Here is a 69999-nt window from a genome sequence, read left to right on the forward strand (position 1 = left end):
CAAGAAATGCGTCGTTAAGTTTTAGGATGCTAGTGAACTTCACCAGTTTGCTAGCAACCTTAACCAGTCCCATAAGTGCAAAATATCGCTACTGACGTCTGACCAGCTTAATCCCTAGCTCCGCCACCTCCCGGGCTGGAACGCTTCATCAGGGACAAGGACAGCGACACAGCGCAGCTGCTGCCGTCGCCGCGGACAAACCTCCGGCAATGGGTTCACGGTTTAACCGGACCGAGCGATTTTGTCCGCAGCGCGTCAGGCTCGTCCCCGACGGGTCAGGTTCGTCCCCAGCGCGCCAGAATTCCGCGCGGCAATCAGACCATTGTCCATCACGGAGACTCATTAATTAGGGCGAGCGACAGAGGGGGTCTCGGAGAAACGCGAGAAACAGGGGAAGGTACGTACGCGGCTACAGAGACACGGGCAACGGAGAGGGAGAGCGAGAGAGCGAGAGAGAGAGAGAGAGAGAGAGAGAGAGAGAGAGAGAGAGAGAGAGAGAGAGAGAGAGAGAGAGAGAGAAATAGAGATTTAGGAAGATCGAAAAATAGTGAGATCTAGAGAGAGGAATGAAGTTCATGACCTTTCGATGGAAGCATCGCCCTTTTCTGAAGATGCAAAGCTCTATAAGATAGCTATAGGTACTAAACCACGGCACTGTTATTGATGTCTTTTTATATGGTTTGCTGATTTTCTTTCTCATTTGGAAGCGAACTTTTAATCAAAATTTAGAGCAAATACCCTAGCATGTACCTAGAAAGCAGAAAGGACCTGTAATCTACCACCACGGGAGAAAGTGCTAAGTTCCATCCTGATTTGGGAAGTAAACATGTTTGTGCTCGTACAACACGAAATGGAAATGTGAAACTGCTCATTTGGAGCCGCCTCCGTGCTAACGTAGCACCTCACATTTCAGGCTGCGGGATTGTTGGAGTGTTCGGTCTCTTTCAGCGCTATATTGCTGAAAACATGTTCATAAAGTAAAGTGTGCTGATTGGCCCAAGCATCCTTGTCCCCGAGTTCCTTTTGGTGACCCTGACAAAGAGCCAGCATGTAAGAAGCGCATCAGTTCCACTCAGGCCATGACTTTCGTCGGCGCCCGACTCCCAGCTCGAAGGTCGGCATGACAGGCCGTCACCTGACAATACGGGCCGTCATTTGGTCATCAATCAGGTGATACGAGCCGTATCCCAGTAAAGCTGTCCACCTGAGCGGGCCGGCCGCCACGGTTCGTTACCGAACGCTCCTTTTTATCGGCCGTCGCCGGGTGACCTAACGGCCGAGTGTCTTTTTATATTGTTTGAAATGTGGGAGCGCCCAGTGATCGGGGCGTTATGGGTTTACGAGGACCGCCCTGTCGGCCTCACGATGGTCATTGTGTAGCTCAGTACCCAGCGGAGAGTAGCGTGGTGTCAGATGAGAACGGATAACCGGAGAACCTCGTGCGTAGGCGCAAGCGATGGGTGTGAGAGCTGCATTGATCAAACCAGTGTTAGTAAATGAAAATGTCCTGGATACCGCCCGTTCCCGTAGTCTCGCAGATGAGTGTAAGATGTCTGAGAAATCATCCCACCGTGCTCCTGATGGTGAGATGAGTGATTGAGAGCGCTGGCAAACGCTTCACGCCCGACCGTGTGAAGATGTCGGTGCAAATCGCCGTGTGAAGCTCTGCGGTCATCCGAGATGAGGGTGTAATCCAACACTGACGTATTGAGAGCGGCGGAAAGACGGCGGACGATGGTGTCACATGAGACAGCAGACGGTGACATCACGGGAATAATCGATGTCTCGCCGGGAGAGCGAGACGACTTGTTCTACGGTTCAGAACAATCTCCGGGGACATGCTCTGCTGAGCTAAGGCTCACAGGAACTTGGCAGGGTCGGAGAAAAGAAAAGGTGATAGTAGCTTGGCGTTTGCTGTCTTCTGAGGTCTACTCTGCTGAACGGAATTGGGTGGGCAAAAATGCAAAATGCTGAATGTTTTTTGTAAGCATTCAATGCTAATTCTAATGCAATTTAGTTGCCATATAACCCAATAATTTCATATGTTTTCAACCGCAAAATTGTGACATTGTGACAACCTATAAGAACACCGTTAGGTTGCCATTTTGTAGCTAACCACAGACCACTAACAGTGAAAGGAGAAAGAAAGAAATGTAAATGCAAAATAATGTTTGATAAACAAACAATTTAATCAACAGTTCATCACAAGTAGCTGCTTATTTGCGTACATATCGAGTAATCGACTTGTCCTTCAGAAAGACTGGAAGGGCAGGGATATTTCAAACTGTCTTTCAAAGCTCCGGAAGCCAATGGCCGAGGGCTGGCACGGGCGCCAGTTGAAGAAACGCTTCTAATGATTGGGTGCGCTCGCATGCCGAACAATTTCCTCCGCGGGCACCGCAGTAACTCTGAGATGCAGGGAGTCGCCGCTTCTCTCATTGATCTCAGAGGTGTAATTGGCCTATTGCTGGCGCCGGCGCGGCGGCTTATAAATGATGCTGTTCCCGCTCAATGCCGCCATAAAAGTACCGGGAAAAGGTTCAAGCCTTTTGCTTCCGGGAGGTACGCCACGTGGTGGTACCACAAAGGAACAGTCGGGTCACTTTGTGATCTAATTTTCTGATGCTTTGTTTTTGAAGGACTTCAAAAATACGATGACTGAGTCAGTGACTCTACCCGATCAAAGCCTTTTCTTGATAATTCGGAAACTGCGCCTGATGGAGACAAAGAAATATCTTTCATGCAAACAGGAAAAGAAGAGAAGAAATGATCGTAAACATGCTGGGGATTATTTTCAAGGCCTTTGCAGAGCATAAGTGTCCTCCATTCACGCCATTCCGACTAGCCCCAGAAATATTTATAATCAGATATCCACAAGAGAAAATATCAATGATCAATTTTTATATATTTACTTATAAATTTCTAAAGGTGTTTTTTTTAATATGGGTGCACGTGCTTCGAGCACCTTAACAAATCCCAATAACCCTTCCATGAATGGATGACAACCCACATAAAGATATTGTGAATCCACGACACATGTAGTCCGGCATGTTGGGTCTTCAAATGCACTTGACAAATGTTCTTTACGAGTATATTTTTGTATTTGACCAGGTTTCCACACTGCATGCAAGAAGCGGTGTTATATTTACGACACAATCCAATCAATAGCAGTTCATCGTTGCATTACCCAGTAACCAGGTGTGATTTACATTTATTGCGTGGGCCCACTTAGCGTCTAGTAGCGGGCTGCTTCCTTGTTAGCTCGGGGAGGTTCCAATCTAGATATGATAATCCGACGTGAATAAAGGAGCATCTTTGGGCACGAATCGGAGTAAAAACTATGCCAGACGGCCTGTTTGTTACAAAAGGCGGCGGGATTAATTAGTCTCGGCGTCGCCTCTCTCCACATCCCATCCTCCGTGTCGCTTCTGCGCTCATTACAATCAGAATATCATTACCACAGTGTAATGATTTGAGAATTCTTCCCGGAGGCCGCAGGTCGACCGACAAATTGGTGGCCGATATTTTCATTTTAATATAACGATCGTTCATTTGTGCGTTCTACCATTAGTTATCAAGTTCTAATGAGTCCAGTGTGCCGGTGGCTACCGTCCGACCAGGGTCTGAATTGCAGATCAGTCGTATTAGCCATCCAAAGGCTCGGCCGCGGGCTGGAGAGACGCCACCGACGCCGAAGGTGTATCGAGTTCATTTATCATCGGTTGACGAACATGGCCATTGCGTAAACATGGCTCATCATAAGTCGGTCTCAGTGGCGACTGCGGTGGCCGGATTATCAGACTCACAGGTATGCGCTCTGGGTTGGAACTTAGAACAAAATGCCAAGTACATAGACACAAACAGGACAGTCGCTTTGCTTTAAGAAGCACTCTTTAGGAAATCCTTTTCAAAGCTGGTTCTTAGGTAGGTATACTTGCGTGCTGTTTTCAACTTGTTGAATGCACATTGCTTCTTCAAATCTGCGCTGTTCATCGCTGGCAGCTTAGCGAGATCTACTTACACAATAAATAAAGGAAAATTGACAGAAAAGCACCCATGAGAGCGTTGAACTATGACTATCCTCTCTCGTATTCCCGAGCGCCAGCTTTCTATCACTGGCGGAGTGTTGCTCTCAGCGGGCGCCGTTCGTGAATTCCGCCTCGTTGTACGGCCGTATGCCGTCTTATAGGCCGGCACCGATCGATTTGAATCCGTAACAAGCCCGGCGCCTGGCGAGCTTCACGGCCGGAATTTAAATTGACAGAGAGCGACGGCAGCGGCGGCGGAGAGGCGCGCTACTGATGTGGCCTCGTGACCTGACCTTTGACACGGGTGCCAGCCGCCCGCTCCAGCGCGGCCCAGGTTCAGGGGAAGTCGTAACGACGTGATGGATGCAGTCGTATTACAGTATGCAACGTCTAGAGCGGCACGTGCCGTGCTTTGCTGTGGAAAAGTGTGATCTTGCTTCAGAAACCTCAATTACATATTGAATAAAATTTGAGCATTTTGTGGAAGAAGATTGTGTGTTTTACTATAAGTAAAAATATCAGCGAAGGGTGAAAGATAAACTGTTTGTCTTTTAAGGTAAAATATTTGTGGCATTCAAACTTTGCGTCTATCGTAGACTGTATTTCTTCACCCTTCAGACATCTCAACGCGGACACCGACCCGTCCTCTCTCTCTCCCGCCCTGCTCTCCACTGCCCGCCCGTCTCTCATTGTCCAGCCGGGCCGCCCGAGATACGGGCCGGCGTGTCCCTGCTGCCGCGCACATGTGTGGCACATGGACCTCCATTTATGACCACTTATGACCCGACGCCGACCCTACGCGACAAGGCTAGAATACAAACTATGTGAACAAACAGAGAGACACATTCCCCCCTGTTCCTAAAGAACACATCTAACTACAATTTATCTAATGGGGGATGGGAGCGCCGAAGAGTTGCGGCGCACGCCTGCAGCGCAAACCCCTTCTTAGCACGTCACTATAACTATCGATATTATCTACACTTTCCGCTGGCGCTCTACCTTCGTTCACACGGTCGTTTGACAATCCCTCAGTTTCTGTTTTTACAACTTTCACTGTATGGATCCGCTCCTCTGTTCCGGCACCGCCATCCGCCTCAGCTGCTGCTCGAGGGACCGGCTCGGTCTGCTCGGCCGGCGCGACAGCTGGGGTCAGCTCTGACGGCTCCACCGCCGCCGGCGCCTCAATGGCCAGCTGTCCAGGCACATGGGCGGTCGGAACCGGACAGGCGATCTCCTCTTCCTGCTCATCATCCGTCGAAGCAGCCATTGCGTCGTCACCGTTGTTGGCAAGACGATGACGAATGTTCCGCACGTGCCATGGGACTTCATCCACTTCAATCGTCTGAGCGGATACGACTTTGGTGACAGTGCCCTCCTTTGACACGGCGGTGCACCGATCGCCCCGTTTTCGGACCCACACCGCATCACCGGGCTGATACACACCAGGCTGGCCGGCCGTCTGAGGAGCAGCTGTGTTTCCCTGTGACTGCACGCACAAGTCTCTGCCAGCCTGACGGTAGGCACCATGTATCGGGGCCGTACGCCCGTCCTTGGGCGTGACATTATATCGGTGCACGGCTTCTGGTACGGTGCATCCCTGACGGGCGGCCATCACTTTGATGGTGCGGTGGTGGCGCTCGATGATGCCATTCCCACCAGGTTCATAGGCCGCGCGATACCTCAGCTCGACGTCCCACCGCACCGCGAACGCCTTCAGCTCGCGACCCTTGAATTCGGTCGCATTATCCATTAGAAGCTCGGCCGGTGCTCCTCGCTCCAAAAACAGAGCCTCGAGTTGTCTGACGATCTCGCTCCCGTCAGAGCGGCGGATCTCACGCCACATGGCGTATCGCGACGGCCCACAGTCAATCACGGTGAGATAGTGTTTTCCGCGGAAATGGGTTACGTCCATTGCCAGTCGCTCCCAGTTGCGCTCGACCGCCAAGGCACCATGCTTCCAGCGCGACGGGGCTGGGTCGATCGACGCACACACCTGGCACGATCTAACAATCTGACGAACGGCCGACTTCGTCACGCTCTTTCCCAGCTCTCGGCGCGCATACCACCACGTCTGCCGCACTCCCTGGTGTCCCACACTTTCATGCACCGCCATTATGTCCTCAGGTCGAGCTGTCCTGACGGCCGCCACCACACCTGTCGCCTGCTCGCTTCCGGTTCTGATCCACTCTTTTGGTACTCTCGTGAGTTCTTGACCTTGAAATGTCACGTGATGGCCCACTCGCCGCCGCCGCCGCCGCCCCCGCCGCCGCCGCTGCCGCCGCCGGTGGCGCTGCCGTGACTGCTGTCCTGGACAGTACGGCTCTCGCTCGGTCCAGGACGTACTCGAGAGTGAACTCGTCTCCGAGCCCGTCCCGAACCGCAGCTTGCGCAGCCTCCGGCAGCCCATTGACGAAGGTGATGGCGATAGCTCTCTCCGGCAGACCTCCCATCAACTCAGCGAGCTGCTGCAGCGCCGCTAAGTACACATCCGCCGTCTCTCCGGGATGAAGGCGACGCCGTGCCATTTCCGCCTGCGCGGTGAACGGGTCCATGGCGAAGGCCCTCAGCAGCTTAGCCTTCACGCTGGGCAGCTGATGACGAGTCGCTACGGGCATTCGGGACCACACCGCGAAAGCACCGCCGCGCAGGCGAGTCGGCAACACAGCCATCAAGGACACTGATCGCAGCTCGCACAGGAGAGCAGCCTGCTCCAGCCACTCCACTACGTTTCCAGTTCCGTCGAACTCCGGAATAGTCCTGGCGTCGAACGCCGGAGTCACCTCCATCACCGCTCTTCCCGCGGCGTCACTGGTCTCCTCCTCGACACTCGGCATCTTCTCACCACTTGTCAGAAAAATGCCGAAATAGCTTGTGGCATTCAAACTTTGCGTCTATCGTAGACTGTATTTCTTCACCCTTCAGACATCTCAACGCGGACACCGACCCGTCCTCTCTCTCTCCCGCCCTGCTCTCCACTGCCCGCCCGTCTCTCATTGTCCAGCCGGGCCGCCCGAGATACGGGCCGGCGTGTCCCTGCTGCCGCGCACATGTGTGGCACATGGACCTCCATTTATGACCACTTATGACCCGACGCCGACCCTACGCGACAAGGCTAGAATACAAACTATGTGAACAAACAGAGAGACACAATATTTTAAATACACTTGTTTTTTTTTTGATCAAGTAAAAAAAAACAGCAGATCTGCATCCTGTAGAATTACTTGTGTGTTTAAAAATATGAAAACTTGCAATTTCACTGAAATATGAAATTGTGTCTCCTTTCTTGCATCCTCGGTAAGAAACATGCTGAATAATCCGCCAGTCTCTCACTCTCAATGGGCGTCCCTTCTAGTGCTGCAGTGGCGAAGTGGATGTGCAAATGTGATGTCTGACATGATAGCCGGCTGTCATTGGGGCTCCATTAGGGGCATTGTGACCACCTCTGTCCGGTCGACGGTGCAGATAACCCAATCACTGGCGCTGGCCCGAGCGGGCACATGGAAATAATGCCATAGAGACAACCAATTTGGGCTAGGAAGGGCGAGGCTATAGAATGTAGGGAGGCTGGAAAAGATGGGTGAAGTGGCAATGGTAAGATAGTAGTTAGTTGTAGAGGGCTAATACCTAGTTACCCACTTCATGTGTGTAAAACACATGACATAAAAAAACTTAGTTAAATCTACAGGCTACAAGACTTCATATCTCGTCTCGTGATCAAGCCTCAAGTGGTCACATCAGCTCGATGCATAGACTTCTCTAGATATATAGAGAAGTCTGTGCTCAATTGAAGAAAAACCGGATGCTCAGGCAGCTGAACCGCTCTGGGTTCGACTGACCCGATGCGGTCGGCTGCATGCCTGCCGTGCATTATCAGAGGATGGTCTGGCGTCCGCCCCCGCCCCGCCGCCCCCGCCCCCGCCCCCGCCAGTAATGACAAGCCTCGCTCCTGCAGCTGACTTCTCCCATCATCTGGCAACGCCACAGCGGAAGATTGATGCTTATTCAATGAACACAATTAATTGTGCTCCGCCGTCAGCTCTCCGGTAATCGGCGGTGATGGATCGTGAGCAGAAAATCGGGTGCGTGCGCTGCCCACCCGAGCACAATCCACATGGAAAAGTGGACCAAGAGAGGGAGAACAAATCGACAAATGGAGGCAGTTGTCGATTTTTTCTCCACATTACCACGCCATTTCATCATCCCGTCTCATGGAACACTCGGAATGTTCCATCATAGCCGAGCATACTGCTCATCACCGGCTAATCTCTCGCACAGCAGTGATCCTTCATACAGGGTGACTGCGCGGTTGGAGCAGGGTGTTACACCGGCAGTGCCACCCACGCCTTCTTCGGCTCTCCCTGCGACCCGAGCACCCAATGCAAACAGCCCCCCCCCCCCACCGTCTTCCGCCCCGCGCCCTGTGACGAATCACGAATGGCGGCCAAACAGGAGATCGAGTGTCGCCGGCGCGACCTGTTTGTCGTGATCGCCTCGCCAAATCATGGCGCATATGCGCCGCCGGTGCCGCAGGTCGGCTAGAGTAGCGCACGGTGGTGGCGAGGGTTGGTTGTCGGAACCACCGGTAGGTGGTGCTGCTGTCGCTCACATTATAACAACACTATCATAATGGACAATAGTTATGCAAGGTAAATAGTGTGATTTTTAAGTCACTGATAAAAAGTCAGCTATATTTTGTTAAGATTCGATATTAGCAAGGCCGGAACTCTAAAAACAAATAGTGTGGGTTCAGCTTGCAGGGCCTCGCATATCAGGGGGATCACAATCCCTGTAACTTTGAAATACCTCAGACCAATTTTTATGTGAGGGCTTTTTTCCTTGAGATCACCCGCTAGTCCCCGAGGGTTCACACCGGATTCAGAGAGACCAATATGACAGTCTGGGCGGATCTCGTACCGTGCCGGTTTCCGCAAGTTTTGGTATTCAGTGGATCCGAATTGGGCCGGAACCCTAAAGACCCCTAGAATCACTACCTCTGACCAGAATGACTCCTGCAAATGTGATTCCTTTCCTATTTGATCGCCCCATGTGATTTAAACGCCCGACTATAGGCATACTGTGCCGCAATACACAGCGAAACGCCTGCATCTAGACTGACCCGCAGCACACGCGCCTCGCCGCCTGAGCGCGTCGGCGCCTTCGCGCCCACATGTTTTCTATAATATTGGTTTATCTCGGAGCGGAACTAACGGATAATGAGATCATCTGGCTACTCGGGGAGGTGAGAGGGTCGGAGCGAGGGGAGAGAGGGGTCGCGTCGTCACGCGACTGCCCGTTCAGAGGGGCGCCGGCCGGCCGAGTAATGACCTCCTGATGAGCAGCTGACGATTCAATGATACGGTGCCGGCGGGCAGAGACGAATGGCCGGCCGGCGCTGATAGTGGATGACACGGTGTTCACCAGGGTATACAGGGGCCGGCGGTCCAGCACGGAATAAACACGGGAAGGGAATGTAGCAAGTCGCGGGGACGACCACGACGATAGCGATATGAGCGGGCTTACATGTTAATTTTATATAGGTACTGCATATCTCGGAAATTGTATGAATGAACAAAAAAAAAACTTATTGGCCGTTTTCACGACGGAATAGCAGGCATCTATTTAATCCCCATTTGATCCTTAAGTTCCTCAGGAATTTTAGTAGTTCTTTTTAGTAGGTTCCCCAGCTTTCGAATGAATGGTGCGTTAGTTTGCTATTTTTCTATTAAATATCACATCGATATACTTTATCTAAGGATTTATCACTAATATCAACATAAAGCGTAAGCACAATTATAAAATTATGAAATTATTAAATACTAGTACAATAGTTAAAAAAAGATACTGAGTTGCCAGGCTACAAAAAATATATTCATTTATGGCGCACGACAGACATTTAGAAAGCAGCGCCCTGTTTTATTGCACGCTGCTAGCCGCTTCCATTGGGTTTTGCAGGCCGTCGTCATTGGTCGTTACACGTATGATGTCACGCGACTTGTGGCCTGTCACGGCTCTTTAATGATCTCCACTAAATGAATGCAACAATGGCCTTTTAAGTTGATCTCTGTGGCCATCTGTCTATGGAGCGACCAATATGAAAGTTGGGTGAATTTACCGGGGTTACATGACTATGAGCAAGCAAATGTGTATCAGGAATGGATTTAGGTGGAGAATTGCGCTGGACCATGAGTGCTCGAACGCTCCCAATTCCACGCCGGTTTGGCTTTGGAGCCGAGACAGACGATGCGGGTCAAGGTCACCGCTGGGGTAACGGTGGATTGGGTGCGCCCGAGCACCCGTAACGCGGCACAATTCTCCATCTATGGATTTTCCTATTCGCTCAGCATTGTGATAGGCGTTCGTAATAGCATTTACTCTGCTCATATACCTATCCCCGGTTATTTAAAAGAAGTTTTTGTGGGGGAATATCACGGCTTTAGGTACTCGGTGGCCCTATTCACGACTTTCAAAGAATGCTCCGATAACTAAACACCGCACAGACCTACTGCATTAGTGAATCTGACAGAATGTCTGTGGAATTACATCCCCCCTCACCACACCCCTAAAAACTCATCCAGTGTCCAAAACCACTTTTATCGACTCGCCAAAAAAAAAAAAAAAAAACACACACACACACACATACACACACAAAGCATGGGGCATGTCAGCTCTCAGTTCATTTATTATTGTCTTTACCATGGTTCAATTGCATTGCGCGATTTAAAGCACGTGAGTGCCTATATAGTATATATGTAGAAAATAATATCTACAACAAAACATCCAAAATTACAAAGGCTACAATGCTTAAAAAGTAGGTTCATCAAGGAAGCCCATTTTTACTTGCGTTGTGTTCCCAACCATGCGATTCCAACGCGGGCTATTCGCAACGTCTGTTAAGGCACGTTAACAACTGACAAGCCGCCACCGCTGCCACTTATTCATAGATGGTTGATATCGCAGCTTGGGCGTCAGCAGCGCGGCCCACAACGCGTCGGCGCCAGCGCACGCAGCTGTTGGCACTCGGCAGCCGGTGTTGCGATTAACGGCCGGCCGGCCCCATGAAGGAGAAGCTCTTGGTGAAGCTTTGTGATCGCCTCATAGCCGCCTTGGATGTCATCTTTCTTGGCAGATCCATCCGTTCAGATGGTACGGTGCAGTCTGGATAAAGGACGAAGTCCAACGCCGCTAACCCCGCGACCGCCACCCCACAACGTGGCCGCAGACCGAACGGGCGTGAGGGCCGTAAGGGCCACCCCGCCATCCGGTAGGTGGCTGAGCAGCCGGGCGCAGCGGCGCCTGGGCGGCGGCCGCGCTGAGATGAAGTCCCAAACCGCCATGTCGCCATCACCGCCATCACCATTGCTGCAGCTGTTCCCAACCGCCTCAATCGCCGCCGTTTTGCCAGCAGTCGCGCCGCGGAATGGCAGAAGCTCCAGAGTAGCCTCCAGCGCCCCTCTCCGCACGTGTGCAGGTGCACTGTGGCCGCCGGGTCCGACGTCCAGGCAGAACATGATATTTCCATGCTGCTCCGACGGTGGGCTGGTCTTGTTTGGGCGTTCCTCCACTGTGACGTCGGTCACGCCTGCCCCGGCCAGGGCGCAGAGGCCGACGTGTCACCATCCGGTTGCAGTCCTCAGTCGGGTCGCAACGTGTACCTCTTCCGCAGTGTGGAGCGCGCTCCCGCTGGGCAGCGATACAGCCAAAAGTAGCATAGCATGCGGGCGGCCAGCGCTGCGCCGGACAGCGGACCCATGCCGGGGGTATGCCGGTCTCGGCCATTAGCGGGGTCGTCGGGGCCGAGGCTGTACATACAGCTGGTGACCGCGTGAGCCGCCAATCGAAGCTCACGGCTTATAAGCTCGACGCGGGCATCACACGCCGTCCCGATGGGAGCTCCACGACGCCGCCGCGAACTCCAGCGCGGCTCGCAGCGCGAAGACCAGTACGGACGGCCGGGGCAAACGGCGTGCGGGAGTCGCAGGCGACGTTCTGCGGACAGAAAGGGTTGGGCATAAGCTGGTCGGCAGGACACTCTTGAGCCGAGCCTTTGATGTAATTACAGATGATCCAGAAGCATGCACAAAAATTAATGACACACTATTCTCATTTATGTATTTGCTACATATGATATGATATACCAGCTCATGATCAGTGACGCATTCTGGGCAATATGTTCTAAAGTGAAGTAACTGAAGTTACAGCTTAAAAGCTTAAAAAAAACAGCTTAAAAATACACACACACACATTCGATAGCTTATGAGAATAACATGCCTTGTGTGCTTAATGCAGGAAAATATTTTTTCACTTTTTTAGAAACAGCAAAAGAGTTGTCAACAAGCCATGTCAACTATCTAAACAATTTTTATGGAAACTGCTCTAGCTAGCTTAAAGTTCCACAACGTTTCCGGAGCACCGTACCCAAACTCAGTTCATGTTAGAAGAAAAAACAGTAATAATGCCTCCTAATTTTGAATGAAATTATAGGTATGAGTAATTTGATTTGGGAAGCAACAAATTTCCGCACATCATTTTAGCAAAATTACTATTTTCTTCAGCCATCAGGTTACACAAAACTATAGTAAACTTTATGATCTAGTTTTAAAAAAAACAAAGCCCCGATTTTAACAAATGTAGATAAAATTTAAACAATTTCAAAAAATGTATCGTGGAGAAAATGAAAAGTGTAGATTTGTAAAGCCGGGATATTTCAATTTCACGGATTAGGCACTTAAAGAAATATCTTCACCTTTCTTTGAGCCACCAGCCTTCACCCAAGTTTTACACGAATGTAGTGAAGCAGACAATGTGGCAACTCAAAATTGTGATGGTTTGAGATAATTATGACGGTAAAAGAAAAAACAACACAAGGTTCCTTACCGTCGTTTTTTCACATGGGTTCAGATGAGGCTTCAATTGTTGCCGACCTGAGGAGCTATAGGGACTTGAGCTTTCCAAAACTCAATTTCTAAGGGCACTGAGCAGTGTTTGGCTTTCACACGAATGCGATAGTAAGTTATATGAAGTTGACAAAGCAAGCAAAGCAAAGCATGATGCCCCGCGCGTCCGCCCGCGACCACGCCCCGCGTCCGACTCCCGACCGCCGCGTGACCCGAGGCGCCCGACGGTCACGTGACCTACCGGCCGGGACTGCAAACGGCCTTCACCACCATTCTTGTATGACGTCATATCCTACTGAGGTGCTGATTGGTCGGAATTAGATACCTGAAGGTAATTATCTGCCGTAGTTATTTTTGTTTCATTGTTTTGCGTGTTTTCTTATATGAAATGTAATTAAAAAATTTGTCATATTTTAATCACCATTAAAACATAACTGAATAGGTATAAAAGAGAACTCGATATATACTTTCCTTGTTTTTAAGAATTCCGGAATTAGATACCTGAGGGAGCAAAGAGGGAGCAAGTTGCCACGCTGATTTAATACCTCATAGTCGAAAGGTGGGCTACTAGAACCAAAAATTGCTGTGTTTGTAAATAAATAAGTGATTTGAGGGCAAAAAATGCCCAGATTTAAACTTCTAAAATTATTTTGAACATAAAAGATTTCAGTTTGAGGGATGTTAAGGCCTCTAAGGGTAGGTACTTTTTAGGTATCAAATAAGTTCCTCTGCGAAAGTTCCGTCGTGAAAACGGCCATTTAGGACTATTCATGTCTACCTCTAAAAGAGAATGATGCTGATGAATTTATAAAAGCGCGCTTAGTCATTTTAGTCATTTTAGTCATTTCATTATTTTAGTCATTTCATTTCGATGTTAAGTTATTTTTTAGCCATTCTTACAGATATACGGGCTTTCCGCATCCTCAGTTTTTGTGCCTGTCAATGATTAATTTTGGCATCGTCTTCCGGATATACGAGATCATACTCCACCACTGGAGTTCAGCGTCGTTTCCGTTCCCATTTCCCAGTTCGGGTGAGATGGAAACCTCTGCTGGAATTCAGACACCACGGACCCCCTCTGAACCCGATATCCAGCGCTCATCGCTCCATTGCTGTCCCGGTATTCCAATCGGACGGAGCGCATATATCACAACGTGGGAGGGGACGGCGCCTCCGCGGACATGTGGTCAGTGCCGCGGTCCGCCGTCGGTCCGCCGTGGTCCGCCGTCGGTCCGCCCCGTCCCCTTCCGCCGGACCGTCACACCCCGCTGCTGGCGGGACTTTGAAGACTTTGTGCACATTCCGATGGGGCTGACCACAGCTGCTCCTGTGGGGTCTCGTAATGAGCTCGGCAGAATCGAAAACATGCAACGTGATACCGAACAAACATCTGGGGAGCTGATTGAAAAGTGACTCGGTCAGATTATAGCCTGTGATTGATAGAGCTAGCCGTGGGATGTCGTATTTACGCAATTGGTGTGTCGCGTTTCGTGTAACTAAAAATGTATGTAAAACAAGCAAAGTGTTTTAAATATTGGCTTGCTATATGAAGGTTCAACTCCCTAATGTTTCTCATGAGCGTGCTCTGATAAAATAAAACCCAGTTCCTTTGAACACAAGAGGACAAACCTTGTTGAGTGCTATAGCGAGGAAGGAGCTTTGTGTCATCTCCACCAACCTACCTTTATCTACCGTTTAGCACTGCTAGCTTTGAGTCCCTTCATTTTGTCTACGGCAACAGAAGCTATGGTGACGGAGTTTACACCCATCCGAGTTATATGCCTGGAAAGGAACCAATTACAGGCAATTAGGGGCGCAGTTAACTGGTGACATCGGGTGTGCGTGGTCACCAACCCGTATCGCCATGTGTAACCAGACGGCAAATCACCTCAATGTGAACGGCACTTTAACGTGACAAGGTGAGTTCACACCTCATATTTTGTCAACCACAGAGGGAGTTTCACGCAATAAGACAGGTGTCTACTTGTGCAAATATGGCTGAACTCTGTCAACGCTGATGCTGCTACCCATCTTAAACGACTTCAGTTTTAACTAAGTGCTTCAGAAATCAGAGTACAGCATGTCCATCAAAATTTATCAAGCTGCCTAGCACTTGTGCGGGGATAATATTTAAAACAGATTACTTTTAATACCTTAACTCGTAGACTAAAAAGACGTTTAAGTAAAACGCTTGTTTATTGATAATTTCGAGTACAGTTCATCAGAATACAAAGCCATTCCATAATACAACTACGGGGATAAGGTCATTAAACTATAGGTATAGAATGCCTCACAATTTATATTCAACAGATTAGTATCAAAGGCTAGGAAGGGAGAAACTTATTGGATAGCACCACCTGAGCCATCAATGTAAAAATAGAAACCGTACTGGAAGGCGAGCCTCAACAGCAACTTTCACAGATGACTTTGCTGCCTGTCTGAATCGAACAACAATCTACAAAGTTGAAGTCTGAACAACAGCAACAGCGGCATCATTGCGTCTGTCACAAGGTGTTCTTACCAAGTGTTCTTACTGCAGCTCGTCTGTCATACTGCACCTCAAAAAGTTTTCCAAAAGATCATGTTTGTAATTAAATAAGATGCATCTGCATTAGTAAGATACCCATATTCCTCGCATACCCTCACTGCTCACTGTGTCACCCACCATCCACCCTCCGTAGCTCTCTGTCCGTTTAGTTCCTTTGTCTCTCCTCCACCGCCGTCGGTATGACGAACGGCGGCTCCCCGGTCGGCCCGGGGCGCCCGCCGGCGATCGGCCCTTATATCACGGCGTGGAGCGTGCATCTGATCGAGTTCAGACAGCGATGCTCCGATCCCGGCAAACAAACATCGGTCGCCCATTGTGGAACGACTTTCCCGCACAGAGAATCGGCCAGTTGATCTCAGAGCAACGGAACGAGGGAACGAGGAGACCGCGGCGGGGTCACCGGTGAAGAGAGAAGGGAGTGAGGAAACCTGAGACGCTGCTGCTGCTGCTGTAGGTATTGTCAAAGGTATGCTGGATACTTCACAACGCTTTTGTAAAGAATCAACCCAAGCCTGTCACAATTAGATTCTGTTGCCTTCAGTTGCTAGTAACAAGCTGACAACGATTTTTTTTTGCATTTGCATTCGTTTTATATGGGCTATGAGTTCATGGTTGTTTTGATGGGTTCTACCAAGCCAAACAATATTTTTTTTCTCAAGTCATTCGATTTCCTTTACCTGTGAATACTTGGAAAACAACGTCTGAAAATATTTAACTGAGCCTCAGAAACAATGCAGCTCCTTCCAAACCCCACCGGCACCTGTGCCACCGTCTGTCATTTCCGCCAGTCTATAAACAGCAAGAGGACAAATGGAGGAGCACATATTGTCACGCCCGAATAATATCAACGCTGTCCATAGGGCACCACAGCAGGGAAATCCCCTATTGTTGGGCAGGCAGGTAACCCTCTTCCCTCCACCCAGCTTTCGGTACACAAATATATTGACAGGTTCGGAAACTAATAAGCCGGCGATTGTGTTGATAGAGGAAAAATTGTCGTAGAATTGTATGGAAATCATATGTTTGAAAATTCCGTAAAACTGTATGCAATGTGCCATTTGATTACGAAGCAATAATTAGATACACGTGTACTGTGCAAAAGAGCACGCAATATATTTATCGTGTTTCTATCCTTATCCTTTTGTTACGGAGCGAGCGGAGTCTCATACTGAATTAAGGGAAAATCCTGAGTATGAGCGGCCGGCCGGCCGGCCGGCCGGCCGGCCGTGGGGACGCTCTTCAAAAGCTAATATCTTAGGAACGGGACATCCGATTGACAAGCGGTCTTCTTTACTGAATGTCACTTGGACGTAAAAGTTATGTGGTGTGATGGCCACCATGCGTTCTTGCCAAACACCGCACGTGGCGCGTGGTAAAGTTGGACATTTTTTAAGAGCCCCCAAAATTGCAACCTCAATAACGGCACAACGGTTGGGCCGATTGAATTGAAACTCGGTACACAGCTAGGTCTCCATCAGATAATGCATCTGCATGTGTTAAGGTTGGGGTGCTACAGCACGTGCGCACATGCAGGGGGCGCTCCCAGATCTCGAGAACGGCTGGGCCGATTGCGCTCAAATTTGGTACACGGTTGGGGACCAGTTAGTAGGGTGCCGTGCAAAAGTCAGTTTGGACCCCACTTGCACGTGCGCACGTGCAGTGTGCCGCTTCCAGATCTCGAGAACGGCTAGGCCGATTGCGCTGAAATTTGGCACATCGCTAAAGACCGGTTAGTATGGTGCAGTGCACAAGTTAGTTGGAGGTACCCCCTCGCAATTTCGCACGTGCAAGGCCCATCCTCTCGCTCGCTCCGTTGGTCGCCCAAAAGGCGTTTTACTGGTCTAATTAAACCATAATGTAAAATATCAAAAATTAAGAAAGAAGTCCACAACACCGCAGGCCTTCCTAAATATGCCACGTAGTCTATAAAGACAATAAACCTGGCGACATTTAACAGTCCACTTCAGAGAAGCTTTAATAACATCAATCCTTGAGGTATTCCACCCCCTCAAAGTGTAATGGCTCAGAGATGGGTCGCTCGTCAGGCCCGCTCACTGGCCAGCCACCCAGATGTATCGAGCTCATTAACCCGCAGCGGTTGGGCCCTTCCGTCCATAGAGTGGAACTGAAATTGGACAATGCACTCAAATGCAGATGGGGTCATCATAGGCACGACATTTGGAGTAACCGACTATTGCGTTTCGTATAACCTGGCCGGCCAGATCTGTCATCAGAAGCCGTTCCGGTTCTGTTCTGGAATATCTCATGGCCCTGTCAGCAGTATACCCTACCAGTATAGTTATACGCATACACTTTAAAAGCAATTTATGCACTTTAACCCGCGCCCAGATGGGGTCTGCCGAGCAACGCGGTCTGATGGGGGGGGGGGCCATTTTGGCCCCCCCCCCTCAGATCTCGAGAACCACGCAACATAGCGACAAGCGGTAAACGGTGTTGGATAGCCCCAACGGGGAACTACCTTGTGACCCAATTTCATTGACCTCGGTCAAACCGATGACGTCACAGGTCAGGTCAAAGGTCGAATTTTCACCGTTTAGAGGCATTTCAAGAAATGCGTTGTAAAATCGTGTAAAATGCATTTCATTGAAAATCATCGATGGGGAAATGTTCTTCAAACACATATTTTGCTATTTGAGGTCACTGATACCAGGTCAGGTCACAGAGGTCAGGTCACTGGGGGGTCACAATATGAAAGTGTCGTGTGATACATGTTTTATGGTCCATTTTACATGACAAATGCGATTATGTGGGTCAGACAGACTTAAGGGCCAGCTTAGGTCACGTTTTGGTCAAGGTCAGGTCAAGGTCAGGTCAAGGTCAGGTCAAATTAGGTCAAATTTCAAAGTTGATATTTTTGCATAAAATGGGTATCGATTCGATGCAGCTCGTCACGGGGAGTTCAATGGTGGTCTCTGTTTTGCGCTACAAGGTCTAGAATTGCTAAAAATTGAGTTCAAAAATTTGACGTCATCAATTTTTAACAGTTTTTTCGCTATAACTTGGCCAAAAAAAGAGGTATCGATCTAAAATTTGGTATGTATATCGAAGAGCGCAGGGACTATCACATATATTCCGGTTTTTTTGAAATTCGAAAATTTTTTGGAAATTTTTTGAGTTTTTCTTAAAAAATCAATTTTTTTATTTTTTGGGGTCAAAATTCCAAAATTTTGAAAATCCGAGATAGCAGTTTTGTAGCGCCGTCTTTTGTCTACACAACCACATAAAGAACTTTAAAATTGCTTTTTAACTGTAGAATTGGTGAGCGTTTCAAGATGTCATGTTTTTTGCTCATTTTTACTCGAACATGACCTCAGTTTGACCTCAATAACTTCTGACCTGAGGTGACCTGTGACTTGAAGTTTTGTGTGAAGGTGTCAAATTGATGTCCGGTAAGGTACCCAAAATTTGGCGGCTCTGCGCGCCGCCGTTTTCCTCGCTATTTAAGAAAAACCACAGGGGGGGCCAAAATGCCCCCCATCAGGGCGCGGGTTAAAAACACATTTGACACCGTCCTGACCTTATTATAACCTCAACCTACACAACACTTTACCTGCGCTGGTTCAATCAGATTAGCTCTGTCCGAACATTCGACAACCCCTCCCCATTTCCCACCTGGAACCGATGCCTGGGATCAGGGAAAAAGGAAGCGCCAGTCACCCATCCTAGCGGGGGGGCTCACCGTTAGACAATGGAATGATAGCCGAAAACAGTCGGCACCGTAATATGTATAATTATGGACCTTCCCCGGTACCAAGGCGCCCGATAGGAGAGCTGTTTTTATGCGGCCTCCGTATTATCTTTTCTTGGGTTATTATGACCGTTGTTCGGCGGATTATAAATCGCGGCGACACCAGATGGCCAGGCATACTGCCAGCAATTATTGTCGGCGTCTGAAAAAAATCGCGGCAGGGTGGCGCCAGTGAGGAGGTTTTGGGGAGGGAGGAGGAGTAGCGTGAGCGTTGCGCCCTATTTTTAACTGTGAGGATTGGACGAAACGTCACTGACAGCGGGCATTGCTGTGCTTTATCGTTAGTAAAACAAAGCCGCAAGATAATTGTGTGCAGCAGGAAGGTCTAAATGAAACATACTGTAAGGATGTCAGAAAATATAATGCAAAATATCACTGTTTTCCATTTATATTTTGCCTCTTAATCTTTACGGAAAGATTGAAGCGGCATTGAACCTATATTGGAAGTGTTAGAAGAGCTTTAGGTAAATGAACGTTCACTATTTAACACGAATCAGCTGTTTTTGATAATAAAAACACAATACGAAATAGATCCTCTCAGGGTTTACAAACATATCAACTATTTTAGGATTCTATAGCATATCAAAATAACTTCAAAACACACATTAATCACTAATCAGTGCACCATCTGTCCCTTTGTCTGACACGAAACGGAGTTGCAACCCTATACGAATCTCTGCGCTGTGGCCCAGTGTGTTTTTGCTGGCGGTGATTAGGACCAGGTCGGGCTCTTTTATCGCCTCAGGCAATGACGATCAGAGAACCCGCCGACCAATGGTGGCGAACGTAACACAGGATGCTGCCGGTTTATGTGCGAACTTTGTGTCGAAGGGGTCGCCCGCACGACTGTAGTGTCACCTTCATTACACCTCTCCTCAGGAAGGGGGGGGGGGGGGCAGACAGCGGGGGCAACGGGGGTGGTGTCGCACCAAACGGTGGGCTACGTGGGCCGCGAGACGACGGTGCAAGTAACCCACGTGCCTCACAACGAGCGGTGTCTCTCGATAGTCGCATGGGGTGAAAAAGATGCCGTGGGAAGTCTGCCGCGAAGTGCACTTAAGGTAGTGAATTAACTAATCAAACAAAGTAAATTTTGTGTGAAAGCATAAGTGTTTTCTTAGAGGTAGATGTTGGTGAGACAACGACAAAAAATCTTAACAATGTTTGATCATTGTCGCGTATGCATTTGTCTCAAAAGTACATCACTGATTCTACGGTATCCAACTTGATTTTTCCACAACACATTTAAACAAAAGAGTGCAAAACTAAAAGGCAGAGCTGGTGGACTCTGACATTCTCCCATCGCCAGCTCTCCTCAGACCACCCTGGTGCCCACCCTGCAGACCTTCGGCGGTGGCGACGGCGGGCCCTTCAGACGCGGGCTTTGCGTGCCCGTGCACCACCGGCCGTTTACGACAGAACCAAGTCAGTCTCGAACGGCCGCCATTGGACGAGACCGAGCTCAGATTCGGACGCCATGCTGTCAGTCACGTGATCAGCCGCAGGCAGAGGCCGGCTCAAAAGGAGAGAGGTGAAGGAGTCACAGCGTATCTAGTTCCGACGAAAAAAAAAAACATGGACGGAAATTCAGCGTTAACGTGAACGTTCGGCCACTCGGCATCATTTTGGCCTTCAGATGTTGATGTTGGGCTGTTAACCCTATTAGTGGCGGGGGGTTCATCCACCCCTCAGGTTTTTCGGGAATATCTCCGAAACCGCTGAAGCTACGATGCTGAAATTTTCTGACTTTTCCTAAAACTAAATTGGGCACATTCCCTGAAAATTTCAAGTTCATAACTTTACCAGGGGCGGCTCCAGGGCACTGGGAATAGGGGGGTCCTATTCGTGAAGCGAGTCATTTGGGCGAAGATCACGATGCTGATGTATTATAACTGTATGCACCAGTTTTACGAACAATGAATGAAAGGTATCATGTGATAACATATAAAAATATATTGTGCATCCTCTTTTGACACGTTTTTGCTATAATAGGCGGATCCAGGCGTCCAAAAAGGTGGTTATTTTTTACCTCCCAACATCGGTGCCCTGACACCGCCTATGCATGACCAATACAATTGTAGTCGTTCTCTCATAAGAAAATTGTAACATAACAAGACCATTACCACCCTTTTTAGAAACAGTACCAACAAAAACCTTATTTACTATACTTTTTGTGTACCCCCAATCTCAATGATCTCTATCCGCCTATGATTTTTGAAAATGCATATTTTTAGGATCCATGTAAATTCCTGGTTCATTCTCTATCGATCGGCAAAAGTTGCGTTAAGATTGGTTCAGAAACCTGGCCGTGATAAACAGTCTAAAATGTATCTGCAATTTGCCCGTTTTTACTCCCTCTACCCCCATATTGACATTTTTTAATTTTTATTTTTTAGAAATGTAGATCACGTTGAGCGAAATCGAATGCCGTTTGAATTTTGAAAATCGGCCCGTTAGATCTCGAGCTATCAAGGGGGTCGTAAACAGCCCCCCCCCCCCCCTGCCACTAATAGGGGTAGCCAGGAGCCTGCCACTAATAGGGTTAAACACTCATATCGTCCTATATACAGTCGGGTTATTTTACTTAAAGGTAGGTAATCCCAATATCAAACAAATGAATTCGGGATATTTTTGTTCACTTTTCAAATTATTTCCCTTTGCTGAACCTTGTTACTCAGAGTGCTCAGAAACACCCTGTTCGAAGTGATACATACTTAAGCTTAGCATTAGATACGGACCGATTCACTAATTCATGATATTGCTGTTGGCCCGTGCGGTGTTGAATGACTATTTTTTTCCGGATGTTCTGATCAGTCTAGAAATGGCGCAAAGTGCTGACGTTGCATAAAGCGGGAGTATCGTCCTTTTATCAAGACACCACGGTTTGAACAACTCTGTTGAAAGATCTCAAGTCGGCTCTGTTGGTTATGCACTATGCATGTCACTAATTGTCTCTGAGCAAGCATTTTCACCCGTCCATCGATTACAACCGAGTCCCACTGCCTCTTTTCCCGTTTTCTTTTCCCCCGTTCCCATTCCTCTAGCTGGTGTTCCTCGGTTCTGTTGCCCATCGCGCCGCCTAGCCCCGCGCCATGATTCGTTTATATCCGTCTTCATTGGTCTGGGAGCATCTCTGGAAATACCATTGGCCCTCGCCATCGATCCTGGCTGAGACGGTAAGGGCGATCATCCGTCTGGACGAAACGGCAACGTCGCCTCTGTGGCGCTCGCTTGGTTGCCCCGTCGCATCGATGGCTCTAGAGACAAACACAGATGCTGAAACAGATTAGCAGAGGAGCAATGATTCTGTTTTCCTTCCTGGTGTGCTCAGAGAGGAATCGTAGAGTGCAGTGACCTTACCGTGCTAGATTTGTCTCCCCGACAGCGGCAGCAGCAGCAGCTCCAGCAATAACAGCAGCAGCTTCAGCAGACGTAAGCTGTCATCGCAGCTGCATTGACAACAGTAGTGGCAGAATCAGTCGCTGGGAAGCTTTAACAGCAGATTATTGAAATGACTTTCTTGGCTCCACAAAATATGGTTATTGGCTTCATCTTTATGTATATTTATTGTTTAATCAATCATAACTAGTGTAGTTGAAATTAAATCTTGAATAAAAGACCTTCTGCGAGTGGATTGCTTTACAGTTCATCACCAATGTTGAGTCGTATTTGGCGTAACTTTCATAATATTTTGAAGTGATGAATATATGATCAAGGAACATTCTCAAATCTCAGCCATACCTATAGCAAGGCATACCAATACCGATATCAAGAAAAGAACTTAACAAGTCAAAAAACACAAGTAAGATTAAAAAAACGACAACCATCAAAAGAGTAGGACCTTTTTCAAAATATCTAGACATAGCATCCGCTGTCAGTCATAAAAACACACGAAATAAGATGTATGAATAGGTGCAAGCGTCTACCTAAGGAAGAAGGAGCGAATGAGCGATTTCGACTGCGTCATTTCCAAATCCAGTGGTAGGCACACTTACGCACGGCATCCCTTGAGGTGCAATATCGAAAGATGGATGGCGAACTAAAAAGAAAGAAATCGGACTTAATCCGCTTATCTAAGCCGTCAAGTGTACAGTGTAGCGCCGTCTTGATTTTTCATTGGACAGGAGCTAAGACGGTGTAGAAAATCGATCAAATTTCGTTAAGAAATAGCGTAATAACTATGAGGTGGCTGCTTTTACTCGTAGCTACCGTTCCAAGCATCATATATTTTAATTTAAATTTGCGATAAGCTCTTTTTGATCCTCTTGTGACTAGGCTCCCCTCACGCCGCTCGGCCGGCAGTTTAAAGGTCGCTGGCAGGTGACACGCTCCAATAAACAAACACGACTGCCCGGCGCTGGCAGTTTCACTGTGAGTAGGACAGCGGACAAAGTCAAGGCTGTCGCACAGCGCCGCCACCTGTGCCTCTGTCACCTCTCTTGGTGAGAATCAGTCTTCAGGTTATCCTAGATGAAGAAAACAAAGTCGGGTGCCGGTCGTCATTTCCAGCCGTAGGTCAATGCCCATCAGCGACCAATATTCCCTTTCGGTGATCAGGTCATTGGGAGTTCTCGATAAGTAGATGTCACCAGTCTCAAGCTGCTCTCTGGAGCGCAAGATCACCGGCCGGTATTCCCTCTCGTGACCCATAGGTGGCGGAACGGGGAGGGCACCGGGGCACCGTGCCCCCCTTTGATTTTGACATTTTAACATTAGCCCTATGGGCGTTGCATGGAAAGAATGGGACCAAAAGTCGGCAGTGTTGGACACCCCTTAACTGAAGGTGTTCCGCCGCTACTGTGACGTGACCCAGGCCACCGGCCAGTAGTTCCTCTTAGCAGTCCAGGTCACTGGTCAATATTTCCTCTCGGTGGATCCAGGACATCCTCGCATCACCTGGCCTCCTCCCGGCACGAGCGGTATACAGACAGAGCGAGCGGAGAGAGTAGGAAAGAGGGTCAGAGCAGTCGATCAGACCACCCACCGCCAGGGGCGGATCCAGAAAATCTCCAAGGGAGGGGCCATTAGAAACCAGGAGGCCCCCCCATAATCCCACCTGTTGGAGGCCCCATCTTCCCACTTGTTGGGCCCCCCCCCAAAAAAAAAAAACTGCGTCTATTGAGCTTATCTAGCTGTTCAGGCAACATCTCAACATCTGTGCAGGCTTGGAGGCCCTCTGTGCAGGTTAGGAGGCCCTGTAAAAGTGGTCATCTCTGTGAGTATAAGAGACCTCCAAGTTATGAAAAGCTTTACCAATCTTCTAACAAAGAAGTCTTCTCAGCTAGTCTTCTAAGAAATAACTAAGTGGGTAGGTTAAAAAAAAAAACTCATCGGATTTCGGCCACTTTATTTTCAGGAGGCCCCCTTTTCAGCTTTTTAACTTTTTAACTTTTTATTTTATTTTTGAAAAAAATCGGCCAAGGGGGGGGCCATGGCCCCCATGGCCCCCCCCCCTTGTATCCGCGCCTGCCCACCGCCGTATTGATCGCCGCATCTTGTGCGCCGCCTCAGGCGGACGCCGGCAGCCAATAGGACGTCTGGCTCGCCCCCGAATCAACAGCCCTCCATTGTGGATGCTTCGATACGTCCGCGGCGCCGCGCCGCTGCCCCGATATTACCCTGATATAAGAATGATCGTGCGCGCCGGCAGGCTGCGCGCCCTCTGATTGGTCGGCGGCCGCCGGATCGGCGTTTGATTGGCCGATTAGGCGGCGGCCGGCGGCCGAGCGGCGGCGGCCGCCTCAGTGTAGTCGCGGCCGTCGCGGCGGGTGGTGGTTGAGGGTGGGCTGTTGCCGATTGGACTGGTGCCCGGCTCTGGCGGTATTTCTGAGTGGCACAGCTGGGACTCAGGTGATGCACGGGTCGCCGCTGCTCATCAGTCACGCTGCGGATATGGACGGCGGCAAGGAGGCAGGCGTAGAGACAGCCGTGGTGAGTACAGTGTTATAAATGAAAGGTCAGGGTGGTAGAAGCCAGCGGGGTGGTCATGACAATGTTTCTGGCGAAATGTTGGATGGGGTTGGGGGGAGGATAATGCGAGAGACTATCGTGAACGCTGCAGATAGACACTCAGCTGCGGATCAATATAGGAACTCGGAATACATCGGTGAAGCTGAAAGGGTGGCAGACTACGTCAGTGAGGCGGCCGTGGCCCGACGGCAGCGCCTGACGGGTGAATGCACCCGCCTGTTGTGGTTTGGGGCGGGGCTGATGACGGGTTGGCTGGTGAACGCTATGGTTTTCCAATAGACAAAGCATGGTGTAATATGTAGGATGCTCTGGAGTGAAACCGCGCGTAAAGAAACGCTGCAGAGGTGACTCTTGCGGCTCGAGGCAGTCCCCAGTGTTTGTGGAGCCCGCCCGGTCACTCGTGCATGACACATTGCTGATCATATAACGTAGGGAGGTAGGTGGCTTGTGCTAGCTGGTGCTGAAGAATGACCGATGTGCTGACTGCTGCTGGAGCTGGTGCAGGGAGAAGCTGTAGGGAACAGCTTAAACTGTGTACTTTGAGTTGCAACTTGCAATAACTATTATTTGTTTTTTGGAAGTGGCTGCGGGCCAGTAGCAGTGATAAGCAACACTCCGATGCTGGTTAGGTAAGTGGCTGCAAATCGGCTGTGACCTCTAGCCTTGATGATGGCTGGAGTTAGGAGTATAGTTCGATTCAAAGCTGCAGCCACCCGGACCCTTGGCAGCCGTCTGCTGAAGCTGCTCGGAGGACCCCCGTCCAGTCCACCGCTTACAAATGGCCCGTCGCGACCGTTGACCCTCGTTTGGGTGTGGAGAGGTGCAGCTGATATGGATGAGCCAATGTTGTTTGTGCGACACTCGGCTGGAGTATATCAGTGCTAACTCGGCACATAGGTCCGATGTCATGTCATAGCACACACTGAATCACCCGATGACGTAAACACACTATCTCTGATAATGGTGAACAGATAACAGGTCCAGGCATAGCCACAATGGTGCGAGGACATCCCAATGGATGCGCCTAAATGAGCGTTTTTCTAAACTTTTTGAGCCCTCCTCCGTTGAACGTGGCCGCATGGTTACCTCTAGTCTGTGCCTCTGGTAATGTGTGTCAGATTTTATTGCTGCATACAACTAATTTGCCATTCTCTAAATTCGTATAACGCTTCACTGCCCAGGGCCCACATGATGCGGCATACCAAGAAGGGGGGTCATGTCATTTTATATCAAATGGCACTTTATACTATTTTTTAGCCTATTCTATATCTTAGAGGCATTTCCTAATGAAGAATAGCTTCAGGATATAGTTTAGGATAAAGGTGCCGCTGCAAATTGAGCCCGCCGGATCATGTTCTTCCTCCGTCTCTGTGACCGTGATGCTCCACCAACCCAATCAGTCCGCTCAGATCGTATTCGCAGCTTACTCGTGCAAATAAAGACCATTCGCAGCAGGTAATATCTCCAGCAAAATTGGGCCAGATCATGTTAGCGGAAAACCTCTAGTCAGCAGTGGACAGCAATCATAAATGTGATTATATTTGGCTTGTGCGTGTAAGATTGCCGCTTGCCAATCAACTCTGAACCCTTGCGAGCATCGCAACCCGGATCTGTCGCCAAAGCAACGGCAGATGCTCGCTGGTCATCGAATAGATTCATCAATTGTAGATGAGGATCCCGTCAGACGAGAACTGTCCAGGATTTTGCTATTTATGGACATTTATCTTTGTGGCCCTATGCTCTTTCTCTCACCGTTCAGAAGATGATGGGTATATCGGAAAAGACATGGTTCCTTATCTGCCCCTTTCTCTACCTGAGATCAATCCCTGGTCTCGCCTGATCCCCAAGAGCTCCGCTGTGCTGTCGCCCCTCCCCCTCCGCCCCCACCGCCACCCTCCCCCACCCCCGCCGCCCCCGCCTACCATCATGGCCGCCCTGGTTGTCGGATGGCCACCATGCCGACATCCGCTGCCCACAGCGCGCCCTTGAGGCGCCGTTAAGCCAATTTCGGCAATCATATATGCAATTAGAGAGCCGAGTACGACGGTGGCACCGTCTGCTGGGTGTCATTGACGGAGGGACGATTTGGGCGGCGGCGATGGGGGCGGCGCACGCACCCGCCGCCGATCAAATCGCCTCGGCCACCCCCGGCGGCCCCGAAATTGAGCGTAAAAACCCGCCGGTGGTTTCGAGAAGTTGTTAATCGCGGCCACATGGCGAGCTGAGCTGCTAGGGACGGCAATGTTAGGTCGACAGCTGCAGATAGCTAGACGGACTGATCGATATGTTAATGTAGCTTGCAATGATTGCACGAGCTCTTCCGGAATCGAATGGCGCCCAGTGACTAGCGCTCGGGCTGACATGGCTGGAAGCTCGTTAGATGTGTCCAAAGATCGCACAGTAGTACCGGGCCAGCCACAGAGCACGGCAGTAGCCCTGTCCGCGGCGGACGGGCTTTGATCCACTCGGCTACCAAATGATGCAATTTCGCCGACCGGCGCCCCCCGCCGGGCCACAATGCGCCGCCGCGCGGCCAAGGAGCGCCGGCCGATAATAGATCCCCTATCTGGGCGCGGATCGGCGTGTGTACCTTGTTAGCATTGGCCCGTGGACGGAGCGGAGCGGCTTAGCGCGGACCGGCGCCGGACTAACCCCGGGTGTCACCGACGGCAGAGGCCGCGGACGGTCGGGCGTCCGGCAAATTATAGGGCAGTCGGGTTTAAATCACTCGGCCGACCCCAGACTGAGGCACACCGGTCTCTGAACACCCCCCCCCCCCCCCCGCTGGCCGCTACCCCACCTATACCCCTCTATATCCAGTGCCGCTGCCCCGCGTCCGACAGGCCTGGGAAGTGGGAAGGTCACCTATGGTCAATGGACGGGGTCCCCGAGAACACTCCGCAAACTTTGGCAAGCTTTGGGAACACCGGACTGCAGTGGTGCCATTGATTCGTTCCCAGTGCCGCTCTGAGTGACAATATGTTCGACCATTTCCTGACAACCTGAGAATGAAAACACTTGCAACCAATCAGTCTATGTTCTGGAAGGAGTTTAACTGCTAATTCATCCACGTTCTCGAATCCAACAAGGTTTGCAAGGCCTCTATCCCTCTCCTTCGCCCTCTGTCTCTTTCCCTTCCTTTCTTTTTCTATGTTTCTATTTCTCCTTTTCTTCTCTCAGACCTCGGCCAAGTGCTCCTCTCTCATCCCAGTTGTCAGCACATCCTTCCCTCCATTTTAGTAGCACACACGGTGTTTGTGGTGAAGCGAGGAGGGCCACAATTTCCTGCGATAAGCCTCCTCTGAGGATTATCCCAGCGGCCATTATGACGCGTCACAGCCTCTTCAGGGAGCTGGGGGCGGCTCTTCAGATCTCGTTGTCTATCCGCCCCCTTTTCAGAAGGTCCTGATCTCTGCCGATTGGCACTCTTTGGAAAATCACTCAACACCCGCCCTCTAGCCTTTCCATAGGTACTGACCCCGCGCTGGCTGTCTATCATGAATCTGTTTGTGATTCAGAAGAAGGATAGCGCACTTGATTGTTTGCGTGGATGAAAAATAGTGATAAATTTAGGGAAATTGGTTGGTTATCAGGACACGGGCGCTTCAATCTTTATTGGATCGTCCATTGAAAAAGATTTACGGTAATCAATCTATCCCTCCTTTGAAACCTTCACACCATCCTATTCTGTGTTGTCACTGTTGGTTGTTGTTAAAATCGTTCTCTCTCTCTCTCTCTCTCTCTCTCTCTCTCCTCTCTCTCTCTCTCTCTCTCTCTCTCTCTCTCTCTCTCTCTCTCTCTCTCTCTCTCTCTCTCTCTCTCTCTCTCTCTCTCTCTCTCTCTCTCTCTCTCTCTCTCTCTCTCTCTCTCTCTCTCTCTCTCTCTCTCTCTCTCTCTCTCTCTCTCTCTCTCTCTCTCTCTCTCTCTCTCTCTCTCTCTCTCTCTCTCTCTCTCTCTCTCTCTCTCTCTCTCTCTCTCTCTCTCTCTCTCTCTCTCTCTCTCTCTCTCTCTCTCTCTCTCTCTCTCTCTCTCTCTCTCTCTCTCTCTCTCTCTCTCTCTCTCTCTCTCTCTCTCTCTCTCTCTCTCTCTCTCTCTCTCCTCTCTCTCTCTCTCTCTCTCTCTCTCTCTCTCTCTCTCTCTCTCTCTCTCTCTCTCTCTCTCTCTCTCTCTCTCTCTCTCTCTCTCTCTCTCTCTCTCTCTCTCTCTCTCTCTCTCTCTCTCTCTCTCTCTCTCTCTCTCTCTCTCTCTCTCTCTCTCTCTCTCTCTCTCTCTCTCTCTCTCTCTCTCTCTCTCTCTCTCTCTCTCTCTCTCTCTCTCTCTCTCTCTCTCTCTCTCTCTCTCTCTCTCTCTCTCTCTCTCTCTCTCTCTCTCTCTCTCTCTCTCTCTCTCTCTCTCTCTCTCTCTCTCTCTCTCTCTCTCTCTCTCTCTCTCTCTCTCTCTCTCTCTCTCTCTCTCTCTAGCCCTCCCTCCAGCCCAAGTGGCCAATCACACCTGCTCGTCAGACAATCGTCTCAGTTCGAACCAGATTCGACACCCGGTGTGAAACACCCTACCTCCGTTCACCTCTCCAAGGAAACTGCCAAGCTTCTCAGGCATAATCGCCGAATCTCCCATTCCGAGACGCTCCTCATTCCGTCTCTGGCTCTAATTTTCGTCGTCCGTCGCGATGCGTGCGTAGATGAGCGGCGCCATTACCGATCCCTGAGGAACTCCATCCATCGGCCGATCGCCGACGATCGTCCAGCAAGAACATAAATCGCCACCTTTCCTATTCAATTGTCAGCGTCGGCCGGCGCAGGCACAATTGTTCCGTAATTATTCCGGGGTCCGCTCCAAAGGTAGTGGACCAAGCTAGGAATTCGGGCGGTCAAGCGGGCTGGGCAGCGTTAATTCAGTATTGGCTGGGACCGACCCAGCCAATACTACGTTCGGCTAACTTTGACTTTGTTTCCTAGTCGGCAGTCGCCCAGCCTAGACTCGCACCCGAAAACCTATTTATAGGTTGGCGAGTACCGATACCACTAGTCTTGTTTGGAATTGCAATTAGCCTGCTTACATTTGGGCATTATTTTTCTGTTTATTCTAACCAAGTATTGGATCAATGTCACCCATGTCTAGCGCTCGGTGGGCTCTGCCGTGGATATTTGGTGCTGTGCTGCACGCCCACGCCTTTGGTCGCCGCCCACGCTTCTTCACCCGAACTCCTGTTATAAACCGGCCGCTATAAACCGGAGCGTGCTGGCAGAACAAGCGACGTCCGCTCGTCGGCTGCCGGCTCGGTCACGGCCAGGGGCTCTCGTGACCGAGCCGACACGGAATCCGTGCCGCGCCCGTGCGTCTGCCCGGTGGCGGCTCGCCTAGCCGCGTTGGCTCTCGGGCGTCTGCTCGTCCGCCTCTCCCAGTCCTGCCTGCCGCGCCTGCCCGTCTGTTCGGCTGCGGGTGGGGTGCGTGGGAGGGAGAGGAGGGGAGGGGAGGTTCGCCGGTAGTGTGCGCTGTGATCTTTGACCCCTTCCTCGCCCGGTGCCTCCTCCCTGGCCCCCTGCTGAGCCAACCGACGGGCTCCGCCACCCGCTCACTCACTCTCACCGCAGTATGCTAATTAATTGGATCATTCTATATTAATGGGATAGTTTTTCACCATTGAAGTTGGTGTCAATAGTTTGGGCGTTGGAAGTTGAAGGGCGGTGGTTTGGGAAGGCTCGCTCTCGGAGCATCCGTTATGAACTCTTCTGCCACGCTCTAACCTGAATCGTCACCTGACCTCGGTGTGCTCTGTGCTTCAGAGTGGAGGTCTGAACAGCGCTGTCTGGGGAGCGGCGGCGCACTACCGGCAACTTCTGCAGCATCAGCATCAGCAGCTTCAGCAGCACACAGAGGATGACGTAAGTGCAAACAGAACAGAGATTCAGAGGAAAGGTCGACCAACCTAACTTATTGACTCGATAACGGATCACATTTGTTGCAGTCTTGTCGGTAGCTCGTCTCATTTCAACCATGGCGATTGCCGATTGGCTTTCAGAAGAATGGAATTTCGTCTGGCGTTTTTTCTGAGACCCAGAACCCATGACGTCAACGCCTCTATCCGCAGAATTGGGAAGCTGCGATATGCGCTGCAGTTCCGCGCCGATTAATGAATTTGTCACACCGAAAACTGCCGGGTTCATTTTGAAAGCACCTGGCCGATATTTGCATATTCAGATTTCTTTCAGACCGCAAAGCCACTGTCAATGCGGCAACACCTTCTCGCCCCAAAACGCACAAAGCGAGCCGTCGACAGGACCTTTTGATACATCTTTCAAGCATCTATAATCCGCTGAGCAATAAATTCACCTCCTTTGGCTGAGAACGCGTGTCAGGCGGCCACGAAGGCCACAGAAGGAGCGAACTGCCAGCGAGCGGGCGCTGTTGAGCAGCAGCTGGTCTGCACATGGGACTAGGAACTGAAGGTTCGGTGGTGGGGACGGGGTTTTGATTTTCGATAAAAATTTGAATTATAAAGTGGTGAATATCTGATAAATTTGAAGTTATTAGCATATGGTATATCGACAAAGATAAACCAACATGTCGCAGGTACTAGCTTATTTTGATGATGAAGCATCTGTCCTGCTGTCCCTTGCTTCGTCTATGGAGATGTGACGTCCCCTCGTCCCCATTTACGTAATTCCGGAATCTACTGCCGTCACCAGGTCATGGAAGACGTCCTTCAGCACGTCCTTCTGCTAATCCTCAAAATGCCACGCCTGGTTTTCCTTCCGCCCCTGTCATCATTCGCCGCCTATGTCAGCGAGTCGCGCACAAAGTTATGAGCTAACACCTCGACACTGGCGTCACAACGACCCACTGCCACTCTTCACCTCATAATCGGCCGAGTCGTTGTCACCAGTTCTGGCGCCTGTTCTGCGTGTCCCCAGTCACCCTGTCTGGCATCAGTCCGCCTATCTGGCAATCGACGCCTGTTGGCCAGTTTGTCAAAATCACTGCGCCAATCTGGCTTCCATCAAACTCCCCCCGGTCGCCCAGAATAGCCTTGGGCCGTCTCCACGCCTGCGGGAGGCGTGGGCTGGGGAGGGGCGGGGAACCACTCCCCTCCCCACGTCAGCGGGTGGTGGGGAGGGTGCTGGGTACCCCTCCCCTCTCTACACACAGCCGGCTGACGTCGACGCCTGCCGCCCCCTGTGTACGACTTTGATGGTGCGTACAAATCGACGGCCCACGGCGCGATCGGGCGATATATAAATACACAAGACGGAAATAGCGACGGCGGCGGCGGCGCAGCCGGCGGAGGCCCTGGGGTGGGGCGTCGAAACCCCACCGGTGGGGCCTGCCGTCCCTCCCCTCTCGCGCCCACGTCCCGAGCCGCGGCGCCACCAAAAATACACCGGCCGAGAGGAGCGTAATCATTTATCAGGACGCACCCAGCTGGCGGCCGGCCTCCGCCTGCGAGCTAGCTTTTGTTCTTGGCAGAGAGTGGCAAACAGACAGCGGGCTGGCAGCGGAAAATGGCCGACACGGACAGATATCAGGGGGTCGGGGCAGGAAAATTCGCTGTTGGGTAGCGGAGATGTAAAATATCATATTTTTTGTAGTCGTCAAGACGTTTTTTTTTTTTTGTTATTATGACCTGTCCAACAGCAGATTGCGTCTGAAATTTCGTTTGCCGTCGCGTCGGCCAGATATTTGTTTTTGTATAAAAACTTTTGCCATTTTCCTAACAATTCTTATAAAAGTTCTTAGATAAAAGACTTTAAGGAGAAAATGTTTTTCTTTTTTAAGTAATTCTCTCTTTCCGCCTTGCCATGTGTCTCCCTCTGGCGGGGGCTCTCCCATCCCCACCCCTCCGATTGCGGCAGATGGGCCTCACCTGGCCCGTGGCGCTGTCGGCTGCCCGTATTTCACACATTTCCTGCATATTTGAATTCAGATTGGGACTCGGTGGCGCGTGAGAATCTCATTGGAATATGCCGGCGTGTAGCCGATGTGACGAACGAGCTGTGACCAATCCAGCGAGCGGGCGCAGCTCTGGGTATCACCAATCGACTCCTGTGCCCCGCATGGTAATGAGCTCCCGCGCGCGAGAAAAGGATTGTGGCAGACTCCTGAGGGCGGCTCTCACGGCAGCCCGACCGCCCACTAAATAACGACAAATAAATCAATTCAGCACGGCCCAAACTGCGCCGGAATGTCAACGAGATTCCGCCGACCGGCCAGCGCCGCTGCCGATCCGATTTTCCCATGATGCGAGACACACGGCGGCTGCCGGCGCTCGTCCCGTACCTGAGGTGATTTTATTTCTTTATTGCCGCCCGCCGAGGCAGCTGACAAGACAGACGACGCCGATTAGCCGGTGAAATTTATAGACACGGGCGCGCTGTTTGATTGAATGAAGCGTACCTGTCGGACCTCCCGCACCGCTGGAATGCGACGGCGAGACGGCGGCGCTGAGACGGCCGACCGGCGGCGGCGGTGGCGGCGGACCGGCGAGCGTGTGGCAACTGGACCGGATGAGAATTAACCTAACGGGATGCGAGATGGATCGCTGAATAGAATTGAATAAACAGGGATGTATCAGCGGTGGCGTATTGTGCGCCGCGTGTTTACGAGCCCAGCCGAGCCACCTAACGGTTGTCAGGGCGATGTTGCCGCCCTGCCTGCCACCGGCGACCTGGCCACTGACAATGGGTGATTGAATTTTACCGGCCAGCGACGCCGGAGAATGCCGCCATGGTCTGATGGATTGGTCAACAGGTAGATATAATCAAAACCATCAATTGATAAGACTATCTTCGTAAATCAATTACTTTTTGACTTATCGTTATCACGTTAGCCCTTCCTGAGAAAATAAATGGCAAAATGCGTTCTTATCGTAACAAAAACTGTCATTCTGAATTCTAAAGAACTGTTGAGAACTCATACGTACTATGCAATGTGCACTGTGCACTGTGCGGGCATGAAACCAGTACAATTTTGTCCTGTCAACTCAATTTTTCAATCGTCTTGGTCGCTTCATTCGGACCACGCCGGCCACCGAGCTCGGCCGTATTCACACGCCTTTAGCATCTTGACACCAGCAGCGTCACCTCCCAGCCCGAGATTAATGGCTGCCGCATCAGAAACAAACAAAACCGGCCAAGATTAATTCCGCGCGGCATTACTCAGCAGGCGCCTCCGTAGGCTCTGCCCCGAATTATCATCAGAGATGGAGCTGGCCCGCCATCTCGACAGTCATTACGGGCCGCGGCGCAGACGGTTGTTTATCGTCGACAGCGGCGCCCCCCAGCGACCGACGCCGTGCGCGTGATGTGCCGCGATCGACGCGTCACGACCTGGCGCGGTGGTCCGCTGGAGAGACGCACCGCGGGAGAGAAGGGTTCCTGGTCAGTGCTGAGATGACTGGGAGCCTGAGAGACGTCTGAGCTAGACGGCACGGGAGTCAGCAGCGAGCTACTGACACACTGCGGGTCACCCTGAGTTAGGCTGACTCACTCAAGTTTCAATGAGTTACTCTGGAGTCTGGATCGCTCCAAGTCGACCAAGCCGCTCCCAAATCACAAGAAGTCACCACCAACCAGTGACTAGTGACTCACTGGTACTGCGAAATGATTTGCATGGTATCACCGTATCGTCCAACCGCAGTGAATCCGTTGTCGAGTCTCGGCTCCCGCCCGTGGGCGTAGACGTCCTGTGCAAGGAGGAGTCACTCACGGGACCACCGGAGAGTAGCAGCGTTAGCGGATGTCGCTCGGCTGTAATCCTCATACAGAGCCGGATTACACCGGTTATATCCGCAGAACATGGTACGAGCTTGATATGTGGGACGCCACTTGTAGGTCAGAGAGCATTAGTAGCGTGGAGTGACGCAATGGAGCTTCTTGACATGACCTCGCCTCCAGAGATCCCAGAATCGAAACGTTACCTTCGTATTGCATTGGGGTATAACTTGTCTAAAATATGTGGGCGCGTTTAATCTTCTCTCGTAATATGGCGGATTCTAAATGGAGTCTTGCAGTTCACTTTTCTGGTGTCCAGTTCTGTCATATCACCCACCCTCTGCGTAAGTACCCATGTCTGGAGGCTTCCCTGACCTGACGTCTAGAGGCTTTCTCTTCACCACACCGCACACCTCACTGACAACATGTTCTCCATCCGGCAGGGGAACATGTCTGACGGCGGCTCTGCGGGCTCCCGAGAGCACTCCCCGGCCCCACGCTCCGACCCAGAGCCTGAAGCGGAGACCAATGACGACTCCTGCAGCCAGGACGTGCTGGAGAAGCTGAAGCAGCAGGTGGCCAACGTGGCGCACGTCAGGAGCAGGAAGGTGAGATGGGGTGTCAGGGAATGTGGTGATTGTGGACGGAGAGGTTTGAGTGTCTTTTGGAGCTTTAAAGATGAGGGATCCCTGCATGAGGAACCGGAGGAACCTTTTTTGTCGCTGGTGGCTTTCCTACTTTTATCCATGGAAGGGGAATATTTTTTACGCTTAGTTGTGATGTTATATTGTTACGTGTAGATGAATAGCGATCAAATGTCAACTAAAATCGTGCCGTATGCTTTACGTCGAGGCCGTGGTGCTAATCTACGTTTGTTTCCTCAGGATACAAATGATAACGAAGCGCCCGACTTTCGTCTGCGTGAGCCGGTTCAGTCTCGCGCGTCGGCCGATCCGTCGTCGCTGCCGCGTCACCGTCTGTCGCCGCAGTCGCTGCTGGCCGCCTCCATGGCCAGCAACCCGCCGTCGCTGGTGCCGCTGCCCGGCCTCGGCGGTCTGGCTAGCTACGGCGGCGCTGCCGGCCGTGCCAGCAGCGCGTCGCCGCCGGCCCGCGAAGCGGCCAGCCCGCCGACCAGCTCGTCGGGCCACTCGCCTCGCCAGCCGGCCGCCGCCACCGGCACGGGGAACACGCAGGCACCGTGGAACTACGAGGAACAGTTCAAACAGGTCAGTCTAGCATGCACCACTGTGTTTGAAACCAGTCGTGTACCTTTCTGTTATTTAATTAAGTCATTTTGACAGTCTGTGCATTCGTTTTATGTGTTCTTCGCGGCAGTGAATCTCACAGTTGGGCTATGAAGTGTGGCCGACACGGATAACCTCAGTGGTTCGAGCGGCCCAAAACCACTCAGCATGTGGCCGCAATGCTCAGGGTCGGGTCAGGCCGGGTCAGGTCGGGTCGCCTGTCGTCATCCCGCCTCTCCTTCGGCCGGTGTGGGATGGTGATGATTACAAGGGTCGTATTCGTGGAGTGAGAGGCTCATCTTGTTATCACTTGCACCTCCTTTCTCTTCATGACGCAGTCTAGACTCCGAACATTACAAAATTCAGATACAACCGAAATTGGTATTACTACGTGGTACCCAATTCACAGACTCTTGAATGGCATTTAGATGAAATAAATGAAATGAATGATTTGATGACGAATACTAATGATGGATGAAATAATTTTTGACAATTTGAGCTAACCCCTAAACTCTGCTTGGATGATATTTCGATGAAGGCTGAATCGAATAACTTTTGTCATCTTGCACAATAGGTACGCATGGATAGATGTTGTAGAAGCCGGACTCGCATACATGGCAGGAATTGGCCACTGCCTTTACCCCCTCTTTTCCTCTCTAGTTTCCATCCCCCTTCCAGATGAAAGGCGCCGCTGACGGTTTGACTATTGTGGGTGGCGTAAATCGCGCCCCTGTGACCCTCTCCCCCACTGTCCGAGAGCACGGACAGGACACACTGGACACAGAAGGACACGTGGCCAGGGATTCCGCACGAGTGCACACGAACTGAAAAGGGGAGAGAGAGAGAGAGAGAGAGAGAGAGAGAGAGAGAGAGAGAGGGGGGAGGGAGACTCATTCCGCTGTTGCATCGAAACCCATTTCAAATGTCATATTTCAAAATTATACGGAATCAGAAGAGCATAAGCATTCAGCAATGTTATTTTTTCAATTCTGTTCAAGTGCTCAATGAGGCACTCGCCTAATAGCCTCGGAATTAAGCCGCCCACAGATAATGACGCCACCCGAAGTAAAAGGCCAGCTCTGAGCTCAGAGATCAATTCATTGTTTAATAATCACTTGATATTCATAGATCGGACAAGAATGAGAGTCTACCATAGCATCGAAGCAGCGCTCAACATGAGCGGTAAATTCCGCCGCCGCCCCGCCTCCCTCCCCCTATCATCTTCCATTATCTGCGCCTCCTCCCTATTATCTTTTTCTTTGTTTTCCTTTCATCGGCTCCTCTATGCGGCGAGATTAATGATTCCGGCCATGTTTACATTTGCATGCTCTCTCTCTGAGGCCGCTCACCGGCGCTCCTCTGATGCCGGGTCGAATCGCGGCGCGCCTGCGAGAGCACCGGCAGTGACGCGGCTATAGTTAGGGTGGGCGAAGGGATGGTAAGGAGGCCGCGAAGGGTTTTGTTGGAAGGGTAAGTTGTCTGATCGGTCATATCGCGTCATCTGGCTTCCTGAATTCTTAGAAAATTACGTTCAACTAAAAACTTTCCAGTAAGATTATGAATTATATCAAACTTTGGATAAATTTAGATATATTTGGACGCATATTTGGATATGGAATATAGCAAACTAGCGAATATGTCATTTCATAGCAAACCTGTGGGCCCATCCTGCCATGGCCGCCGCCGCCGCCCAGCTCCTCCCCATCAGACGCATAGCCACAGTCGACACCGCCATCGCGGCACCCCTCGCTCTGCCGCGGTTGATTGGGCTTTTTGTTGGGCGCTGTCCGCTCCCGCGCGCGCGCCCGTGCACGCGCCTCCCCCGTGTCGCCCCTCCCGCCCCACACAAAAACGCGCGAGTGACGGCGCGTGCCGCGAAACAGACATTTTCCAGCAGCCGTCTGTGACGTCACGCTCAGCTGGCGCTACACCGGACCGGTTCCGTTTTTTGCGCATTTAATATTATGATAGATAGGCACTGTTCTGCAACATCTCGCAGTTAATGTGACCTGATATTCGTTGAAAATGATCTAAATGCTCTCAAGAGGAAAAAAGGGTCTCATAATGACGAGCTTTATGCTGTGATCGTGACGGAAGCTGAATTCCTCGGTGCCATAATGTGCAGTAGTTGCTCATGTACCAAGCGAGCATGTCATCGTAATTATCTGCGAAAACGGCGACTGTCAGGCAACGGTCGGCGGCGCGCCACGTCGTTCCGGCCCGGTCCGCCTCGCCGACAGCACGACTCTATTTGACTTACCCGGGCGCATGATATTCCCTGCAGCCTTCCGACCGCCTGGCTACTTGACTGGCCAAGCGCGAAATGCAATGAGCTACCGCTTTTCCCCGGAATGCATGAGCAGTGCGCGTGCAATAAGTGGAACGATTGCTATTCGAGGAAATATCAATCGGTCGTTCACCAGCAATACGGAAACGGTGAACTAAATACGAAATACCCATTAGGCCACTCATTGATAAGTGTAACGTTCTATAAAATAATTTATTTCAAGAAATCTAAAAACAAATAATGAGGAAAGCTACAAAAGAAATGAGGAACAAATAGTGAAAATGAGGAAGATAAAAATGGCAAAAATAATACCAAGTTTTCACAAAGATATTCAATTATATGACAACAGCTCAGCCATTTCGCACAAAATCAGGTAATAGTTTATGTCCCTCTGTCCAATGTCCATGCACCCAAGCAGCTCTGCCCTCTCAGCTGTCGATATTGTCGCAGCAGGCATCCGTTGGCCGGTTGCCCCTCTCCCAGTCCCCTGTCTACTCGACACCCCGTCCCGCTCGTCTCGGTGGTCCCCCCGGCCGCCGGAGTCATTAGGGCTTAAATTTAACCTCCCCATCGGCTCCCAATGGCATCGGCATCGACGCTGATTGATTTCCAGCCAGCTGTTGTTCCTCTCCAGGGCGATATTTCGCATGCCCGGGCCGTCTCCGGCGAGGGTGGAGACGAGGTGGGGGATAGGTGAAGGGATGAAGATCCAGCTGGGGAGAGATTCTGGTCACTGAAGGATATCGCCCCTCGACAGACGCAGCCTCTCCAGACCGACGCGGGGCTCATCAGGGGCGGGGGCACGGCGTCGCGGCCGACGCTGTCTCATATATAACCGCACAAGGCGCCGGGGGCCGCCCCTCGCGGTGGACAGGGGCGGGCGGAGGGGTGAATGGGCCGGTCAAGACGCCAACGGACGGTCGCCGATCGGAGCCAGTCGGCCCACAAAGAGAGCCCTCCCGACGGCAGCTGTGGTCAGCCCCATCGGAATGTCCACAAAGTCTTCAAAGTTCCCGGCCACAGGCGGGTGAGACGGTCCCGGCGGAAGGGGACGGGGCGGACCGCCGAGGACCATCGGCCCTGACCAGAGACCATATGCCGCCGCTGTAATATATGGACTAGAACAGATTCAAACACCGCCGGAAATGGCCAGGGAGGTGGACGCGATACTGGAATTTTCGGCGTGCTGCGATTTGGACAAGGACCAGAAACGGGCAGGGAGTCCTGTTTGACGCAAACCTCAAACGCGTGCGTGGCACAAAAGTGGGATAAATCACAATCAGGAGCTGTGCGTTTATGATCCGTTCAACAGTGTTATTTATCCAGCCGACGCTGTCGGACGTGATTGGATAATGTCCAATTTCGGCGCTGAGTTAGGATGTGGCTGTGATCGCTGCAGCGGTGCGAGCAATTTTAGCGGCCGTTCGCAGAAGATACGCTTGACATACAAGTCAAAAATATGCTGAAATATTGCTGAGCTAGAGCGGTGTCATCCGAATTATTCCCACAATGATCGTTGGTTTAGTTCAGTTGATCAAGTTCGATGGAAGTTGTGCTATCATTCTGCATTTTAGCCACTTTTAAACGCACAGTAGCCGTTTTCACGACGGGCTATCTGGCGAATGCACCTGATTTGACCAAATCTGTACCAACTCTTCTTTACAGCAAATATCTTTAAATTATGAATTCATTGCAGTGCTTTAGTCTATGATAATGTCTATTTGTGTGACAAAGAAGGTATATATGCAATTAGCGCAACCCTAGCTAATAGCTACGAAGAAACACACTGAACCTAATTTGAACAAATCTGCACCAAATCTGACGCAAATGTTTACCAAATGTGTACCAGATGGCCGTCGTGAAAACGGCTATTATTCACATACCGTAAACCGGGGTGAGTTGATATGGGGTGGTGAGTTGATATAAATTGCTCGAAAAATGTTAAAATGTGTGCTGCTCATCCATTTGTAAACCAATTTTCAGTTTTATTTTTCTGTGAAGTGAAGCAACCAATAAGTGATGCATATAGCTGAGAAAGACATGCATGTGGTGCAGTGCCTTCTTAACACATTACTTTTTTCAAAGTCCTTTTTTTCTTCTGATTTTGAAACTAAGGAAAAGTCCCCACCCTACAGCAAAGACGGTGGATATTCATGGAACAACATGCACTGGGAAAGAAACTACCATCAATTTACTGTTGATCCCAGGTAGTTTTGGGTTTCACCTATAACAACGCTTTTTTATAATTTTAAGAAAAGTGACAGGTGGTGAGTTGATATGCCATCAAGGGGTGAGTTGATATGCATGATAAAAGCTGATACCAGGCTGGTATGCATGCAAATTAGCATGAAATATGGGTCTGCAGGTAAGACAAAGTCAATTAGACCAAATCTTCTTTTCTTTCCCCACATCATTCCATCAACCCCAAAAAGCTTTAGTTTTTTTTCTGAATGTTTGATACGAGGCCTGTTAGTATCACTGATGTTAGTTGTCGGACTTTCGTCCCCGTCTTGAGTTGAGATGTTAGTTTCACAACGTTTCAGCCAGTAACTTCTCCGGCCATAGTCTAATTTGCCTCGATAGTGGAGTGGTTAGAACCGTGGACCATCACCGGGGAAACCCGAGTTCGATTCCCGCTGACTACAGGAGCTTTCGAACTGTTTGACGCGTACGGCGTCACCAACATCCAGGTCCTTCTGAGGGTCAAAGAATACCTGACGAGTGACGACGGCCGGAGAGTAACTGGCCGAAACGTTGTGAAACTAACATCTCAACTCAAGATGGGGACGAAGGTCCGACAACTAACATCAGTGACCCCAGTTTTTTTCTGTAGACATACCTAACATGCAAAAGGCACAGCATGACTCCCTGTCAAGTCTCAAGGTGGCTCCCTACAAGCTACAAAGGAACATTATAGGACACCTATATACATACAGATTAAAAAAAAAATGTTATAATTATTCGTAGTTTCGAAAATGACAGAACTGCGTTTCTGTATGGCTAACAGCGCGGGAATTCTGATCTCGTGAAACTGATTAGTTTTCCTGCTTGGCGGTTGCCAACCGAGAATGAGTGACAAAATGAAATGGAACAAACAATATAAAGAAATTGACTGGTGTTTTAGCCCCCGTCCGTATTCGTGTTTTGCCAGCGTTTAACGTATAGGGGGGGGGGGGGGTCCGTTGGAATCCCATCGTCGTTTGGCCCCTGGTGGAGCTAGAGCTTCGCGGAAAAAAAATGAGCGTGTTGCCCGAGACGCGAGGAAGCCGATGATAACCAACTTTAAGGTCCGAGGTCATTGGTTAACCTTCCAGGTCGGGTCAATTACCCAGAAGTCGGGAAAATAGGGGGTTATTTGAAGTTATTAAATCGAGTTTATTATTTTTTGGCTGTTGCTGATCACGAATGTCATGTTAGTTTTGATCACAGATGTCTTCGTACATTTAGGCCAGGTCAGGTTAGGTCAGGTCAAACGGTAGGTGTCCTGCCGGCTATCCATAGGGAGTGTCAAGTGTCAACTACCACTGACGGTGTCGTAACATGTTACGAAGGCACTAAAACTACTTCGTAAATGATCAAATGCATGTTAAATTCGAAATCGGCCCGAAAAAAAATCTACCCTAGAAACATGTAAAACCCCAAAAAGGGAACCGAAGTCACCAAAGGTCAATGACCTGAGCTGACCTTCAGGTGACCTTGACAGTTGACACCCACAATGCTGCGTGGGACTAACATCATTTACATGTTTGGACGTTACAATCACAAAAAGACTGGAAATGCGCGGATAATGTGAGCCGACTACGCCAAATCGCGATTCCGGCCAAGCGTGGTCTCGAGAATCAGGTCACAAGTCAAAAACCATTTGAGTCAGGGTCATGAAATCTTTAGAACATGTGTAAAATTGATAAACTGACGAGAGGTACTGAAAGTTTCGTCGCGATCGGCCGCTTTTTGCGCGAGTTATGTGCGAAAAGCCGAGGTGGTCTGTTCGCCCGCCTATAAGTGCGAGGGTTAATTTTGGCTTTTGATGTCGAATTCTGTTTTATGTCGCTTATTTCACCTTATAGAATACAGTCCTAATTAGATTCGCTTCACTTCACTTCATTAATATTTTGTTGACTACCAGTCAACAAAAGCTCAGAAGTATATGTATTCTTTCATTTCAATCCATTATCTCTGTCAGAGGCATATCAACCTTGACCCGCAACTGACAATGGGTTTTAACTACAAGAAAATACACTTGTAATTCCAAAATATATTGCCAGTTTTGATACCGTTGACTTGAGGACATGTGACTAGCCAAGTTCAGAATGTTCTAAGTAAAACTAAGTATCATAAAGCGAAAAAATGATGCTGCTAAAATCAAGCCATTTTGATAGCGCTGTGTTGGACATGATTGCGTTTTCATGAATGTGAGGTCTGCTGCCAATCTACTACCATTTTTCTGATGGTTTCTTTCAGGATGTGTTCTCTCATCCTTTTTTAAAACACTGGCATTTTATCAACTCACCTCTGGGCTTCTTTAGCCGAGAAATTTTGAAAAATCCAAAACCATATCAACTCACCCCCTGGGGGGTGGTGAGTTGATATGAACTTTGGCGTTTTAAAAAATGGGCTTAATATATACATTTTTTATTCATTTTTGCTGATTGCCTCACCAAGGCACGTGCCATGAAACTGGCACAAAAAGAATTCCGTAAATGAATGTGGCTTTTAAAGAAATCTAGAAAAACCTCAAAATCCATATCAACTCACCCCGGTTTACGGTATTATTCGCATATTACATGCTAAGGCTGTCATTTCGATAACGACACACCCAACTCATCATTGAGTTTAGTATGTTGAACTCCCGAAATGTTGGCTGCGGTGGTGGCTGTGGTTCGGCATTGCTCGCTGTGGGAACCTCAACTGTCTACATGTCGACACCGCCCGATTCCTATCAAATTAATCGCCGTGTTTAGAAAGCAGAACTCGGATTGCCCGATTTATAACGGCCTAATTGCAGGGTTTCGGCAGTTTATGTTCGCGCTAATTACGCGCTCAAGCCACGAGCACTGTCCCGGTTAGCGTTCTTGGCGCAGATGTTGCAGCACGGGCTTTGACGCACATTTTATGACAGGAAACAGAGCACGCTGTTCGGGCTTAGAGGAACAATGAAGTGGGATTTTCACACCCCGTACACAACATTAGCTTCACCTATCTTAATCGCTACAGAGTTGGTTGCCTAGCAACGGACAGTGTGCTCCGAAATAAACCTTGATTATGGTCCGACACATGCTTCACTGCAATACTGCTGCGGACAAAATGGTTAACCGAGAACAGTCCGTCAAATTAAATAATTACCGACAGAAAAAAACGAAGATAGACGAAAGACATACTATGATGTGTCATCCTTTTTCAAGCCCTCGGACCTGCTATTGGCCTCTTGGCCGTGAGATGGCGTTAATAAATAATCTTTTCTTCTCCCAGCGCATCCCCAAACTTCTAATAAAGCCTGTCCCATCATAATACACATTGCGATACACACATAGATTAACTCAAGATAAACGTTTCAATTCCATTGAAAGATCACGTTTTAGTTCCACTGACTAGTATCAAAGCTGAAATCAGACAAGGTGGATATAGCTAAAGGTTTATTTCGGCTTGCGCGACGGCATATCAGCACAAAGGAGAGAGGCTTTGTGCCCTATTCCGAGCCCAACAAACGCCTTCGGTGTCGTTCTCTTCGATGCAACGCTCAGGCTGTGTCATTTTTAAAGCACAGAAATGGCACTGTCAGTCGACATAACTGTATATCTAAATAGATACATTAGGACCATGTAATGTCTTTTCACTCTAGACAAAGTATCCCGTTAGATTTTAAAAATCAAACATTGGTTCCGCGCTCCAGACACATACATTTTCGAACAAATCAACTTTTTTTACCATTTGGCCTCCCTGGTATTGACAGTTCCATCGGAAAACAGGCTAACCGGTCGCTCTGTTTCAGTCTCTGAGGAGAGGAGTAAACAGACAAAATTGACCTGCCTTCTTTGTGAGAGGCTCGCAAGAAGCAGCCGTTTGATTAAATCTAGCGCTTAGTATTGTGAGTTGTTCTCCGCTGCTTTGTCCCAGTTATCGGATTATTAGGCGGTGCTGTCTCTATTACCGTAAGAAAATTGAGTCAAACTGATGGCTTCCCGTGTACTCGTCCACTAACTACACCCCAATTGAATTGCTCCTAACCGAAGTGATTAAACATTCAGAGAACGGAACTGAGCGCGTATTTCAATGCCCCTGAGGCGCCAGGATGCGGTGGGAGCAAGTCTTTTTATGGCGTGCTAAATTGGCCTATTTTTACCGATTTGGCTCTGCTAAATTGCTGTTGAAACCCGTGCGATCGGTACCTATACCATTCACACGCTGCCTTTTTTATGAACATAGAAGAGACGACGTATGTCGCTTTTAAAACAAGATCCTTTCCATCTCTGATCAACTTGTTAACAAAAATAAATGAGCACTTCTTCACGCGTTCACCTATCATCCTCTGCAAGCCATGTCTCTCGGGCAATCATCGGACAGTCCAATCACTGCCGCTGGTTGATTGTTTGCGAAGGACCCGGCCAGTCGTCCTGATGGCCCGTATTTGCACAACACTTGCCCCTGGTCATTGACAAACGATCGCAATCTCGGGGGGACCGGGACCCTGGCTCTCCCTGGGTCGCCGGCGGCGGCCACCCTATCTCTTTAATCTGTCCGATTTGTAATTCAAATAGAGTCTAGTTAGGCGGCGGCGGCGACTGCCGTTCATTATGAGCCAATGACTTATGGCCGGCCCCGTATTATGAATCAGTAGTGCATTAACATGCGATTGTCGGTGCGACTGGCCCCTGTCCTCGGCTCGGCGGTAATCGGCCTACCTTTGATCATTACCAGATAGCGTTTGAATAATCAAAACTGTGCTCTGGCGAGCGGACGAGGCGAATCGACAGTGGACCAGTCAGAATTAATGGCGAACTAGCAACAGCCAATTCGTCACGCCGGTCTCCGTGTTTTTGCCCGTAATTATTGGGTTCATGCTCCATGCGATTCGGGGTTATTACAGGCTGATTGAATTCAACTCATATAAATCGCTCGTATCGCAAGCTAATTATGTGCCTGTCAACTCCTTATTGCGATTAAAACACTTAACGGTGGATATCTATCACGGTAGTAAACCGCCAATGTCTCACGGAGAGATTAGCACTTCATCGGATTGATCGGAATGGGCTCCCGATGTAAAGACTTTTTTGTTAACCCTTTCACTTAATGCGCTTGTATACTATTTTAGAAAAAGAAGGTGTTATGTTGTGAATGTCCACTTTTGTTTATTAACACTATTTGGAAACATTCATGAGAAAAAAATGAAGCTCACTCAAATGCCACATGTTTGCATTATTGGGAGATGAGCTGCAGCAATGCTCGTAAGATGGCATGATAGTGGCGTCGTGAGGAGCACATGTTTTTCAAAACATTTGGTCGAATTAATTTATTTTGTCTTTAGACAACAACACTCTCCTCAGTTGTCAGCCCCATCAACCGGACAATTAAAGCACGACTTTATGTTTCGACTTGAAGGCTGATTTTCCCACCGTGCCTTTATCCTATACCGTAGCACAGGCGCTGTCTAATAATGTCGGGGCAGCAGAAGACTGATGATGGGACAGGTTTTATTGGAAGTTTTGGGGGTGCGCTGGCAGAAGGAAAGATCATTTATTAACGAGCAGTGCCGCCATCTCACGGCCAATAGGCCAATAGCACGGCCAAGTGATAAATCAAACTGCTATAGACACCGACAGCATTGTCAAACTCTCATTGTAATTGTGTTAGAAAGTAGCGGAAGATTTCAGTCGGCCATGCTTCTTTTGGCTGTGCGGTTAAAACTGCATAACATTTTACGTTTAAGTGCTTGCTCAATGCCATTGTGGCATTTTCTCCGACACTAAAATACCAATTTTTAAGACCATAAACGGTTGATGTGAGCTGTTTCATGCGAAAAGCTATCGCATGATCTCATGCAGGGCGCCGTGTTATTGTTACGAAGAACCAATTATATGCAATGAACAGGTATGCCAACCTGTTTCATTCCGAATAGCGCCCTTCAGACCCGGAACATTTCGTGGTTTGTAATAATGCTTCAGCGGCCATGTCTCTAGGCTGATTATCTTTATTTATTTAAATTGAAATTTGAAATGGGTTAATTTTATTTAGTGTGTCTTATGATGTTATATCAGCCATACATTTTTTTCTTTCAGTTGTACGAGATCGACGACAATCCAAAAAGAAAGGAGTTTCTGGACGAGCTGTTTCGCTTCATGCAGAATCGAGGTAAGACTTCTGAAGCTTTGAGCTTGTAATAATAGACTTGACACTATGCATGGGGATCCACTTCAAACTACCGATTTTCTTTCTGTCTTCCTTCCAGGCTGTCAAAACCAAGTTATCTCAAATATCTAGCCCTTCTTATTCTCCGTGCCTCTGATCACGTTTAAAATCTATCCGTTGCTTGTGATACCCGAGTCGCATGCTTCAAATGGTCAACATATCGATGCCTATCAGAGTTAGCTGCTGACTCAAGACCCTACCCTCATGGGTGGCGAGGAGTCACAACTGAGGCAGGAATGGAATAACGGTGACGAATGAACTCAGAAGGCATGGAATGCTGAGCTTGGGCTACGTAGGATCAGCAAAAGACATCACACAAACAGACGAACTTCCGCTTGCGTGCAAATTACTGTTGTGTCCGACAGTGGTGAATAATAATCAAATATGAATAGTGATATGACCCTTGGTGGCGACTACTACCGGCTTGCCTGTGCAATGTGCACTGCAGTGACGCTGCCGTGCTGCATCGCAACACGTCACGCCTGTGACGATCGATAGCGTCACGGTAGCGCTACGGCAGCGTCACGGTAGCGTGGCAGCATTACGGTAGCATTACCTACGCCAGTAGTCCCGCCCTGGCCGCATTCCCGGTGAACCGGTGACCTGATGACCGAAGATCGGGTGTGTGTGATCAGTTAGCATGTCACGGGGGAATGCCTCTCCACCGGTCGTGTCGCCGCCGGCCCCCGGGCACCCGGTGAATCGGTAATACCCTGGGAAACGGTCGCCGCCTTTGTCTCAGCTGTCCGGGTATGGAGATGGTGTTTGCGGCGCCAGTCTGGAGCCAGTAGCCGGCGCCCGTCGGCCCGCCCCATACCATACGACCCGGACAGTCTCGCGCTGTGATAGTGACAGTGGGTGGACGCATCGGACACACCGTCCTTTCGCGTTTCATTCCGTTTGATTGAGCTGCTGTAATCCGTGTGGGTAGGGCTGGGATCGGATTATTTCGGCGGGGGGCGTGCGGTGTCCGCATTGCGGTCTGGATGGGGATTCGATAGGGGTGGACGGGGACCCGATCAGGTCGGGTGGGGGTTCGTAGCGGGGAGCCGGCACTATAAACAGCCGACTCACCCGTGAGAAAGACGACTGATGGGAATCAGACAGTGTCCAGATGGGGTGACTGACAGGGTTGGGCAGACGGGACGCGCTAGTAGAGGTGCACATTTAGGTGCTAGAGTGCCCATGTGCTGGTCATTCGGCTTCATGTGATGTCATGGTACTCTGCAGGTCATACCGGATTGAGTTGTTATGATAAATTTACGAGTCATGATGAACAAGAAAAACGTGGTCATGTTTTCAATTTTCATTCTCGTTTCGGGGATAGTAAATGATTTTATTGCCAGTTCAGGCAACACGAGCGTTGCATCATAATCCTTGAAATAACAACTCATCATAAGCTTGATCATACGTTTGATCGTGATCATGCCATGCCGCTTAAATTAACAACTAGCCAGGGAAGTCCTGTTTAGCAAGCTTTCATTCGAACAGGACTCGTTGGGCTAAGGGAGGACATGATCGAGTGAAATAAGACGAGACGGGACTGACGATAATGAGCTAAGGAGGATGAGACTGATGATTGAACACTTCTGACAGGACTGATGGGAGTGGACTGAGTGAAGGGACGACTGATGAAAACGGGCTGTGCTGAGGGAGGGAGGAACTGATGGAAGCGTGCCCAGGGAGATCAAAATTTAAACCTTGTGGGAGTGACTGAGGTAGAGCGGGACTGACTGATATGACTGACTGATAACAAAGGGATAGGTCCAGAGAGGTGTCGAAGAGTCCACCCTTTACCGGGTCCAAACACGCCCCATTAATTATTCCACGGAGCTCTTTCACGCCCTCCGGATGGCGCCGAGCTGTATTTTATATCAATTATTTCCGCCGGTGTGCAGTTTTTGCCTCCTCTCCGCCCTGAACAATAATAACCACCTACCTGGTGAGAAAAACGGTCATTTATTTGGCGCATATGGTGCTGTGAGGGGACTGTGGACTGGTCAAACAAACACCATCCGGTGACGGAAGGATTCGGCACCATGGAGGCTCTAGGATACGCTCTTCTGGTCACACTTGTTAGACGATGAACGTGCGATAGACAGCAAAAATCCAGTCTGCTAACTGTTAGATCTGCGAATTAGCGGCAGAGTCTGCTTTCCTTGATTAGGCTGGCAGCCGTGCTTCGCATGATCAGATAAAGCAGTACCCATGGTTTAGTCACCTGCAGAACACGTAGCCTGCGTGTAGTGTTTGTAGCGAATTTAAATGCCTCCAGTAAATACTTACCGAGATAAATTACCTGATTCCGGGGATCGACATCGACGTATTACCCGAGATTGGATTTATTGTTCACCTGTCGCGTCACACTTTACGGGTTTATTTAAAGTTCCTGTGGGACAAAACACCAACGAAACGACCGCCTGGAATGCCGGCAAACAATGGCGCATTGGCTATCAGCGCAGCGTTCCGGAATAAAACGGCAATTAAAACGGTCGAAAATCGGGGAGACGGCCGCCGCTGCCGGATAAAAACATTATCATAAATCGGCGTCGGCTGGCCGGCCACCCAGCGCCGCGCAGCAGCTCCCGGCAGGAGCGGGCAGCGCCGCACACCTTCGCTGACGAACGGGCCGAGTTTTTCCGCCGGCCGAAACAAGCCAGAGGAATGATCGGTATGTTCGGCTGCTGTGCTCTCCAGAGGAAGAGATGCTGGCTGACGAAAGCAGCGGTAGTTCCGGACGAAAGGAAAGGTTCAGAAGCCATATATGCACTATGCAGGTTCATGCGATATCAGACAATACACCTGGTTTAGTGCTTCGTTTTGCTGCATTTTATCAGGAAGACGACACAGACGGATGATACTATAAATAAATGGCTTCAAAAATATATTTCTCGGTTATTTTGGCAAGGACTCGAAAGAATAGTGCAATGGTGCAGCCCATTGCATGAATTTTATGTGTAGATTACAATGCATTTCAGCTCAGGCTGCATAGTAACTAGCATAATCTGTACCCAGAAATGTGACAGGTGAACCGTCACCCCCCCTCCCCCCGTCTCGTTTTCCGTTTATGGCTGCGCGGTAGCTGCCGTCCCCGTGGGCCCGCTCTGGCTCGGTAGCACCACTGCTGTTTTACTCGTCATAAACCCACCTCTCAGCTGAACGTGCTCCAGTCCCCGTGGCACCCCTGGTCACCCTCTCACAGTCCCGTGCCTCCGTCTCAGTGGCGCGCCCGGCCGCCAACAGCTGCTTCTTTGATTTCAAATGACAAATGAGGCAGATATTTTTGACGTCGCTAGACAAAGCCGGTGCCATTGTGCGTCCGACCTCTGTTTGAATATCAAACCCGGTGTGTTCCGCTGGTAATCTGGCCGCAGATGGGGCCATATTTCACATCTGCGGGCCGTACACCGGAACGATTCGGTCGGATTAGGGGGCGTCGTTTTTGCGGCCTACCTCACGCCGCTCGGCTGAATTATGTAAACAGCAGCTGGACGCACGATGGTGATCATCGTTGTGGCATCTCCGATCGCCGCCCCCCGCCCCCGCCCCCGCCCCCGCCCCGCGGTGCGCGGCATCCACCCAAGACTGATATCGGGTCGACATCAAGCGTGCCATGCGAACAATGTCGGCAAAAAGCGGTGCCGATCGGTCGCTGCCGTCCGGCGCCGGCTGGACCCCCTCGGCCTCCCTTTCAGGCGCCGCGGAGGTTTTTCTGCGCCGCGCGTGTCTCGGCGGCGGGACACAAAGGTGGCGCCGCGCCGCGCCGCGACCGTCCCCGTGCGCCGCTATCGTCTCCACGATCGTGTCACAGGTGCCCCGAGAGCCAGTCCGCGTGCCAGAGTCATAACACGCGGTGACCGAATGGTAGAACCAGGGGTAGCCAGTAACAGTTGGTAGCATTAGGCCAAATGGGCGCTCAAAAACTACTACCCCATAGGGTTTACATGTTAAATCGACCTTTTTCAAGCGAGCCCCACACGTAAACTAAAAGATAAATTGCCAATATTATTGTGGGGAAAGGTAGCCTAAAGCTTCCTCTACAACCTTCTTATCTAGCGTTTTTCGATGCGGAGGCCATAACAGGTCCAAAAAGCATTGGGCGCTGCCCGAAGTACCAAAATCCCCTCCATGAGGGCACTAGTTCCTGCGCATGCGCACATTGCCTCAACCCTGTACTAGCGTAAGTTAGCGATACTGCTCACGGACTCGATCAGCCAATGAGCGTCCCCGATTACCTTAATAGATGTCGCTAGCATCACGTAAATCCTGCTTGCGAACACATTTTAAGAATGAAACAGCTGCGCCATTTCCGCCTTCCATAGATTCCTTCCATCTTAGTATCAACTATAGGCTTTTCAACTAACTTTATTCTAAGTATTAAACTACGGTTAGTATGTTATTTCTGGTTCATATAATTTAAAAATAACGGCTTTATGAATTTAGCTTTACTCGTCATAATGGAATACTCTATTTATTCCATATTCAAAAAATATATCACCTTCCATGTAACTTATCCAGGTAAAATAGGCGCTTTCCGCGTCGTTGGTGTACCCGTTGTTCTATATACCCTGGGTAGAAGGGAGCCGCACAATGGAAAACTCGAGAGCGGTCTGTTTGTTTTATTAGTGGTTTGTTGCAGGTGAATCATCAGATGATTTTGTGATGCCATTTATATGCTTGCTTTTACCTACTTTACAAGCGTCAAGCACGATAACCTGCAGGATGAGTCAGCCATCAAGGATGCATAAGCTGCATATGAGTCGATACTCGCTGTGGCTTGTGTTTGATGTATTTTTATTTTATTTTCAGGCACACCAATCAACCGTCTGCCGATCATGGCGAAACAGGTGCTCGATCTATACGAGCTCTACAACTTGGTGGTAGCCCGTGGCGGCTTGGTAGAAGTCATCAACAAGAAACTGTGGCAGGAGATCATCAAGGGCCTGAAGCTGCCCTCCTCCATCACGTCAGCTGCATTCACTCTCCGGACACAGTGAGTAAAATATGTTTGTTATTGGCTCATGTTCGTATTGGCTCGGCCACATGGGTTAGGTACTCAGTTTATAAAATGCGTATACTAGCTGAAAATATTCAAATATAAGAAATATCTAAGCTCCAAGCTCAGATATTAGTAAAAAAAAAAAGACAAATATGTCGATGCTTTAAACAGCAATGGGTGCATCAATTTCAAATCGGCATCGCATACCACCCTCTCATCACCAGCCATCAAAATTTGTTTGCACGCCTATCAACTCCGAATCTCCGCCAATCTGCCGGCTCCGCTCACCCCGGACCCGTTCGCTGAACTTCCGCGAAACGAGCGCGTTACGATACCCTGGAGCACGCCGTTACACCTCGTACGATTTGTTACACAATCGGCGTGCGGCCATTTCGGAGCCAGTGCCGGGCGTCGCGCACGCGAGTGGCAGATATTGGGGAGGCTGATGGGCGCTGGCGCACCCGCGAAGGGTCAGCGCTAGCCACCCGCGGCCGGCTCGACCATCGCGAGGCAGGCGGCTCCAGCGAGTAATTGAATCCAACTATCGATTGCAGGTAACGAGAGTGGATGATTTAGGACCGATCGTCGGGATGAGGGGTTAATTGGTGCCACACGCCGGCTGGCCGCTCAGGCCGATCACGATCCAGGGGATGAGATGAGGTAGGATGTTTGGCCGCTTGGCGAGCATGTGTGATAAGAAAACAGACCCTTCCTCGGCGTTCTGATACAGCATTCCATACACCGGTGCCACTGGTGCTGCAGGATCTTGTATGACCTCTCTATGACGTATAACATCACTGACAGGCGTGTCAATGCCGTTAAATATGATGTCAGCAACGCCATTGTCTGTGCTTCTGAGCCTGCGTGCCTACCGAGCTCCCCATCATTGCTCACTGCAGGCCAATGTGATGCCCCAGCACGCGCTGCGCATAATTACTCCCTTCTAGCAGCCCAGTCTGCGTATTTAACCGTGCATTATCCAACAATGCATTAGCACTGCCTACGGTGGCGTACCGAGGCTGGCGCGTCGGAGGGCTGAAGAGCGCCCCAAGAAGGCGATGCTGAGGGGTGAGGCCCGCAGGCCAGCCGGCCAACAATTAGAGACCGGCATTAGCATCTTAATATCAGCTAATGTCAGACCGAGAAACGCGCCGGGACCGGGCCGGTCGTGCTGATGGGGTGCGCTGTTCCCCGAAACTGAGCCGAGCAGAGGCCGAGTGCTGCGGCTAATCGGCAGCGTCTGGGGGAAGCTGGGCGTATGATTATACAGATAGCCGGACTGCCGAGCTAGTTTGTTTAAAATGGTGAGATATGAGCCTTTGATACTTATTACGCAAATGTGGCGGCTGTTCGCCAGAAGACGGAGCGATGAGAGTTCATAAAGCGAGATTGATGACAGACATGCAGACCTGAGTTATTGCTGTGAATAAAAAGTGCAGATTACAATCAACTCTTCCCGTGATACCCTATCTCACTCAGTCACGCGAGCGTCAGACCAACTTAGCCAGCGCGCATCCGAGCTGCCACAAAGATGCTACAATTTGTATGCAGAAGCTCTCAGCGGCAGTGCTTGTGTGTAGAGCAATTTTCGTCGTCTCTCTCGACGATTATTACGATATAACTCTGCCGACTTCAAGGCTGGGACGAATAACGACGCTCTTCTCAACGCACTCCGTGCTCTGCGCCCCGACACCACCCAATTTCACCGCTCTCGTCAGCGGGCCTTCGAACTCCGCGAGATGCGCCACGCCCAAGTTTGATCACATGCCGTAAAACGGCGCACGCACTCATCTCGCCCGCTGAATCGCGTCTGATTACAGCCCGCACGCACCATCGAGTCCGATTGCAGCGCGACTGCACCCCGATTGCAGGCTGATTACAGTCGGCCAGTGGCCTCGGCGGCCGGCCGGCCTCCGAGCCGACTCGAATTACACCGGGACAATGGCACCGTAATACCGGCGCCGCAGCCTCAGCCCGACAATTCCCGGATTCATATCAGTGAAGCGGGCGGCTAACGCGTCCGCCGCACGGCAGCGTCGGACGCGGCTGGCGGTCGGGGCCCGCCGCCGCGGTCGGAGGCGCCTTCCCCGAACTCAGCCCGATTAATGACTCGGAGAAGGTGCTGCCGCCGGCGGCGACCGTGGATCGCTGGCTGATATCGCGCTTTATGACTCTCCGGCGCGGTGGAGAGGTAGCGGCAAAGGTGGCTAGGCGGTTGGACCTTGGTCGACAGTCTTCCCGCAATCAACGGCATCACTCAATGGGCCATCGGGCTTATAGTTGCACCTGACCTCGTCTGTTTCCTGCATTGGTGGTATGGTAATTGTCCTGCCGACATAGTTAGATCTCACCATCCATGAACACCAAAGACGCAATAACTTACCAAAGCTACGTCCCAGCTTCCCGCGAACACATCGCGGGGGATCCCACCACAGTCATGCACCGCTGTCCGCAATCCTTGATGACGTCACCCACCATCCATGACGTCACGCCACGCTGCGATGTTCTGCGGACCTCCCTGCGGGCCCGCCCGGGCGGAGGGCGGGCACGGCCTGCGCCGAGTGACGGCCGCGCGGACTGCGCCGCCGGCGCCCCGTCCGACTCGTGATGCCTTCATCAGTGGGAAAGACGTGGGTCGGACGAGCTGGCGGAAATGACCGGCCCGTGATCGGAGGCTGATTTTCGATTCGATAGGTGGGCGGGAGATTGGGGATAGGTGAAGCCAATATCGCGAGACGCGAAGAGAGAAGAACTGTTACACGGGCCGAGTTCGACGTCGTTTACTACATGTTCAGCTTGTTCCATGGTAAGCATGTAAGAACTGCGTTTCCAGACACAAATATAATAACGTTTTCTCTTTTTCAGGTACATGAAGTACCTGTACCCGCAGGAATGTCAGAAGGAGGGTCTGAGCAGTCCCTCGGAGCTACAGGCCGCCGTCGACGGAAACCGACGGGAAGGTCGACGCAGCAGCTACACCAACAACTCCTATGCCGACTTCGTGCAGCGCTCGCCGCTCCTCTCCGGGTGAGTGTCGTCAGGTCATAGAAGGGGAGGGATAGGTCACGGATGGGGCACTTGTCAGGGAGAGCTATAAGGTAATGTCAGGGAAGGTGTGATAGGAACAATCACAAAGTATCGGCTCTTAATCGTAGTCCGGGGCAGAGGGATGTTTCCGCCAAGCGGAACTCTCAATTCAGGAGCCACTAAGGTCAAAGGCCAATAAGTCGTGGTAGGCATCGTGACCTTTGGTGTTAGAGGGCCAATGCAAATGTCTCTAGGTGCCACAGTTGCAGTGTTGGCCGAGGGTGGGGACCACTTACTTGGAAAGCCGCGCGCCTGATTTCTAGAATCATGTCAAAAGGTGATTAACATGTAATGAGACGGCCATGCGGTTAGTTCCTTGTTGAATACAGGCCATGAGTGTAATTGCGGAGTGTACCGTTTGACGCCAGCAGAAAACCGTCGAGTCATGGACGTTTCATTTTTTCGCAACAATTAGCAAAGTGCGCCACAATAATTAACCATTGTCATACCAAGCGGGATCATTTGCTCGACTCGAATGAAAATGAACGGTTACTGAATTCACATGCGTGAGAACACCACACGCCAATGCAGGAGCATCATGCTAATATATTTTGTCTTTCTTTGCAGACAAATGGCTCCGTCGTTTGGCCTCGGTAACGGGATGCCGATGCCGACATCGCTGCACCAGCAGGGCCTGTCTCCGCTGTCACTGGTCACCAGCCGGCCGGCAGCCCCCGGATCCAACGGGCCCGCCGGACACCCCATGCCACCCAGTGAGTATCCGGGATCCAAAGGACCCGCCGGACACCCCTGGATGCCCATTGGACCACCATGCTGGTGTGCCGTGGAACTTGGCCCTTGTGACTGTGTGAATGGTAGGAAAGCGTCAATCTTTGATTTAGTGCTGGAGCCCTGCATGTGAATGACCGAATTTCTGCGGCGAAGTTTTTTGATGGTGGCGAAATTATTATTTAGACGTGGGATCTTTGGCAATTATGATCGACGCTAATAACTAAAACTTCGCCAATTATCGACCACCCCTTCAAAGACAGACGCATAAATTTCCTCCAGCCCGGCCGGGAATCGTCAGTGTGCATATTAACCAAGCGCCAGTGGGTATTTCTGCGCCACTCGGCACGCCCGGGGCAACGGTTCTTCGGCCACCGGATGCTCGGGTAGTCCGAATGCTGTTCTGTTTATCAATGGCAGGGTGGCCTTGAACGGGGCCCATCCCGCTCCAAGCTGATACGGCCGTCCCAACAATCATAGCCGATCAATTACCATGTGATGTACTGGTTGGTGGATACAGAACAGACCGTAGGTGGTGGCGTTAGCACGGAGAGTGACCAAAAACCATGTTCATAAGGCCTGTGGAAAGGAAACCAGGCGGGTATTGGTAGCATTCTCACAGCTTATTGATTTGTTGGCCCTTCAGTCCTCGCTTTATCATTCCTTTATCAATGCAGTGAAGGTCTTCTTCCTGTAGAAATATGTACAGAAATCTTTCTGAAACTCTGGAGCGTCTTCGCGTGACCCCTCACACAGACATACGCCACCCTACCGACCCTCTTCATCCAGGAGGCGTCAATCGTCATCCAATCTCGCCACACCTCCCTCTCTGCCCAAAGGACCGCCGGCGAGCGGCTATCATGTCAACATCATCATCGTATATTCATTATTCGGGGGTGCCGGCGGCGCGGCGGGCCGGCGGGCGGCGTCCAGTAATGGCGGCCATTATGTCGACCCTCGGGCGTGCGGCCCTCCGTAATCGGCCATTATCGAATCAATCCCCGATCCGACATCTGGCCCGAACCCCGGGCACAAACAGAATAATTAAACGACTATTTTAAAGACATCGCGGCGCCGGCCGCGGCCACAGCGCGGTTTGGTAGGGGACGGAGCCGAGAGATGAAGCAGCGAGGGGTTTGGACGTGGAGCGATTATCTGACCGCGAGAGGACCGCGCCGGCGCGGGCGATGCTCGAGGCGGGCTGATCGCGCGGTCACGCGCATATCAAGTATGATTACTGACTGTTTATCGTCGAGGTGTTTATGGTCTCTAGGAGAGCAGTTCACTCCCATTTATTGGTATTCCTAATATCACGAGATGAGGGGAATAACTTCACAAGAAGCGAGCATCATAGGTACTGCATACCAATGAACAATGCATCGTATTACATAAAAGGGTGTTTGCATATCATATTATGCTTGTAATATTTTACGGTCTCTCTGCTCTTCTGCCTCTGAATGTACTCATCATCAGTTACTGCTCAAATAAAATTTCAATAGCGCTATTCGAAAATACAGTCCTGCAAAGCGGTGCACCGTGCACCCATCACCCTCCATATTGCTCATAAAGGACCAGCGGGATTTCAAGTTAGTCATTTCCGACACGATAGTTCAGCACTCGGCGGGAGGGCCCGTACGTGGATGGGTGCCGCCGCCGCCCGCCCGTAACGCTAGTTAACGATGATAAATCGACCGAATGTAACTTATATTTGCATATAATCGCCGCCGCCGTTCAGGGCCGATGCAGGCCGGAATGAATGATCAATAATTGGCGCGCCGCCAACAATGCAGCTCGCCGGCGACCGATCAAGGCCTGGTGATTCATGGTCCGGAAACCCCGGCTCCGGTTCTGGCCTCCCGCACTGCGGTACGCGCGCCTGAATTCGCTGCGCCCGGCCCTCGGCCCGGGCCTCCCGCACTGCGCTCGTACGCGCGCCTGCGTCCGTTACGCCTGCCACAAGGTCCAGCTCCGGTTCTGGGCCTCCCGCGCTGCCCTCTTACGCACGCCTGTCCTCCGGCTCGCGCGCAGGAAGCAGGCAGTAGGGCTGACGCTCTTCTCTGACGCTCTTACCCCTCCGCAGGCTCGCCGTTCCTGCCGGCCATGGGTGGTCCAGTGATGCCGTCAGCCAACGATACGCTGATGACGCTCTGGAGCCTCTACAACCGCCAGCAGCAGCAGCAGCAGCCGCCCTCGCCGCCCGGCCGCCGCCCCGAACCGCCCCCGCCAGCGGCGCCGCAGAGCGAGGCGCTCAACCTGGGCGTCCGACGGGAGATGGCCAGGTACGCGGCGTCTCTTCTTGTAATGACTCTTTCCTTCTATTCTTATCCTTACTGCTTCATTCTGTGCACATCGGCTAAAAAATAACGATATTTGATTTTCTTCATTTTGTCTTTTCTATTCATTTGTTGTTAATATTCAGGCTTTATGTAAAAGACTGATCATAAACGCTCTTTTATCCTTCTCCAGACAGGAGCGGGAGAGGGAGCAGCAAGAGCGGGAGCGGGAGCAGCTGGAGCGGGACAGGAGTCGCGAGCTGGAGCTGCACAGGGAGCGGGAGCTGGAGCTGGAGAGAGAGCGGGAGAGGGAGATGAAGCGCGAGATGCCCGAGGACATGTCGCCGCCCAACAAACGGGCAAAGTCCGAGGAGGGCGACAACAAAATGGAGTCTATGCCGCACACCAAAATGAGCATATCCTCGAAAGGTAGGTAAAACTTGTGTGCTCAATTAGCCAAACGTTTGACATGTTGCATTCTTTCGCAGGTTCGCTTGCCCGTCATACCTACAAGTACCTACAGTGTATCTGAGATGTCGAAATAGATGTAATTTTCACCGCTCTTATTTTCTGTCTTTGCTGCATTATTTTTTTTTCAGCATATAGTGGCATAAACACCGCTTTCTCCCTATTTCAGCTGACGGCAGTCTCGTCCTGAGCATGGAGCTCAACGGCGTCGTGTACCAGGGCATTCTGTTCGCGCAGCCCAGCCCAGGCCGCTGATCTCCAGCCCTGCCGCCATCTCGAGCTTCTGAAACAAGTACTAGTGTGACGTGTCGCCACTAGATGGCACCGCTGGATTTCGAGCCGCGGGCTAATCGATCTCGTAGTCACGGCGTCGAACTCGCGTGCCCTGGCCGGCCGGCAGCGGTGGCTCTCGCGGCTCGCGGATGAAATACTGACATACTCACCAGAAACCTTGGGGTCAAAGCGCCCTTGAACCTGGGTCAACGTGTCCTTGACCTCGGATCAGCGACTGGGTGGCGTGGTTTCAACACCACGAGAAGATGTCTGTTGTCCGTGTTGTTGAATGTCTGTCAGCTAGTGGCTCTCTCCTATGTAAATAATCAGTTGTTGTTGGGAGCTTCGCCAGCTGTAGCGACGGCGGTAGACAGTGCAATGTGTACCATAAGCTAGCAGATCCTGTATACGAATGTTTGGGGGCTTCTATGTCACTTACGTATTGCTGACCACTTTGGAGAATATTTTGACTTTGATCTTTATCCTAGATGTTCTCAGGGCGAGGTAATTCCAACATTTTAATAGAACTGTGATTATTTAAATATTGCATTGTTTCAGACATTTTTATCTATTTAAATGATGTTCAGTGCTTCAATGAATTGAGCATGAACGCCAAAACGTCTAATTTTTTTAACCAGCGCAAGAGTTCGGAACTGTCAAGCATACCATAACATTTTCAATGTTTTAGCTTACGGCTTCACTTTATTTCATCATTGCGACAATTGGACAATTGGTGAAAGCAGGACCTTGCTCGTCTGACGGATGAGCAAGGCGTGTACATGTAACTTCTTGTACTTAACAGATGTAAGTACGTTCCAAGAGCCCCTGTACAAAGTCTTACCTCAGAACGTAAGATCAGGATCGTTCCTATTTAGGCGTTATTGGGGAAATTGTGATGATGTGAGCGTAGAAATATTACATGTGTTCTAGCATGATATGTAAACTCTGTATCACTCCAAATTATGGGCAGTATCCCGTGAATGACGATGCTGCCGTAATCTGTATGAATATTGTATTCATTTACTCTGTTCCCTGTATTTATTCTCCTTTGGTCGGGTGCCTTTACCCGACTAAATAAATGTACCGCGTCCTTGTTGCGTATGTCTCCCGGGAACTTCCATATGGTTTTGATTGTATCACTTCTCTGTGTCGTTTTGGAGACAGGGGCCTGTTTCGGGGTATGGGCGCCACCCGTTGCTCGGTGTACCCTGCTATTGAAATGTGCGTGCGTGCGTGCACGTGCTGTGTGTATCCGCAGCCAAATAGGTATCAGTGGCACGACAGAACGGCACGGGACCCCCTGAGGAAGTATCTATGGGAGCAGCGCTTAGCGACTTCGGTTCGACTGACCCCTGTACCCCTGTGCTCGCGTATATGTGTGTGTTCAGTGGGAATCCAACGGCAGTCTGGGGAGCCATCGGCAGTGACCCGTTATCGGCTCTGCGCTGTCGCAGATTCGAGAAAGACCCTACTGCTCCGATATGCTGCATGCCAAAGTCACTAATAAACGTGTTCAAATGGAAAATTTGTTTCCAACTGATAAGTACACGCAAACGTCACGCTCATGCTATTGCTCTTCGCAACAGACACGGCACATTGTGAAGTTTCATACAGGAACTGATTACTGAAGCGCGGATTGGAGGGTCGCGCGCCTAATTCAGGTTATGCCGCATTTTTTTCGAAAAACACTGATTTTTTATTTTTATTTTTGTTTGTTTCGGGGATGTGTTAAAATTGGATTTTTGCATTTGGCAAGAAAATATCATCCTGAGCCTTGTTTGAACCTTCTAACACGTACTTCCTAAAATGAATTACGCACAAATAAATGCTGGACTTTTTGTAATAATTTTTGCTTAGAGAACCATTATGGTTGCGCATCACTAAGTTTGCTCCAAATTTCCGCACTGACATTTCAAATGAATTCCAGCTGTCCCTTTTTTGGCAACCTCAATGCAGAGATGCACGAAGTCCTTCTGGATGCGAACGTATGACGGTTTTAAGGTTTCTGTTAGAGCCGGTACCAGGCATTTCTAGGAGCTCCTGCGTCCGTAAGCGTACGTCACAGCACCAATGCAGCGGTTCGACATACCTTTTGGCGTATTTCTTTGGCAGAGACAAAATGGCAAAACAATGATAGAAGCCTAGTTTTAAAAAAGTCTGAAAGTTCAAGATAGAATTTATATAAACATGCGGCGTTAAAAGTCTAGATATGTCTGTCTACTACTAAATATTGGAGGATTATTAAGGCATTCGAAAAAATACGTTGCAGCATTGCAAATATGAAACTTCATGTAAAATTTGCTTTCCCCATGACTCTTAGTGATTTACTGGATCCATAGAGGTCATAACAATGCAAAAAAAAAACGATAAAATTGTTAACCCGGCAGGCGGTGGGCCTACCAGCCACCTTCCGCGCGGTGGGGGGGGGCATTTTTTGCCCCCCGTATCTCCGAAACTACTGGACGGATCCGGAAAATTCAAACGGCGTTCGATAGCCCTGTCAAATTTGTCGGGGGAAACCAAATTTCATTGACCTCGGGGTCACCGATGACGTCACAGGTCATTACGGAGCGAGCGAAGCGAGCGGAGTCTTACGTAGAATAACGGAAATTTCTGAGTATGAGCGGCCGGCCGGTTCTGCGACGCTTATATCTCAGCAACCACTTGACCGATTTACATGCGGTAATTTTTGTAGGGTAGCTTCATTCCTTCTACCAAGTATTGGACTATTCCTGATGCATGTGGGTGACCCCTAATGCACGTGCCACGTGCAAAACGAAGAGGTGTCCGTTTTGTAATTGTTGCAATATCTCGGTAACTACTTGGCCGATTGCGCTGAGAGTTGGCATGTAAGTAGGCACCCACTAGGCACTGCATATCCATGTGCCAGAGTTGGGGTGCTGCTGCACGTGCGCACGTGCAGGGGTCGTTTCCAGATCTCGAGAACGGCTCGACTGATTGCGCTCAAATTTGGTACACAGTTAGGGACCGGTTAGTAGGGTGCCGTGCACAAGTCAGTTGGGACCCATTTTTCACGTGCGCACGTGCAGGGTGCCGCTTCCAGATCTCGAGAACGGCTGGGCCGATTGTGCCCAAATTTGGCACGTCGCTAGAGACCGGTTAGTAGGGTGCCGTGCACAAGTCAGTTGGAGGTACCCCCTCGCAATTTCGCACGTGCAAGGCCCACCCTCTCGCTCGCTCCGTTAGTCGCCCCAAAAGGCGTTATACTGGTGTTGTTACCGATGTCCTTGCTCACTCACACTGCTCGTAAGTCCGCACAGTCTGTATTTCACCACTGCCGCACACCGAATACCCCCGCCGCGCCGAGCACAGCCGGCCAGCCGGCCGGCTCCGCCAATGCCCCGCGGCCGCGGTCGGGTCGCACGGGCGAGCCCAGCGCGGACAAACTAGAGGGCCTCAACGCACCGCAGGGGCGGCTCCGGTCCGGGCTTATTAGCGAAGCCGCGCGACGCGGTGTTTAATAGCGCTCTACAACATCATCCCCCTTCACACCAAGTCGCGCGGTGAGAAAGAGCAAAAACAAACAAATAAACGAACAAAAACAAACTCTCGGTTAACAGACTGCATCATTACATAACAATGACTGTACGAGATTGCTGCATTACCACAATTTGCACAAACATAAATACAGCCAGCATTAGATCACATTCGCGAGTAACAGTGGCACGCACAATCCAAAAACAAGGGGCTGCATGGGCGGAATGAGGTCACGTGACGAGTGCATGTGTCACGTTGGACTGCAGGATCATGAAGGGGATTCTGCGTCAGGCATCCATGGCTCGAACAGCGATGGGTCCTGTGTGCGGGCGCGCACACGTTTGGAGCGACGGAGGAACGGGCTACTATGCAGTGGCCCGCGTTCTGGAACAGCGTCTTCGTCGACATCAAATCGGACATGCTGATCCCCTCTAGATCCTCCGGGAGCCCGAAGGCACCCGCGTCGCGGAGCATCCGACTGCGTCGTGTCACGTCGCACTGGCGGCAGGGCAGACGGAACGAGGCGCTGACCATTCGGCACCTCGCCTCGCCCAACAGGGATCAAAACTGCAGGGCGGACCTTCGGTGGTTGGGGCTGATGGGCCGCACTCGATGTCACACTAGTGTCCTCGTCACAACGTCCGCGCAATCCAGACGTTCTGTTCTGTTCTGTGCGCTGCATCAGCTGCTTTAGGTAGTCTGGCGCATCATAGAACGGACGAAGCTGCGAATGATGTGCTCTCTGCTCGTCACCATCAACAGCCCTGACGAGGTATGTGACGCCGTTGTTCCCCACCTTGGAGATGGTCAAGGGGCCGATGAAGCGGGCTTCAAACTTGTTTTGAAGCAGGTTTCCCGGAAGCTGAACTGTCTTCTTCACCCGATCTCCGACTTTGAAGGGTGCGAATCCAGGGTGTCCTGGTTTCCAGACTTGCTGCGTGTCTTTGGGTGTAACATCAGCTCCACCATCCGGATGCTTCTGACAGAGCAAGAACGCTGCCGGGGAAGTCTCGATCTCGGCGTGCTTGGTGCCGTTGTAGGTCGCCATTGTTGGCGACGCTTTCGTTCGAATCTCCTTTCATGGTGTGGACTGTATTTAATCGCGCATCGCACAGCATTTGGTTGTTTGGTGACCGAGATCCAGGAGGAAAATGGTTTAATTGGAAAATTGGGAAAATAAATGTTATAACCTATCACGTTAGCCTAGTTAAGATACAACTAAATATTGGATACAGGATAGAGCGCCGGATGCCGACGACTAAGGAACCTCCTTCTTAGGAAGTATATTTGGACCTAATAAAAGAGCGCCGGATACCGACGGCAAAGGAACCCCCTTCTTAGGGCGTATGTTAGGACCTAAATAAGAGAGCGCCGGATACCGACGTCAAAGGAACCCCCTTCTTAGGGAGTATGTTAGGGCCTAAAATAAGAGAGCGCCGGATACCGACGACAAAGGAACCCCCTTCTCTGGGCGTATGTTAGGGCCTAAATATAGAGCGCCGGATGCCGACGACAAAGGAACCCCCTTCTTAGAGAGTTTTAGGAATGTTTTAGGATAAAAAAGGATAGTCAGTAGACCTGGTCACCGGAACCGATACGCCTGCCGCATCTCCGTCGAATATCTCATCTGTGTGTAGACCGCGCACTGTTTCACTTCTCACTCGGGCTTCTCACACACTTTGTCTTCTAGTTCACTATATTTGGCGGACAAGGCAGCGAAACGTACCGGGAAGAGAGCTAGGGGCAGCGCAGTGTCCCCGTCGAAGTCGAAAGGTGAAGTGAGGGCCGGGGGTGTTTACAACTAGTTTATATACGGCGACAGGGGGTGAAACAAGACGCGTTGAGGACGGTCAGAGCACACAGAAAAGGCTAAAAATGGCCCGGGCGTCCAGCGCTCCACCCGGAAGACACACAAGCTGGGCGCGCACGTGCGTGCCCCACACAATGGCCCGGACCTGGGCCGGTCCTACGCAAACAGGGAGCCGCCCTGCCGCGCCGGCCGGCCAGCCGGGTCAGAGGGGACGCCAGCGTCCCGCGACCGCGGACGGCGCTCGGCTCGGCGGCGCGGCGGCGGTTCGGCTCGGCAGCGCCGAGTCTCTCGCCCGTACCGCCTTGCATAGGTGCAATTTGTCGGCAACATCACTCCCCCCTGTGTTCGGCTTCACTGCGAACGTCGAACACAAACATTTGACCGACAAATTTGAACAGCCCAAACGAACAGTCAAGGAAGGTGATAACCGAAACGGGCGCGGGTAACGATCATTTCCAAGCTCCATACAAGTAAAAACACGCACAGCATATCAGTAAGGTGCAGAGCGAGATGAAGCGGGCCTAACACTCGCGCGCGGAGAAGGGTTACCTTTACACAGCCCTGAACTCAGACTCAGGTCCCTGTCAGGAAGGCACAAAAATACCAGAGCCGTTGCGAACGGTCAGTGGGCAGGGGGCGTCAGGTCACACGCACAATGGAAATGACGGACGACTGCTGAATACCCTCGCCGAGAAAAACACAGATGGACAGGGTAGCACCGGCCATGGGGCTGGACGGTTGGTACCTCAGGCATATGACCGCAGCAGGCAGTGATCAGTTGTCCATGGGACGCAGCCATGAGCGCTGCGTCTTCAGCTCCTCCCGGGCGGCGCTCAGTTCGCGCGCACCACGGACAGCAGGTCCTGGTTGCGCGCCTGGAGCTCCTCTTTGCCCCAGAAGGTGACCAGACGCTGGGCGATCAGCCGTCCGGCGAAGGTATCCAGCTCGAGCTCGTCCCGGGGTGTGGTGACGACCGCCGCGCGCCTTCTCCACCTCCTTCAGCAGCACGCAAACCTGCATTGCTAGGTCCGCTGTCTGGGCGGCCAGCCGATGCCTCTCGTGTTGTACGATACGCAGTCGCCAACGGGCGCCGTCAGGCTTGGCGCGTGCTGTCTCCAGCTCCCGTGATGCCTCGTCATTGTTGCCTGTGGGAGAGTCGATCGTCTGCACCGCCGCCTCATAATCCTCGCGCTGTCTCTGGATGGCCGGCGTCCACTTATCAATGTCCTTCAGGATCTGGTCGAGGCACAGTTTGAACTGCTTGCTCTCGGCCTCTGTGGCCGTCAGCTGCTCCTTGGCCTGACTGAATCCGGTGAAGATCTGTGTGAGCGTCATGCCCTGCCACAGGAGCCGGCTGACGGCGGCGGCGGACGGTGACGTGGCCTCCACCGCCTCGTCTGAAAGGCTACCTTTGCGGGTGATTGCCTGCAGCTGCTCCTCGTACGTCTCCAGCCGGTCACGCAGCTGGAGGATCACCTTGTCGCGCTCCACCAGGTGCTGGCCGTGCTGGGTGTGCGTCGCGTCCAGATTCATCTCCAGCTGGCTTTGCTGCTCGCTGGCCGAGCTCAGCAGTGACCGCAGCTCGTCCACCGAGCGCAGCATCTCATTCGACCTGGCCTCCACCTTCTCAACGCCCTCTTTGTAGGGCTGCGCCAGCCGCTCCTGTGACCGCAGCTGCTGTCGATAGTTTTCCTCCTGCTCGATCTCGGCCTCACGCTGCAGCTGGGGCTCCTCCAACAGTTCGGTGAGCTGCTGCTCCAGGTCGGCCGCCTGCTGTGTCAGCCGTTCTTTTTCCGCTTGCTCAGTCCCCAGCTGGTCCATCTGGTTGGCAAGATCGGCCTGCAGCTGGAGGATCCGCGAGCTGTGCTGGCGGCGCAGCGTGGACAGCTCCTCTGCTTGCGACTTCAGGCTCTCCAGCAGCAGAGACATCTGCTTCTCCAGCAGCTGCTTCTCACTTGCCATCCTCTTCTCTCTGTACTGGAAACTGATCTCTTTGGCAGCAATTTCCTTTGCCTGTACCAGCGCCCGACACCTGGCCGCATTAGCTGCAGTCAGTTCAGCTCCCCGATCTTCAAGCTCAGCCGTCAGCCGGGCCACCTCAGTAGCGCGCCGCTCCAGCTGCTGTACCAGGCTCGCCTTGTCCGAGAGCACCTGGTCGCGCTCCCGACAGGCGGCCAGCTCAGCGGCCAACGCCCTGGTGAGGCCGGCATCTGCCTTCCTGTAGTCTGCGGTGGCCGTGGTCCGCTGCTCCTGGAGTCTGGCAGCTGCCTGCTGCTGCTCCTCCAACTGGCTGGACTGCTTCTGCAGCTCCTGCTGGGCCTCCTGCAACTGCTGGCCCGGCTCAAACTCATTCTGCTCTCTGAGTGCGTCTGCTGAGACAGCAGCGACCGATGCGTGTCTCTTGGCGACGTAGGAGTTGATGATGACCTGATACTTCCCTGCGACCTCTGGAAGCTTCTCGAGCTTTCTCTCCGTTGCCTGTAGTCGCTGAATAGCCTGTCGCTTGTTGTTGAGAAGTGTAGGACTTGTCTCCTTCCACAGCAGACCGGTCTCGTATCGCTCTCCACTTTTGGGCGTGTTTCTTTCCAGCATCTGGAGTACTTTCTTATCCATCTCCGATCGTGACGTCGTTTCACTGTACTTTGTTCCAGATGCTTCTGTAGACCACCATTCGTTGACGGCAGCGCACAGCTCCACTTCGCTCTCACTCGATAGACGTCTCAGAAACATGACCCGGCGCATGCTGCTGGACACGATGTCAGACACGCAGCCCGTCAGGGTCCATCCTAGGTCTGTCTTAACAGCGGCCGGTTGATTCGGACGTCCCACACGCACCTCCCGTTGCAGCACTGCTTCAAGGACGTTTGCACCGATCAACAGCTTCACCTGCCCGCCATTATATTGCGGGAACTCCAGATCACGAAGGTGTTCAAACCTCTGAAGCTGACTCTTCGTCATTGAAGTCGCAGACACATTCAGCGCTGGCACAGACCACACTTCAGGAATGTTGATGCACTTCTTTGCCCCTGTGCCAAGGGGGCTGATCTTCAGTTTCACTCTCTCAGACGGACGCTGAGTGCCACTGGTCTCCACGTTTTGTATGCAGAGCGGGTGTCGCTCCCCGGCAACGCCCAGCTCCTCCAGAACATCCTCACGACACAGTGATGTCTGAGCTCCAGCATCCAGGAGTGCCAGAACGTCTGTCGAACCACGGGGCCCGTGAACACGCACAGCAACAATCTGTAGCAGTGTGTCTGTGTCCGTTTTTACCGAGGCCGCTACAAACGGCTGGTTCCCGGAACTACCTTCAGCTGAAGATTCAGGCGCTCCCGTGGTTGTCCCTGCTGACGACTGATCCCTCCTCGAGTTGCTCTGATCGGTTCCTGACCGGCTTGATCCACGGTGGAGGAGCGGATGGTGCGTGAGCTTGCATCCCTTCACATTGCACCGCTGAGATACTTTGCAGCTTCTGCTCCAGTGGCCCTTCTTGAGGCATGAAAAGCAAAGACCTTCTTCATAGGCAACAGCGCTTCTTGCGTGTGGGGTCTTGGCCTTGAATTCTGAGCAGTCGCTTAGCCTGTGGTTACTGCTGCACACCACGCACACCGGCAGAGAGCGGGCCTCTGGTTCGGTTTCACCATTAGCTCCTGTCGCCAGCGCTGTTCGCCGAACAGGGCCGTCCCTTGAAGCAACTGTTGCACGTTTCCGTTCCGATGTTGAAGTCCCGGACTGGACAGCAGAGAAGCTCAGGATGCTGACTTGGACTTGGAGCCACTCGGTGAACGTCTCCAGAGTCGGTCTCGTCGGTCGCAGCCGGAACACTTCACGGCCCCACTCTCGGGCTAGCTCGCTCGGCAGCTTTTCGACCACTCTTCTCAAGTTTTCACTGCTTGACAGGTCACTCGCATAGCCGAGATTTCGCAGGACGGTGACTGTGTTATGGACGACCGCATAAAACTTCTCCATCGCAGGGAGGTCCATTAGTGACGGTGGCGAGGTCATGAACACATTTCGCAGGTGGGCCTGGATGATGTCTTCCTCTCGTCCGAACCTATCTTGCAAGGTTTTCAAGGCCTCGTGATACAAGTCACCGTTGAATAACATGCCGTCAATGGCCTGGGCCGCGGCCCCTTCCACCGCGTTTTGAAGGTGAGCCATGCGCTCAGCATCCGACAGGGACGGCTGATCATGCACCAAGGCTTTGAAAAGACCAATCCAGCGCGGCCACTCACGTGCATTTCCACGGAACGTTGGCAGAGTCAGTCGCGGTATGCTCTTTACGAACGCTGATGGTCCTGCCAGGTCATTCCGTCGGGGTGAGGCTGGCGGTGGGATCCAGCTGGCACGAGCCAATCCGTCATTCTTGTGCACCCCATTCTCGCCTTGAGGAACACCGACAGCTCTGGGTGATGACGAGATGCAGCGGGGAACTTCGCCACCATTGGGTGCCGGCCGCTGCTCACCTGACGTATGACGGACGCCTCTTGTTACATCACAGTGGTTAGGCTCCACCTCCACTGGGATCTCGTCATCAAAGTCGTTTCTCCGCTCCCATTCAAGCTCATTTTCTGCAGCCCTCAGAAGTCTTGCCCTCTGCTGCGCTCGTTCCACCTCCTCTTCTAACTCCTTTTCCTCCATCATCCTCTTCTCTTCTTCCATCCTGTCTTCTTCTCTTCTCCTCTGAGCTGTTCTTTCTGCTTCCTGGTTTCTCAGCTGCCTTTCTCTGTCTTGCCTGGCTTTCAAATGCTTCAGCTCCAGGCTTTTCATCTCTGCCGTTATTACAGCTTCCCTGGACGCCGCTCTGGAGACTCCTGAAACACGGGATCTGTTCGCTCTACTCCCCCCGTGATGCAACTTTGATGGTGGTGGTCTGTCATCTGCTTGCGACGCCGCGCAGCAGCTCACTGGTCGGTGCGTAGTCGCCTCTTCAATTCTTTTCACCGTCTCGGCGTGCCGTGCCGTCAGTCGGGTGGCGTACTCTTCCGCTTCTTCCAGTTCGCAGACCTCCTGCACCTTCTCAACATAGGCGTCATTGGCTTCCATGAAACCATCCAGTGTCGCATTCAGGGTTTCGAGCCGCTTCTTTAGTTCTTCCTCGCTAGCTCGGCGCGCGATCTGAGCCTCCGCCGTGTTACAGGCACGAGTAAACGCGGCGGCCTTGCGCCCGCGCTGAAGTTTCAGGTGCTTCAACACGCATGCAGTGTCTCCAGCTTCCTCGCCGGCAGTGTCCTGACTCACCGTCGCCGTCTCTGTGTTCTCCGCCTGAGTCGAATCTTCCATCATCGGAATTTTCTTCTCGATCCGACTGGCACACACGAGGCACAGCTTGTAATCTACAATCAATCACTAAGTCGGCGACGGGCAGCCACGAAGGTCATCAGTTCTCACTTCAGGCCAGGACCATCCGGCCCGGAGGACCAGAAAATGTTGGCGACGCTTTCGTTCGAATCTCCTTTCATGGTGTGGACTGTATTTAATCGCGCATCGCACAGCATTTGGTTGTTTGGTGACCGAGATCCAGGAGGAAAATGGTTTAATTGGAAAATTGGGAAAATAAATGTTATAACCTATCACGTTAGCCTAGTTAAGATACAACTAAATATTGGATACAGGATAGAGCGCCGGATGCCGACGACTAAGGAACCTCCTTCTTAGGAAGTATATTTGGACCTAATAAAAGAGCGCCGGATACCGACGGCAAAGGAACCCCCTTCTTAGGGCGTATGTTAGGACCTAAATAAGAGAGCGCCGGATACCGACGTCAAAGGAACCCCCTTCTTAGGGAGTATGTTAGGGCCTAAAATAAGAGAGCGCCGGATACCGACGACAAAGGAACCCCCTTCTCTGGGCGTATGTTAGGGCCTAAATATAGAGCGCCGGATGCCGACGACAAAGGAACCCCCTTCTTAGAGAGTTTTAGGAATGTTTTAGGATAAAAAAGGATAGTCAGTAGACCTGGTCACCGGAACCGATACGCCTGCCGCATCTCCGTCGAATATCTCATCTGTGTGT

General features: G+C 51.1%; 1 protein-coding gene across 1 annotated transcript; it reads left to right on the top strand.

The window, feature by feature from the left end:
- The first annotated feature begins 24988 nt into the window (after positions 1–24988).
- Positions 24989–60200, top strand: LOC122383165 (AT-rich interactive domain-containing protein 3C-like). Its single transcript, XM_043369337.1, has 11 exons — positions 24989–25170; positions 30993–31091; positions 35360–35524; positions 35801–36142; positions 46721–46793; positions 51660–51843; positions 54715–54876; positions 55504–55649; positions 57746–57944; positions 58132–58367; positions 58576–60200. The coding sequence occupies exons 1-11, from the start codon at positions 25093–25095 to the stop codon at positions 58659–58661; spliced, it is 1770 nt and encodes a 589-aa protein (XP_043225272.1). The 5' UTR covers positions 24989–25092; the 3' UTR covers positions 58662–60200.
- Positions 60201–69999: the final 9799 nt, after the last annotated feature.

The sequence above is a fragment of the Amphibalanus amphitrite genome, unplaced genomic scaffold (genome assembly GCF_019059575.1).
Source record: "Amphibalanus amphitrite isolate SeventyFive unplaced genomic scaffold, NRLGWU_Aamphi_draft 000156F_arrow, whole genome shotgun sequence".
In the NCBI taxonomy this organism is placed as follows: Eukaryota; Metazoa; Arthropoda; class Thecostraca; order Balanomorpha; family Balanidae; genus Amphibalanus; species Amphibalanus amphitrite.

What these genes read in the sequence shown, in the direction of transcription:
- LOC122383165 (XM_043369337.1), top strand. Translation starts at nt 25,093, where the DNA reads ATGCACGGGTCGCCGCTGCTCATCAGTCACGCTGCGGATATGGACGGC. An exon ending in CGCACGTCAGGAGCAGGAAG is followed by an intron (nt 35,525 to 35,800) that starts GTGAGATGGGGT and finishes TTGTTTCCTCAG; the next exon opens with GATACAAATGATAACGAAGC. An exon ending in AATGAGCATATCCTCGAAAG is followed by an intron (nt 58,368 to 58,575) that starts GTAGGTAAAACT and finishes TCCCTATTTCAG; the next exon opens with CTGACGGCAGTCTCGTCCTG.